Source organism: Ranitomeya imitator, chromosome 2, assembly GCF_032444005.1.
Source record: "Ranitomeya imitator isolate aRanImi1 chromosome 2, aRanImi1.pri, whole genome shotgun sequence".
NCBI classification, from domain to species: Eukaryota; Metazoa; Chordata; class Amphibia; order Anura; family Dendrobatidae; genus Ranitomeya; species Ranitomeya imitator.
Genome location: NC_091283.1, coordinates 60967422 through 61039510, shown reverse-complemented (window position 1 = coordinate 61039510; position 72089 = coordinate 60967422). Strand labels below are relative to the sequence as shown.

Genomic DNA, 72089 nt, shown 5'->3' with positions numbered 1-72089 from the left:
TGCCTCCTGTGTGTCACTTCATCCTACACACCTGCTAGCATCCTACAAGTGGCGTAGTTGGCAGGATGCAGTCAAAGAGCATGCAGGCGGCAGACCAAGCAGTTGGGGGTGGCCCCAGGACTAGCCTTTCCTTGGGAGCCATGCTGAGTAATTTGCCCAAGTTCACGGGGAGCAACACTATGCTTTGGAGCTGGATTGAGCGCCTTAGAGGCATGATGAGAATGCACCCCATGACCCCTGCGCTGGAGGCCGAGGTGGCCATTATGGCCTTGGAAGGAGAAGCCTGGGATTCAGTAATGTTACAGACCACACGAGACCAGAATACCTTTAATAATGTGCTACAGATCTTGGCGGAGACCCACGGGGAACACACAGACATAGGGTAAGGCTACTTTCACACTAGCGTCGGAATCTCCCCGTCGCAATGTGTCGGGCAGAGATTCCGACCCTAGCGTTTGACACACTGCACAACGGGTGCAGCGGATGCATTTCTCCGGCGCATCCGCTGCCCCATTGTGAGGTGCGGGGAGGTGGGGGCGGAGTTCCGGCCGCGCATGCGCGGTCGGAAAAAGCAGTCCGTCAGGAGCAAAAAACGTTACATGTAATGTTTTTTGCTCCCAGCGGTCAGCCACAACACGGCGCAACCGTTGCACGACAGTTGTGACGTGTGGCAAAGCGTCGCAATGCATTGCTAATGTTAATCTATGGGGCAAAAACGCATCCTGCAAACAACTTTGCAGGATGCGTTTTTTGCCATAAACGACGCATTGCGACGTCTGGCAAAAAACGCCAGTGTGAAAGTAGCCTAACTGAGAACACAACTTTTTAGTAGGAGGCAGACAGAGGGAAACCATCACTGAATATATGAATGCCTTGCAAGAGCTACACACTGCATTTATTAGGAAAGACGGTAGGGGAGTAGGACCCACAGACATAATGTTACAAGACCTCCTAGTGACAGGCTAGAGAGAGGTGCTGCGAGAACGTGTATGGGTAAACCCCCAAATGACTTTCCCTGAAGTAGGGAGTGAAGCACGCATGCGTGAACAAAAGCAGGGGATGACAGACCTGATGGGGAAGGTCCAGAGTGTGGGGGTGTCTGTAATGCTATTGCTGAACCCCAGTGGGTAGAAGAACTGAGAAGAGAACTTCTGAGTGTGAAAGTAGAACTGGCTGACATCAAGAGAAAAACGGAGCTACCAGTAACCCTTCAGAGGGCAGGGAGGGCCCGGAGCCCTGCCATGACTCCAGAATACTTAGCCGACTGAGGCTTATCACGTGTTACAACTGCGGAGAGAGCGGACACATTGCATGGGAGTGCACTTGAAGCAATGGCCGGGGGACCACCACTGTGCAGGAAGACTACTGTACACAAGATAAGGTGCAAACAACAAAGGGTAGATTTATTGGGAGACAGGGAATGGAAGCGACAAGGAAGGTGCAAACAGGGGTTTACAATAGCAAAAGATAATGCACATGAGTTATATTGTCTGTAAAATAACACAGTGCTTCAACAATTACAAACTCAGAATCTGTCTCACAAGCAACTTTAAACAAACAAATATCGATGCTACTCTGCATATAACCTCCCTGGCCTTTACTACGCAGGCCACACGGCTACCGTGCTCTAACTACTGAAGCCTGCACTAGGCCCTCACTGGTGCACCATACAGGAACAAACTCACGGTGATGTTGGGGACACAGGTCCAGTCCCAGGGGGCCCCCCCAAAGTCCAACACGGTGGTGCGCACGGATTCCTGTCAGCTCTGCAAAGTGTGGTCTTCTCCTTGCTTCTGGATCCTAGGGATGCTTCTGGAAACTGTAAGTCCCCTTCTCAGTATCTTCATGGCTTCACTAACTAGCACAGAACAACCACCTTTGCTGTAACCGGGAAAGTCTATTTCACAAACGCAGTTCGTCTCAAGCTGTGTAATCTTTCTTGCAGCCAAAACTCTTTCTTGCAGCCAAAACAGCACACAGTTCTCTCTCTAGAAACTTCTTCTCACACACGCTGCTTCAGCTCCACCCCTGCACACAGCACCGACCAGTTCATAACAACCATAAGAGCAGGGGGGAAAGCAGAACATACCATCACACCAGACAAGGGGATGCAGCCTCTTAAAGTGACAGCGTGTTTCTTATTGTCCATAACAGCACCACCCTCTTACACACTCGCCGCGGAAGAGTGATGTCTCGTCACCCATTAAACTAGAGGGCTCCAAGCCGGGGGGATACTGCCTGGAGCCAGACCAAGTAAGGAAGAGTAGTGGAAGTCCCGCAAGTTTAGTGTCAACATGCCCCCTGATATGGGCAGAAATGGACGGACGTGCAGTGCTATGCCTGGTGGACACGGGCTCGCAGGTGACAACGATGCCAGAGGCTTATGTTGTGAATTCTGTTGTCAAGCTCCCTCCTGTGGTCATGAATGGTACTTTGGCTGGTTCTGTTCATGGGCTTCCTCTGTTGGTTGTGAGTGGGGCTGCGGCTTCTGAGTTTCCTTCCACAGGTGACGAGGTTAATTCGTTAGCTGGCTGCTCTATTTAACTCCACTTAGATCATTGCTCCATGCCACCTGTCAATGTTCCAGTATTGGTCTAGTTCTCTCCTGGATCGTTCTTGTGACCTGTCTTCCCAGCAGAAGCTAAGTTCCTGCTTGTTTTTCTTTGTTTGCTATTTTTCTGTCCAGCTTGCTATTTTGATTTTTGTCTTGCTTGCTGGAAGCTCTGGGACGCAGAGGGAGCGCCTCCGCACCGTGAGTCGGTGCGGAGGGTCTTTTGCGCCCTCTGCGTGGTCTTTTTGTAGTTTTTTGTGCTGACCGCAAAGTTACCTTTCCTATCCTCAGTCTGTTCAGTAAGTCGGGCCTCACTTTGCTAAATCTATTTCATCTCTGTGTTTGTATTTTCATCTTTACTCACAGTCATTATATGTGGGTGGCTGCCTTTTCCTTTGGGGAATTTCTCTGAGGCAAGGTAGGCTTTATTTTTCTATCTTCAGGGCTAGCTAGTTCCTTAGGCTGTGCCGAGTTGCATAGGGAGCGTTAGGAGCAATCCACGGCTATTTCTAGTGTGTGTGATAGGATTAGGGATTGCGGTCAGCAGAGTTCCCACGTCTCAGAGCTCATCCTATATTATTTGTAACTATCAGGTCATTCCGTGTGCTCTTAACCACCAGGTCCATTATTGTCCTTACCACCAGGTCTGTTATGAATAGGTAATTCAGAACCACAATGGACCTTGAAGTTCAGAGCACACAAAGTGACCTGACAATAACCAAAAAACATAGGACGAGCTCTGAGACGTGGGAACTCTGCTGACCGCAATCCCTAATCCTATCACACCACACTAGAGGTAGCCGTGGATTGCGCCTAACTCTCCCTATGCAACTCGGCACAGCCTGAGAAACTAGCTAGGCCTGAAGACAGAAAAATAAGCCTACCTTGCCTCAGAGAAATTCCCCAAATGAAAAGGCAGCCCCCCACATATAATGACTGTGAGTAAGATGAAAACACAAACACAGAGATGAAATAGATTTAGCAAAGTGAGGCCCGACTTACTGAATAGACCGAGGATAGGAAAGATAGCTTTGCGGTCAACACAAAAACCTACAAACAACCACGCAGAGGGGCAAAAAGACCCTCCGCACCGACTAACGGTACGGAGGTGCTCCCTCTGCGTCTCAGAGCTTCCAGCAAGCAAGAAAAACCAATTAAGCAAGCTGGACAGAAAATATAGCAACAAAAGTAACACAAGCAGAACTTAGCTTATGCTGAGCAGACAGGCCACAGGAACGATCCAGGAGGAAGCAAGACCAATACTAGAAGATTGACTGGAGGCCAGGATCAAAGCACTAGGTGGAGTTAAATAGAGCAGCACCCAACGACTTAACCTCATCACCTGAGGAAGGAAACCCAGAAGCCGCAGTACCACTCGTGACCACAGGAGGGAGCTTGATCACAGAATTCACAACAGTACCCCCCCCCCCTTGAGGAGGGGTCACCGAACCCTCACCAGAGCCCCCAGGCCGACCAGGATGAGCCATATGAAAGGCACGAACAAGATCGGCAGCATGGACATCAGAGGCAAAGACCCAGGAATTATCTTCCTGACCATAACCCTTCCACTTAACCAGATACTGGAGTTTCCGTCTCGAAACACGAGAATCCAAAATCTTCTCCACTATATACTCCAACTCCCCCTCCACCAAAACCGGGGCAGGAGGATCAACAGATGGAACCACAGGCGCCACGTATCTCCGCAACAATGACCTATGGAATACGTTATGGATGGAAAAAGAATCTGGAAGGGTCAAACGAAAAGACACAGGATTAAGAACCTCAGAAATCCTATATGGACCAATGAAACGAGGCTTAAACTTAGGAGAGGAAACCTTCATAGGAATATAACGAGATGACAACCAAACCAAATCCCCAACACGAAGTCGGGGACCCACACAGTGTCTGCGATTAGCGAAACGTTGAGCCTTCTCCTGGGACAAGGTCAAATTGTCCACTACATGAGTCCAAATCCGCTGCAACCTGTCCACCACAGTATCCACACCAGGACAGTCCGAAGACTCAACCTGCCCTGAAGAGAAACGAGGATGGAACCCAGAATTGCAGAAAAACGGTGAAACCAAGGTAGCCGAGCTGGCCCGATTATTAACCCCTTCCCGACCTTTGACGCCACGTAGGCGTCATGAAAGTCGGTGCCAATCCGACCCATGACGCCTATGTGGCGTCATGGAAAGATCGCGTCCCTGCAGATCGGGTGAAAGGGTTAACTCCCATTTCACCCGATCTGCAGGGACAGGGGGAGTGGTAGTTTAGCCCAGGGGGGGTGGCTTCACCCCCCGTGGCTACGATCGCTCTGATTGGCTGTTGAAAGTGAAACTGCCAATCAGAGCGATTTGTAATATTTCACCTATTATAACGGGTGAAATATTACAATCCAGCCATGGCCGATGCTGCAATATCATCGGCCATGGCTGGAAACACTAATGTGCCCCCACCCCACCGATCGACCCCCCAGCCCCCCGATCTGTCGGGTACACTGCTCCGGCTCCCCTCCGTCCTGTGCGCCGCTCCCCCCGTGCTCTTGTCCGCTCCCCCCCTGCTCCAATCACCCTCCCCCGTGCTCCAACCACCCCCCCTGCACTCCGATCCACCCCCCCTGCAGTCCGATCCACCTTCCGATGCGCCAATGCACCCCCCGTGCTCCGTTCCACCCCTCCCATGCTCTGATCCACCCCCCCATGCTCCGATCCCCCCCCCCCCGTGCTCCCCCCCACCCCATCATACTTACCGATCCTGCCGGGGTCCGTCCGTCTTCTCCCTGGGCGCCGCCATCTTCCAAAATGGCGGGCGCATGCGCAGTGCGCCCGCCGAATCTGCCGGCCGGCAGATTCGTTCCAAAGTGCATTTTGATCACTGAGATAGATTATTTCTCAGTGATCAAAATAAAAAAAATAATAAATGACCCCCCCCCTTTGTCACCCCCATAGGTAGGGACAATAAAAATCTAAAGAATTTTTTTTTTCCACTAATGTTAGAATAGGGTTAGGGTTAGGGGTAGGGTTAGGGGTAGGGTTAGGGGTAGGGTTAGGGCTAGGGTTAGGGGTAGGGTTAGGGGTAGGGTTAGGGCTAGGGTTAGGGCTAGGGTTAGGGCTAGGGTTAGGGTTTTGGTATGTGCACACGTATTCTGGTCCTCTGCGGATTTTTCCGCTGCGGATTTCATAAATCCGCAGTGCTAAACCGCTGCGGATTTATGGCGGATTTACCGCGTTTTTTCTGCGCATTTCACTGCGGTTTTACAACTGCGATTTTCTATTTGAGCAGTTGTAAAACCGCTGCGGAATCCGCAGAAAGAAGTGACATGCTGCGGAATGTAAACCGCTGCGTTTCCGAGCAGTTTTTCCGCAGCATGTGTACAGCGATTTTTGTTTCCCATAGGTTTACATTGAACTGTAAACTCATGGGAAACTGCTGCGGATCCGCAGCGTTTTCTGCAGCGTGTGCACATACCTTTAGAATTAGGCTATGTGCACACGGTGCGGATTTGGCTGCAGATCCGCAGCGGATTGGCCGCTGCGGATTCGCAGCAGTGTTCCATCAGGTTTACAGTACCATGGAAAACCAAATCCGCTGTGCCCATGGTGCGGAAAATACCGCGCGGAAACGCTGCATTGTATTTTCCGCAGCATGTCAATTCTTTGTGCGGATTCCGCAGCGTTTTACACCTGTTCCTCAATAGGAATCCGCAGGTGAAATCCGCACAAAAAACACTGGAAATCCGCGGAAAATCCGCAGGTAAAACGCAGTGCCTTTTACCCGCGGATTTTTCAAAAATGATGCTGAAAAATCTCACACGAATCCGCAACGTGGGCACATAGCCTTAGGGTTAGGGTTGGAATTAGGGTTGTGGTTAGGGTTGTGATTAGGGTTATGGCTACATTTGGGATTAGGGTTAGGGGTGTGTTGGGGTTAGTGTTGGAGTTAGAATTGAGGGGTTACCACTGTTTAGGCACATCAGGGGTCTCCAAACGCAACATGGCGCCACCATTGATTCCAGCCAATCTCGTATTCAAAAAGTCAAATGGTGCTCCCTCAATTCCGAGCCCCGACGTGTGCCCAAACAGTGGTTTACCCCCACATATGGGGTACCAGCATACTCAGGACAAACTGCGCAACAATTACTGCGGTCCAATTTCTCCTGATACCCTTGTGAAAATAAAAAAATGCTTGCTAAAACATCATTTTTGAGGAAAGAAAAATGATTTTTTATTTTCACGGCTCTGCGTTGTAAACGTCTGTGAAGCACTTGGGGGTTCAAAGTGCTCACCACATATCTAGATAAGTTCCTTGGGGGGTCTAGTTTCTAAAATGGGGTCACTTGAGGGGGGTTTCTAATGTTTAGGCACACCAGGGGCTCTGCAAACGCAACGTGACGCCCGCAGACCATTCCATCAAAGTCTGCATTTCAAAAGTCACTACTTCTCTTCTGAGCCCCGATGTGTGCCCAAACAGTGGTTTACCTCCACACGTGGGGTATCAGCGTACTCAGGAGAAACTGGACAACAACTTTTGGGGTCCAATTTCTCCTGTAACCCTTGGGAAAAAAATTCTGGGCTAAATAATTATTTTTGAGGAAAGAAAACTTATTTATTATTTTCACGGTTCTGCATTATAAACTTCTATGAAGCACTTGGGGGTTCAAAGTGCTCACCACACATCTAGATAAGTTCCTTTCGGGGTCTAGTTTCCAAAATGGGGTCACTTGTGGGGGGTTTCTACTGTTTAGCCACATCAGGGGCTCTGCAAACGCAACGTGACGCCTGCAGAGCATTCCATCAAAGTCTGCATTTCAAAACGTCACTACTTCTATTCCGAGCCCCGGCATGTGCCCAAACAGTAGTTTACCCCCACATATGGGGTATCACCGTACTCAGGAGAAACTGGACAACAAATATTGGGGTCAAATTTCTCCTGTTACCCTTGGGAAAATTAAAAAATTCTGGGCTAAATAATTATTTTTGAGGAAAGAAAACGTATTTATTATTTTCACGGCTCTGCATTATAAACTTCTGGAAGCACTTGGGGGTTCAAAGTGCTCACCACACATCTAGATAAGTTCCTTTCGGGGTCTAGTTTCCAAAATGGGGTCACTTGTGGGGGGTTTCTACTGTTAAGCCACATCAGGGGCTCTGCAAACGCAACGTGACGCCCACAGAGCATTCCATCAAAGTCTGCATCACTACTTCACTTCCGAGCCCCGGCATGTGCCCAAACAGTGGTTTACCCCCACATATGGGGTATCAGCGTACTCAGGAGAAACTGGACAACAACTTTTGGGGTCAAATTTCTCCTGTTACCCTTGGGAAAATAAAAAATTGCAGGCTAAAAGATCATTTTTGAGAAAATATTTTTTATTTTTTATTTTCATGGCTCTGCGTTATAAACTTCTGTGAAGCACTTGGGGGTTCAAAGTCCTCACCACACATCTAGATTAGTTCCTTTGGGGGTCTAGTTTCCAAAATGGGGTCATTTCTGGGGGATCTCCAATGTTTAGGCACACAGGGGCTCTCCAAACGTGACATGGTGTCCGCTAATGATTGGAGCTAATTTTCCATTTAAAAAGCCAAATGGCGTACCTTCCCTTCCGAGCCCTGCCGTGCGCCCAAACAGTGGTTTACCCCCACATATGGGGTATCAGTGTACTCAGGACAAACTGGACAACAACATTTGGGGTCCAATTTCTCCTATTACCCTTGGCAAAATAGGAAATTCCAGGCTAAAAAATCATTTTTGAGGAAAGAAAAATTATTTTTTATTTTCATGGCTCTGCGTTATAAACTTCTGTGAAGCACCTGGGGGTTTAAAGTGCTCAATATGCATCTAGATAAGTTCCTTGGGGGGTCTAGTTTCCAAAATGGGGTCACTTGTGGGGAAGCTCCAATGTTTAGGCACACAGGGGCTCTCCAAACGCGACATGGTGTCCGCTAACAATTGGAGCTAATTTTCCATTCAAAAAGTCAAATGGCGCGCCTTCCCTTCCGAGCCCTGCCGAGTGCCCAAACAGTGGTTTACCCCCACATATGAGGTATCGTTGTACTCGGGAGAAATTTCCCAACAAATTTTATGATCCATTTTATCCTATTGCCCATGTAAAAATGAAAAAATTGAGGCGAAAAGAATTTTTTTGTGAAAAAAAAGTACTTTTTCATTTTTACGGATCAATTTGTGAAGCACCTGGGGGTTTAAAGTGCTCAATATGCATCTAGATAAGTTCCTTGGGGGGTCTAGTTTCCAAAATGGGGTCACTTGTGGGGGAGCTCCAATTTTTAGGCACACGGGGGCTCTCCAAACGTGACATGGTGTCCGCTAAAGAGTGGAGCCAATTTTTCATTCAAAAAGTCAAATGGCGCTCCTTCCCTTCCAAGCCCTGCCGTGCACCCAAACAGTGGTTTACCCCCACATATGAGGTATCAGCGTACTCAGGGAAAATTGGACAACAACTTTCGTGGTTCAGTTTCTCCTTTTACCATTGGGAAAATAAAAAAATTGTTGCTAAAAGATAATTTTTGTGACTAAAAAGTTAAATGTTCATTTTTTCCTTCCATGTTGCTTCTGCTGCTGTGAAGCATCTGAAGGGTTAATAAACTTCTTGAATGTGGTTTTGAGTACCTTGAGGGGTGCAGTTTTTAGAATGGTGTCACTTTTGGGTATTTTCAGCCATATAGACCCCTCAAACTGACTTCAAATGTGAGGTGGTCCCTAAAAAAAATGGTTTTGTAAATTTCGTTGTAAAAATGAGAAATCGCTGGTCAAATTTTAACCCTTATAACTTCCTAGCAAAAAAAAATTTTGTTTCCAAAATTGTGCTGATGTAAAGTATACATGTGGGAAATGTTATTTATTAACTATTTTATGTCACATAACTCTCTGGTTTAACAGAATAAAAATTCAAAATGTGAAAATTGCGAAATTTTCAAAATTTTCGCCAAATTTCCGTTTTTATCACAAATACACGCAGAATTTATTGACCTAAATTTACCACTAACATGAAGCCCAATATGTCACGAAAAAACAATCTCAGAACCGCTAGGATCCGTTGAAGCGTTCCTGAGTTATTACCTCATAAAGGGACACTGGTCAGAATTGCAAAAAACTGCAAGGTCTTTAAGGTCAAAATAGGCTGGGTCATGAAGGGGTTAAGAGCGAACTCAGCCAACGGCAAAAAGGACACCCAATCATCCTGATCAGCAGAAACAAAACATCTCAGATATGTTTCCAAGGTCTGATTGGTTCGTTCAGTCTGGCCATTTGTCTGAGGATGGAAAGCCGAGGAAAAAGACAAGTCAATGCCCATCCTAGCACAAAAGGCTCGCCAAAACCTCGAAATAAGCTGGGAACCTCTGTCAGAAACGATGTTCTCTGGAATGCCATGTAAACGAACCACATGCTGGAAGAACAATGGCACCAAATCAGAGGAGGAAGGTAATTTAGACAAGGGTACCAAATGGATCATCTTAGAGAAGCGATCACAAACTACCCAAATGACCGACATTTTTTGAGAGACGGGGAGATCCGAAATAAAATCCATAGAGATATGTGTCCAAGGCCTCTTCGGGATCGGCAAAGGCAAAAGCAACCCACTGGCACGAGAACAGCAGGGCTTAGCCCGAGCACAAATCCCACAGGACTGCACAAAAGAACGCACATCCCACGACAGAGACGGCCACCAAAAGGATCTAGCCACCAAATCTCTGGTACCAAAGATTCCAGGATGACCAGCCAACACCGAACAATGAACCTCAGAGATAACTTTATTCGTCCACCTATCAGGGACAAACAGTTTCTCTGCTGGGTAACGATCAGGTTTATTAGCCTGAAATTTTTGCAGCACCCGCCGCAAATCAGGGGAGATGGCAGACACAATTACTCCCTCTTTGAGAATACCCGCCGGCTCAGGCAAACCCGGAGAGTCGGGCACAAAACTCCTAGACAGGGCATCCGCCTTCACATTTTTAGAGCCCGGAAGGTACAAAACCACAAAGTCAAAACGGGAGAAAAACAGCGACCAACGAGCCTGTCTAGGATTCAACCGTTTGGCAGACTCGAGATAAGTCAAGTTCTTGTGATCAGTCAAGACCACCACGCGATGCTTAGCTCCTTCAAGCCAATGACGCCACTCCTCGAATGCCCACTTCATGGCCAGCAACTCTCGATTGCCAACATCATAATTTCGCTCAGCAGGCGAAAACTTCCTGGAAAAGAAGGCACATGGCTTCATCACTGAGCAATCAGCACCTCTTTGCGACAAAACATCCCCCGCTCCAATTTCAGAAGCATCAACCTCAACCTTGAACGGAAGCGAAACATCTGGTTGACACAACACAGGGGCAGAAGAAAAACGACGCTTTAACTCTTGAAAAGCTTCCACAGCAGCAGAAGACCAATTGACCACATCAGCACCCTTCTTGGTCAAATCGGTCAATGGTTTAGCAATACTAGAAAAATTACAGATGAAGCGACGATAAAAATTAGCAAAGCCAAGGAACTTTTGCAGACTCTTCAGAGATGTCGGCTGAGTCCAATCATAAATGGCCTGGACCTGGAGAAAAAATGAACCCCAAAAATGAAATCTTCTGAACACCAAAGAGACACTTTGACCCCTTCACAAACAAAGAATTAGCACGCAGGACCTGGAACACCATTCTGACCTGCTTCACATGAGACTCCCAATCATCCGAGAAGACCAAAATATCATCCAAGTATACAATCAGGAATTTATCCAGGTACTCTCGGAAGATGTCATGCATAAAGGACTGAAATACTGATGGAGCATTGGCAAGTCCGAATGGCATAACTAGGTACTCAAAATGGCCCTCGGGCGTATTAAATGCAGTTTTCCATTCATCGCCCCGTTTAATACGCACAAGATTATATGCACCACGAAGATCTATCTTGGTGAACCAACTAGCCCCCTTAATCCGAGCAAACAAATCAGACAGCAGCGGCAAGGGGTACTGAAATTTGACCGTGATTTTATTTAGAAGGCGGTAATCAATACAAGGTCTCAGCGAACCATCCTTCTTGGCCACAAAAAAGAACCCTGCTCCCAATGGCGATGACGACGGCCGAATATGACCCTTCTCCAAGGATTCTTTTACGTAACTCCGCATAGCGGCGTGCTCAGGTACAGATAAATTAAACAGTCGACCCTTAGGAAACTTACTACCAGGAATCAACTCGATAGCACAATCACAATCCCTATGCGGAGGTAGGGCATTGGACTTGGGCTCATCGAATACATCCCGGTAATCAGACAAGAACTCTGGGACCTCAGAAGGGGTGGATGATGAGATAGACAGAAATGGAACATCACCATGTACCCCCTGACAACCCCAGCTGGACACAGACATTGATTTCCAATCTAATACTGGGTTATGGACTTGTAGCCATGGCAACCCCAACACGACCACATCATGCAGATTTTGCAACACCAGAAAGCGAATATCCTCCTGGTGCGCAGGAGCCATGCACATGGTCAGCTGGGTCCAATACTGAGGCTTATTCTTGGCCAAAGGCGTAGCATCAATTCCTCTCAATGGAATAAGACACTGCAAGGGCTCCAAGACAAACCCACAGCGCCTAGCAAACTCCAAGTCCATCAAATTCAGGGCAGCGCCTGAATCCACAAATGCCATGACAGAATAGGAAGACAAAGAGCAGATCAAAGTAACGGACAAAAGAAATTTCGACTGTACCATACCAATGGTGGCAGACTTAGCGAACCGCTTAGTGCGCTTAGGACAATCGGAGATAGCATGAGTGGAATCACCACAGTAGAAACACAGCCCATTCTGACGTCTGTGTTCCTGCCTTTCAGCTCTAGTCAAAGTCCTATCGCACTGCACAGGCTCAGGTTTATGCTCAGATAATACCGCCAAATGGTGCACCGATTTTCGCTCACGCAAGCGTCGACCGATCTGAATGGCCAAAGACATAGACTCATTCAGACCAGCAGGCATAGGAAATCCCACCATGACATCCTTAAGGGCTTCAGAGAGACCCTTTCTGAAGATTGCTGCCAAAGCACATTCATTCCATTGAGTGAGCACAGACCACTTTCTAAACTTCTGACAATAAATCTCTATCTCATCCTGACCCTGACACAGAGCCAGCAAATTTTTCTCTGTCTGATCCACTGAATTAGGCTCATCGTACAGTAATCCGAGCGCCAGAACAAAAACGCATCAATATTACATAATGCAGGATCTCCTGGCGCAAGGGAAAATGCCCAGTCTTGAGGGTCGCCACGTAATAAAGAAATAATGATCTTAACTTGTTGAACTGGTGTTATGAAAGGCAATTCAGAATCACAATGGACATGGAGGTCAGAGCACATACAGTGAACTGACAATAACCCAAAATAATAGAACGAGCTCTGAGACGTGGGAACTCTGCAGACCGCAATACCTAAGCCTATCAAACCACACTAAAGGTAGCCGTGGAGCGCTCCTGACCAGAACCTAGGCGCCTCGTCACAGCCTGAGAAACTAGCTAATCCTGAAGATAGAAAAATAAGCCTACCTTGCCTCAGATAAATTCCCCAAAGGAAAAGGCAGCCCCCCACATATAATGACTGTGAGTAAGATGAAAACACAAACATAGAGATGAAACAGATTTAGCAAAGTGAGGCCCGACTAGCTGAACAGAACGAGGATAGGGAAGATAACTTTGCGGTCAGCACAAAAACCTATAAAAAACCACGCAGAGGGGACAAAAAGACCCTCCGCACCGACTAACGGTACGGAGGTGGTCCCTCTGCGTCTCAGAGCTTCCAGCAGGCGAGAAAAACCAATAAAGCAAGCTGGACAGAAAAATAGCAACAAAATAACATAAGCAAAACTTAGCTTTGCAGAGCAGCAGGCCACAGGAATGATCCAGGGAAAAAACAAGTCCCACACTGAAACATTGACAGGAAGCATAGATCAAAGCATCAGGTGGAGTTAAGCAGAGAAGAAGCCAACGAGCTCACCAGATCACCTGAGGGAGGAAACTCAGAAACTGCAGTACCACTTTCCTCCACAAACGGAAGATCCCAGAGAGAATCAGCCGAAGTACCACTTGTGACCACAGGAGTGAACTCTGCCACAGAATTCACAACAACTGGGTCACCAGAGGAGCGAGGTTTCAACGCCAGAAACAGTTTGCAATTATTTTTGAAACTCAGAAATTTAGCTCTATCTCCAGAAAACAAATCAGGAATAGGAATTCTTGGTTCTAACATAGAATTCTGAGCCACAAAGTCTTGAATATTTTGTACTCTTGCAGTGAGAAGATCCACACATAAAGACAGACCTTTAATGTCCATCACCACACCTGTGTCCTGAACCACCCAAATGTCTAGGGGAAAAAAAAGGCAAAACACAGTGCAAAGAAAAAAAAATGGTCTCAGAACTTCTTTTTTCCCTCTATTGAGAAGCATAGTACTTTGGGCCTCCAGTACTGTTATGAATAGGTAATTCAGAACCACAATGGACCTTGAAGTTCAGAGCACACAAAGTGACCTGACAATAACCAAAAAACATAGGACGAGCTCTGAGACGTGGGAACTCTGCTGACCGCAATCCCTAATCCTATCACACCACACTAGAGGTAGCCGTGGATTGCGCCTAACGCTCCCTATGCAACTCGGCACAGCCTGAGAAACTAGCTAGGCCTGAAGACAGAAAAATAAGCCTACCTTGCCTCAGAGAAATTCCCCAAAGAAAAAGGCAGCCCCCCACATATAATGACTGTGAGTAAGATGAAAACACAAACACAGAGATGAAATAGATTTAGCAAAGTGAGGCCCGACTTACTGAATAGACTTTGGGGAATTTCTCTGAGGCAAGGTAGGCTTATTTTTCTGTCTTCAGGCCTAGCTAGTTTCTCCAGTAGTGCACACGGTTTTTGTATCTGATAATCTTCCCCTACGTGATTGCACACTGACGGGTCATGTCCACATTCTCCTATAATGCTGAGGAGACCTCGAATATCCTGGCACGTTCCACTTTCAGTAGCGATTTTTTAAAAATCCCTCCTAGGGAAGCAAGGGGGAGAGATCTAGAAAGGGAACTCCGTCACTTTACCAACATCGAACTTCACTGTGCCACACTCTCTGAGTATCTTCGAGCACAACGGATCCCTAGGGGTCTACGGGTTCCACTACGTCCCACACTGTTTCGGGACTCTCCCGAGTATTGCACCAGATATGAACAAATATTAAATAAATGTTCTTTCGACATTATTACCCTGACGATTGAGCACCTGCAGAAAGCGATCTCCACAAGCTCCGAGACCATCAAATCCATCGAGGCTCAACTGTCTTCATCTGGGACCCCCGAGGAACTGATTACCCTCAAGGACCAAATATCCAGAAACATCGAGAAGCACCGACGGGAGACAGAGGACAGAAAACGTAGCAAATTCAATAGGGACACGGAGGACTACGAGCGCCAACAGGTATACAGATGGCAGGACAATTATGCCGGACGTCGAAACCCATCTCGCCAGGCCCAGCGTACCTCCCTCGACTACTCAACATCAGGCTCAGAACAGGAGTTGGGTACCCCTGCCACACTTCCACCCCGTTTTTTAGGCCAACGACAACGCTTCCCGAGAAGAAGACCACGAGGCGCGGCCACGGACATAGGAGGAGACTCGGCCCAAGGGAGGATAACGAGATCTCAGGTACCAATCCATTGGTAATTAACATCTCTGATAGATTACTTGGTGTAGCGGAATACAAAGTCCTGCAGAAGGGTTTGTCTTTTTGTCCATCATACCAATGTCATACATTTGATCTTGAAATGGATCTTCAGAGATTCTTTCGATCACTTAGACTTAAGGCCTTTTTCTCCACATCTCCCGAATCATCTTCTACCCTACCCTCCACGGGCTCATCTGACGGTCCTCTCTCTTCACGGAGCCTAGGGCTCTACACCAAAAGTCATTTCAGACCTCCCCAAGGCTCACACGCCATGGAATCTTTCATAGGTTTCGTGAAAGAATCATTTAAATTACTATGTGAGGATATCAGAAAGGGTAAATTGTTTTTTCCCCCCAATCTCTCTCCCATGGAACGACAAGCCATACGGGGCCTACAAAACGACAACAACCTCATTTTCAAACCTGCAGATAAAGGGGGCGCCCTTGTGATTATGAATAGATCGGACTACCTTCTTGAAATCAAACGCCAACTAGGTGATCCCACGATCTATGTTAAATTACCATATGACCCCCTATCCGTGACTCGTCAAATCATCTCGGACACTCTTTTGAAATATATTGAGTTAGGGGTCTTAGACCCTAAGACACGGGACTTCCTCACCAAACTACACCCTATCACCCCAGTATTTTATACCATTCCCAAAATCCACAAAAACTTAGAGAAACCCCCAGGGAGGCCCATAGTCGCCTCTACCGACTCTATCCTCTCCCCACTGGCCATTTACCTAGAAAAAATTCTCACCCCATTGATTAGGACATCAAAATCCTTTATCCTGGACACAGGATCCTTCCTTAACATCCTGAAAGACATAAGTCCCATTCCTCCACACTCAATTCTGGTAACAATGGATGTAAAAGACTTGTATACATCTATCCCCCATATAGAAGGCATCAATTCGGTCCATAAACTCCTGACCCAGTCCGGCTTGCTACCCAACCAGATCAACTTGTGTATTGACCTACTAACCATCATTCTTACCCGTAATTATTTTTTGTTCCAGGATGACTTTTATCTACAAATCCGTGGTACCGCGATGGGCTCCAACGTAGCACCCCCGTATGCTAATTGCTACATGGCCGATTTTGAGGAGAGTCAGATATACCCTCACCCACTATTTCGTGACCACGTCCTTGTATGGAAACGTTACATCGACGACGTCTTTTGCATATGGGGGGGCTCGTTGGAAGCCCTCGCGTTCTTCTTCGATTGGCTGAACACGGCCTGGCCAGGTATCTCTTTCACCATGTCTTACAGTACTACACAGATCAATTTCCTAGACACCTTAGTCATTCTACAACCTGATGGCTCTTTCACTACCGACCTCTACACTAAAAGCACTGACCGTAACAGTTTGTTACATTTTACGAGTTTCCACCCTCCGGCCACAAAAAATTCAGTACCTAAGTCCCAATTTTATCGGGTCTCTAAGATTGTGTCTGACACAGAGCTTAGATCGATCCGCCTCCAGGAAATGGCTTCTAAGTTCACTCAACGGGGTTACCCGCCAGCGATACTGGAAAAAGCCGCTGCCCCCCCTACCCCACGACCCAATAGAGCCTCTAATCGGATCCCGTTTGTTCATTCATATCACCCGTTTGCGTACATTCTACATAGGTCAATACGCCGGAATTGGCACCTGCTGTCCAAGGGTTACCCCAACATTACTGAGTTTCAGAACCCTTTTCTTCCCTGTTTCAAACGTCCACCCAACTTAAAGGACTCGTTGGTCAGGGCAGACTTGGGATCAGGTATTCCATCCCCCCGCCAACGGTTCTTACAGAGTCCACGTACCGGGACCTTCCCATGCCTGAACTGCTCTCAATGTCATAATGTCCTTAAAGGACCCCGCTTCCATCATCCTCGCTCTGGAAAGTCATTCCGAATCCCGGAGTATTTCACATGCGCTTCATCATGGGTTATATACTTAATCAAATGTCCCTGTGGACTTCTATACATAGGTGAAACAACGCAACCTATTCGCGATCGGATTTCCAAACATAAATCCACGGTCCGCTGTAAGAACCTGTTGTTACCCATCCCCCTCCACTTCCATAATTTGGGTCATAATATCTCACAGCTACAGTTCCAGGTAATAGAACATATCCCCCCCATCCGGCGGGGTGGTGATCGGGTTGCTCGCCTAAAGCGGAGGGAAGCGTTTTGGATCCACACATTGGAGACCCTCCACCCATTGGGACTCAATAGAGACTATGATCTAGCCTCTTTTCTCTGAGACTGTATGGTACTATCGGGTGATTTGCCCTGCAATGTGGTATCATGTTATTTTCCCACAGGTCATTACGGACTTCTTCTATCTTACTGGTTTTGTTATTTTTACCATTGTAAGTCATTGATGCAATTTTTACCATTGTCTAATTCTTCCTTTCTTTTACCTCTAGAGTCGTCTGTACTGATCACTTCGGTCTACCCGCACACCTCACTGGACCAAGCTGGTTATCCTCACCTAGCTGATCATATCACTAATCAGACCTATAGACCATAGGAGCACCTATCACCATGGAGATTGTTCACCCAGCATATCATCTCCGTATAGGCACTTCAGCTCCATATCACTTGTCCTATGTTGCCTGTATTTTCATTCCTTTTCTACTTTCTCCTTGCCGCGCTTTCCGCAGCGCTCGTGTTTTTTTTTTTTTTTTTTTTCCATTGTATTGCCCTATCCCTATGACAACGTGATGTCACTTCCGGTTACCATACACAGGAACTCTCATTGAGCTGCACACTGAGGTAGTCCTCACAGCGCGCCGTCACTTCCTGTCTGCCACCCAGCCGCTGATTGGCTGTTGGAGCTGGCTTGTCCCGCCCCTTTCTTATAAGATGGCGGCCGCACTTACTTCTGATCAGACTAGCGGTGGACACCGCGTCTGACAGCACCACCATCCAGCTCGGTCTCCTCAGGTAAATCCCCTGCACTAGAGCGTTTCTCTGATCGGCCGGTTTTTGCTGTATGTAATTTTTTTTTTTTTTTTTTTTTTTTTTTTTTTTTTCGGCATGTAATTTCTTTTTCATTATCCACCCACAGTACCGCTCCTGTCTGACTCACACATAAGGTATGTTTTACCTTATATCCCCTGACACCCTGTGCTTACCGGTCCATGGGAATTTTATGGGACTTTCTTACACTTACAGACGCTGCTTTTTTGTACCCTATGACCATACGGTCTATTCTATTATTCTACAGTACGGTATGTACCTCCTCTCCCACTATCATCTTTCTGGTGTATCTCTCCTTATTTCATCCTGAGTGGAACATAATTCAGCCTAGATATTCGGGTTATTTTCTCCCCAGCATGTACTCTATGTATAGATTGACCAGAGTTTTGTATCGATGCTATTGTCCTTTTCCAAAATACCTTGTATATACTTTATTTTGTATGCAACTTTATTTTCTGTAATTTTTGTTTACACTTGTTTTTGGTTTTCACATGTAGTTACTGACGAAGGTCCATTCAAGGACCGAAACGTTTATTGGGTACTACTACGATTAAAATTGCACTAAAGCATCAGTTGAGTGCTGGGTTCTTTTTCTTTATAGTCTATGAAGGTGTGGGAACCTAACCTAGCACCATTCTTCTCCAGTAGTGCACACGGTTTTTGTATCCAATACTAGAACATTGACTGGAGGCCAGGATCAAAGCACTAGGTGGAGTTAAATAGAGCAGCACCCAACGACTTAACCTCATCACCTGAGGAAGGAAACCCAGAAGCCGCAGTACCACTCGTGACCACAGGAGGGAGCTTGATCACAGAATTCACAACACAGGTCATAACAGGCTTATTACCAAAACCATTTTCCCTGGGCAAACCAACCCGAATGGGGCTTTGAGATTAAGTTAATGGTAGCCAACCAACTACCCATCCCAGTCGCATAGGTGGTATGGATGCAAGTACCCATCTGTGTAAAAGACCTGGGACCGAAAAGCGTGGTAGTGACACATGGAGAGGTAAACTATGGACCCATCGTCACCTTGGGGATGAATGTTCTGAAGGAGTTTGGAAGCCTTTTCGTCAGAGACCCCTCAAATGAGACTTTGAAACAATGGGGCCCACACACACACCACAGAGAAAAATTTTCCAGCAATTGACACAAGTGGCACAAGCACAGGAGTCTTAACTGCAAGGAGGGAGTGTTAGGGAAAGTAATTGTTCCGGCCTCCACCAAGATTGTACTTTCACCAGGACAAGCAGTGCTGTCCCTGCCCGTTCGTGCTTGTATCCCCCTGGAGGGGGTTGAGGTCCAAATCGAACCATCTTCTTCTGAACAACTACCCACGGGACTCCTGGTGGCGCGTATGTTAGCTATTGTAAGGAAAGGCAAACAAAAAAGAAAAAAAAAGAAAAAATTGAGTCCGCACCAGCAGCACGCTAGATCATCAGCACTTACTGGTCACAGCTCACTTTGCGTTATATTGCCAATAGCGGAATTCGGGTGCTCATTCAAGTGAAGAGTGAGTCCAAACAAATATATTGGTATAGAAGAAGAAGAGCACTCACCCTCCGCCAACTTTTTCAGTCTTTATTCTGGCATCATATAAATAGCAGGAACATATAGGGAGAACAGTGGATCCAAAAGACTAAGACTTAGGGAAGGAACTGTTTCGGTGTGGTGCATCAACTTAGAAGATTAGGACATTACTGTCATTCCCAGAAGTGTGGTGGCCCAAATCATGAACCTACCGGACGAAGTAATACCCTCTTCAAACAGTGCAATTGGAGGTACAAACTGGAGACCCTGTTGTGAATTCTGTGGCTGAGTTCACTTCTGTGGTCACAAGTGGTATTGCAGTCTCTGGGCTTCCTCCCTCAGGTGTTTTGGTGAGCTCGTTGGCTGCCTTGCTATTTAGCTCCACCTGAGTCTGTCTTCCTTGCTCCTTGTCAATGTTCCAGTGTTGGATCTGAGCTACTGCATCTTTCCTTGGGCCTGCTGCTCTGCTAGATAAGTGCTTCTAGTTTGTTTTCTGTTTTTTTCTGTCCAGCTTGCTATTGTCTTTTGCTGGAAGCTCTGAGAAGCAGAGGGGTGCACCGCCGTGCTGTTAGTTCGGCACGGTGGGTCTTTTTGCCCCTTTGCGTGGTTTTCGTTTTAGGGTTTTTTGTAGACTGCATAGTTCTCTTTGCTATCCTCGCTCTGTCTAGAATATCGGGCCTCACTTTGCTGAATCTATTTCATTCCTACGTTTGTCTTTTCATCTTGCTAACAGTCATTATATGTGGGGGGCTGCCTATTCCTTTGGGGTATTTCTCTGAGGTAAGTCAGGCTTGTATTTCTATCTTCAGGCTAGTCAGCTCCTCAGGCAGTGCCGAGTTGCATAGGTAGTTGTTAGGCGCAATCCACTGCTGCTTATAGTTGTGTGAGGATAGATCAGGTACTGCAGTCTACAGAGATTCCACGTCTCAGAGCTCGTCCTATTGTTTTTGGTTATTGCCAGATCTCTGTATGTGCGCTGATTACTGCACGCTGTGTTGCCTGATTGCCAGCCATAACAGTACAAGGAGCCACCCAATGATTCCCAATAGAGGGAAAAAAGAAATCCTGACATCATTTTTTTTTCTTAGCTCTGTCTTCAGTCTTTTTTTTCCCCTAGACATTAGAGTGCTTCAGGACACAGCTGTGGACATGGATATTCAGGCTCTGTGCTCCTCAATGGATAATCTCGTTGTAAATGTACAAAAGATTCAAGATACTATTGATCAGAAATCGATGCTAGAACCAAGAATTCCGATTCCTGATTTGTTTTTTGGTGACAGAACTAAGTTCCTGAGCTTCAGAAATAATTGTAAGCTATTTTTGGCCTTGAAACCTCATTCTTCTGGTAATCCTATTCAACAGGTTTTGATTATTATTTCTTTTTTGCGCGGCGACCCACAGGACTGGGCGTTTTCTCTTGCACCAGGAGATTCTGCATTGAGTAATGTTGATGCATTTTTCCTGGCGCTCGGATTGCTTTACGATGAGCCTAATTCAGTGGATCAGGCTGAGAAAAATCTGCTGGCTTTATGCCAGGGTCAGGATGATGTAGAAGTATATTGTCAGAAATTTAGGAAATGGTCAGTACTCACTCTGTGGAATGAATCTGCACTAGCGGCTTTGTTCAGAAAGGGTCTCTCTGAAGCTCTTAAGGATGTAATGGTGGGATTTCCTATGCCTGCTGGTTTGAATGAGTCTATGTCCTTGGCCATTCAGATCGGTCGTCGCTTGCGCGAGCGTAAATCTGTGCACCATCTGGCGGTACTGCCTGAGAGTAAACCTGAGCCTATGCAGTGCGACAGGACTATGACTAAAGTAGAACGGCAAGAACACAGACGTCTGAACAGACTGTGTTTCTATTGTGGTGATTCTACTCATGCTATTTCTAATTGTCCTAAACGCACTAGGCGGTTCGATAGCTCTGCCGTTATTGGTACTGTACAGTCCAAATTCCTTTTGTCCATTACCTTAATGTGCTCTTTGTCATCGTATTCTGTCATGGCGTTTGTGGATTCAGGCGCTGCCCTGAATCTGATGGATTTGGATTATGCTAAACGTTGTGGATTTTTCTTGGAGCCTTTGCGGTGTCCTATTCCGTTGAGAGGAATTGATGCTACACCTTTGGCCAAGAATAAGCCTCAGTACTGGGCCCAGCTGACCATGTGCATGGCTCCTGCACATCAGGAAGTTATTCGCTTTCTGGTACTGCATAATTTGCATGATGTGGTCGTGTTGGGGTTGCCTTGGCTACAAACCCATAATCCAGTATTGGATTGGAACTCTATGTCGGTAACCAGCTGGGGTTGTCAGGGAGTACATGGTGATGTTCCATTTTTGTCTATTTCGTCATCCATTCCTTCTGACATCCCAGAGTTCTTGTCGGACTTTCAGGATGTATTTGAAGAGTCCAAGTCTGATGCCCTACCTCCGCATAGGAATTGTGATTGTGCTATCGATTTGATTCCTGGTAGTAAATTCCCTAAGGGTCGTTTATTTAATTTGTCCGTACCTGAACACACCGCTATGCGCAGTTATGTGAAGGAGTCCCTGGAGAAGGGACATATTCGCCCATCGTCGTCACCATTGGGAGCAGGGTTATTTTTTGTAGCCAAGAAGGATGGTTCGCTAAGACCGTGTATTGATTACCGCCTTCTTAATAAGATCACTGTTAAGTTTCAGTATCCCTTGCCATTGATTTCTGACTTGTTTGCTCGGATTAAGGGGGCTAGTTGGTTTACTAAGATTGATCTTCGTGGTGCGTATAATCTGGTGAGAATCAGGCAGGGAGATGAATGGAAAACGGCATTTAATACGCCCGAGGGTCATTTTGAGTATCTGGTGATGCCGTTCGGACTTGCCAATGCTCCATCTGTTTTTCAGTCTTTTATGCATGACATTTTCCGTGAGTATCTGGATAAATTCTTGATTGTTTACTTGGATGACATTTTGATCTTCTCAGATGATTGGGAGTCTCATGTGAAGCAAGTCAGAATGGTTTTCCAGGTACTGCGTGCTAATTCCTTGTTCGTGAAGGGATCAAAGTGTCTCTTCGGTGTGCAGAAAGTTTCATTTTTGGGGTTCATCTTTTCCCCTTCTACTATCGAGATGGATCCGGTTAAGGTTCAGGCCATCCAGGATTGGACTCAGCCGACATCTGTAAAAAGTCTGCAGAAATTCCTGGGCTTTGCTAATTTTTATCGTCGCTTCATCTGTAATTTTTCTAGCATTGCCAGACCATTGACCGATTTGACCAAGAAGGGTGCTGATTTGGTTAATTGGTCTTCTGCTGCCGTGGAAGCTTTTCAGGAGTTGAAGCGTCGTTTTTGCTGTGCCCCTGTGTTGTGTCAACCTGATGTTTCTCTTCCGTTCCAGGTCGAGGTTGATGCTTCTGAGATTGGTGCAGGGGCGGTTTTGTCACAGAGAGGTTCTGGTTGCTCAGTGTTCAAACCATGTGCTTTCTTTTCCAGGAAATTTTCTGCTGCTGAGCGTAATTATGATGTGGGCAACCGAGAGTTGCTGGCCATGAAGTGGGCATTCGAGGAGTGGCGTCATTGGCTTGAGGGTGCTAAGCATCGCGTGGTGGTATTGACTGATCATAAGAACTTGACTTATCTCGAGTCTGCCAAGCGCTTGAATCCTAGACAGGCCCGTTGGTCGTTATTTTTTGCTCGTTTTGATTTTGTGATTTCATACCTTCCGGGCTCTAAAAATGTGAAGGCGGATGCTCTGTCTAGGAGTTTTGTGCCCGACTCTCCGGGGTTATCTGAGCCGGCGAGTATCCTCAAGGAAGGAGTCATTGTGTCTGCCATCTCCCCTGATTTGCGGAGAGTGTTGCAGAAATTTCAGGCTAATAAACCTGATCGTTGTCCGGCCGAGAAACTGTTCGTCCCTGATAGGTGGACTAGTAAAGTTATCTCTGAACTTCATTGTTCGGTGCTGGCCGGTCATCCAGGAATCTTTGGTACCAGGGAGTTGGTTGCTAGATCCTTCTGGTGGCCATCTCTGTCACGGGATGTGCGTGCTTTTGTGCAGTCCTGTGGAATTTGTGCTAGGGCTAAGCCCTGCTGTTCACGTGCCAGTGGGTTGCTTTTGCCCTTGCCGGTCCCGAAGAGGCCTTGGACACATATTTCGATGGATTTCATTTCTGACCTTCCCGTTTCTCGAAAAATGTCGGTCATTTGGGTGGTCTGTGATCGCTTTTCTAAAATGGTCCATCTGGTGCCCTTGGTTAAATTGCCTTCCTCCTCTGATTTGGTGCCTTTGTTCTTCCAGCATGTGGTTCGTTTACATGGCATTCCTGAGAATATTGTTTCTGACAGAGGTTCCCAGTTTGTCTCGAGGTTCTGGCGAGCCTTTTGTGGTAGGATGGGCATTGACCTCCTCGGCCTTCCATCCTCAGACTAATGGCCAGACCGAACGAACCAATCAGACCTTGGAAACATATCTGAGATGTTTTGTTTCCGCTGACCAGGATGATTGGGTGTCATTTTTGCCGTTGGCTGAGTTCGCCCTTAATAATCGGGCCAGCTCGGCTACCTTGGTCTCTCCATTTTTCTGCAATTCTGGGTTCCATCCTCGTTTCTCTTCAGGACAGGTTGAGTCTTCGGACTGTCCTGGTGTGGATTCTGTGGTGGACAGGTTGCAGCAGATCTGGACTCAGGTAGTGGACAATTTGACCTTGTCCCAGGAGAAGGCTCAGCTTTTCGCTAATCGCAGACGCCGTGTGGGACCCCGACTTCGTGTTGGGGATTTGGTTTGGTTATCTTCTCGTCATATTCCTATGAAGGTTTCCTCTCCTAAATTTAAACCTCGTTTTATTGGTCCGTATAGGATTTCTGAGATTCTCAATCCGGTGTCTTTTCGTCTGACCCTCCCAGACTCCTTTTCCATACATAATGTATTCCATAGGTCGTTGTTGAGGAGATACGTGGCACCTATGGTTCCATCTGTGGAGCCTCCTGCCCCTGTTTTGGTGGAGGGGGAATTGGAGTATATTGTGGAGAAGATTTTGGATTCTCGTGTCTCTAGACGGAAACTCCAGTATCTGGTCAAATGGAAGGGTTATGCTCAGGAAGATAATTCCTGGGTTTTTGCCTCTGATGTCCATGCCCCAGATCTTGTTCGTGCCTTTCATGTGGCTCATCCTGGTCGGCCTGGGGGTTCTGGTGAGGGTTCGGTGACCCCTCCTCAAGGGGGGGGTACTGTTGTGAATTCTGTGGCTGAGTTCACTTCTGTGGTCACAAGTGGTATTGCAGTCTCTGGGCTTCCTCCCTCAGGTGTTTTGGTGAGCTCGTTGGCTGCCTTGCTATTTAGCTCCACCTGAGTCTGTCTTCCTTGCTCCTTGTCAATGTTCCAGTGTTGGATCTGAGCTACTGCATCTTTCCTTGGGCCTGCTGCTCTGCTAGATAAGTGCTTCTAGTTTGTTTTCTGTTTTTTTCTGTCCAGCTTGCTATTGTCTTTTGCTGGAAGCTCTGAGAAGCAGAGGGGTGCACCGCCGTGCTGTTAGTTCGGCACGGTGGGTCTTTTTGCCCCTTTGCGTGGTTTTCGTTTTAGGGTTTTTTGTAGACTGCATAGTTCTCTTTGCTATCCTCGCTCTGTCTAGAATATCGGGCCTCACTTTGCTGAATCTATTTCATTCCTACGTTTGTCTTTTCATCTTGCTAACAGTCATTATATGTGGGGGGCTGCCTATTCCTTTGGGGTATTTCTCTGAGGTAAGTCAGGCTTGTATTTCTATCTTCAGGCTAGTCAGCTCCTCAGGCAGTGCCGAGTTGCATAGGTAGTTGTTAGGCGCAATCCACTGCTGCTTATAGTTGTGTGAGGATAGATCAGGTACTGCAGTCTACAGAGATTCCACGTCTCAGAGCTCCTCCTATTGTTTTTGGTTATTGCCAGATCTCTGTATGTGCGCTGATTACTGCACGCTGTGTTGCCTGATTGCCAGCCATAACAAGACCCCTGGACTGTGTCAGTGTACTCCATCTCAGTGTCAGAACCTCGTTACATCAAGGAAGGCCGGCCCATATTTGAACAAATGCGGGCAGAAGTGGCCAAACTCGAACCCGCTCAGGTACAACAGGTAGAACCTCTGCTGGGGAAGTATAAGGAAGTCTTCACCCTCCACGAAGATGATTTTTGCTGCAATGCGGCCATTGCGCACGAAATACCAACATGAAGTGCCGTGTCCATACGAGATCGATACCAACAAATTCTCCCACAGTTGTACCAGGAAGTGAAAAGCATGCTGAATCAGATGTTGCAGGCCGGTGTGATCCGAGAGAGCCAGTGTCAGTGGGCTGCCCCAATTGTGTTGGTGCAAAAGAAAGACGGCACCTTGCGGTTTTGCGTGGACAACCAAAAACTTAACGCCGGTATGGTGAGGGATTCGTACCTGCTGCCCCGGACTGAGAAGTCCCTGTTTGCTCTGGGGAAAGCCAGGTTCTTCTCTACACTGGACCTCGCCAGCGGCTACTGACAAGTCCCCATGTCTGAACAAGATCGAGCAAAGACTGCCTTCATTCTTCCCATGGGTCTATATGAGTTCAACCACATGCCGTTCGGCCTAGCAAACGCTCCTGGAACTTTCCAACGTCTCATGGAGAGGTGCCTGGGGGACTTGAACTTTGAGTTGACACTCATGTGTCTGGACAACATTATAGTCTTCGCAGCTTCATTTGAGGAACATCTGCAACGCCTGAAACAAGTGTTGGCCTGCCTTCAGAAGCATGAACTAAAGGTGAAGCCCCAGAAGTGTCATTTGTTCCGCACACAGATTGAATACCTGGGTCTTGTCGTTTCTGCCGAAGGGGTGGAACCCTGCAGAAAGAAGGTCACTGTGATTCAAGACTGGCCCACTCCAGAGACCGTGAAAGATGTGCGGGCGTTCATGGGACTGAATAGTTATTACATATAAACATAAGGATGAATGACCTCGGGGAGATCAAAACATCCAACACCGCAGAGACACCATCACGTGTTTCTCAACGCAGTGATCCAGAACACTGCTCCCATCCCATATGGGAAATATGCAAATGCATGTAGAAAAGCTGCGGAGACACCATCACGTGTTTCTCAACGCAAGCAATAAATAGCCAGGTCATTCACTGGGAAGGAACAACCACGGGAAGGGCAGCATCCAAAAAGGAAAACCACCTATGCCAAAACATGGTATCCATCCACAGACAGCTGTTTCGGGGTATTTGCCCCTCATCAGTGTGGAGTAGGAAAGTGGCTATTATTAGCAGTGCCTACTAAAGGACTATAAACATAAGGATGAAAGACCTCGGGGAGATCAAAACATCCAACACCGCGGAGACACCATCACGTGTTTCTCAACGCAGTGATCCAGAACACTGCTCCCATCCCTTATGGGAAATATGCAAATGCATGTAGAAAAGCCGCAGAGACACCATCACGTGTTTCTCAACGCAAGCAATAAATAGCCAGGTCTTTCACCGGGAAGGAACAACCACGGGAAGGGCAGCATCCAAAAAGGAAAACTACCTATACCAAAACATGGTATCCATCCACAGACAGCTGTTTCGGGGTATTTGCCCCTCATCAGTGTGGAGTAGGAAACTGGCTATTAGGAGCAGTGCCTACTAAAAGGACTATAAACATAAGGATGAATGACATGCAAATGCATGTAGAAAAGCAGCGGGGACACCATCACGTGGATGGGAGCAGTGTTCTGGATCACTGCCTTATAAAGATAATTTTTACTGAACATGGCCACATCCAGGAGGCATACGGGTATGACTAATTGTAGCTGTATACAACCTATATGCCCATATTAATAACTCAAAAAGCTCAAATTGGTGACAGATTCCCTTTAAGACAACCTTGTTAGCCATTGTGCTTGACTGCCCCATTCAGAACAACTTAAACTTTAAACCTCATGACCCAAACTATATGTGCCTCACCTTATTCTGGACCTCCAGTTTGGAAATTGGACGATGATTGGCATTTAAGGAGGTGCAATTGTACTAACTAGTACAGAGTGATCTGTGGTCATATTTCCCATCACTATGATTAAAAAGAATGTTTTATGATGGAAGAATCCCCTTAAAATGTTAATTTTATTTTACATGGATTAGAATGAAGACTATAAATGTAAAACAGTCTGATTGTTGTCATCTGATGACATATATGTTGGAGATATATGATGTTATATTCCGGATCAGTAGTGGAAAATGTGTTTTTTAGAAGGTATAAAGTATGTGATTCGTTGCTGATTACTAAACCATTTAGAATGGTTCCTCAGGGGAGGAGAAAGTCTTGATGATAGGTCACAGGAGAATGTAATGATTGCTCTGCCGACAGCTATCTCTCCTGACTCCTCCATACATAGGAACGCTCAGACTCCACTGGCATCGTCTTATCTCCAAGGAGAACAAAAGGATCGACTGATGGAATGCCAACGGGTAACGTGCCAACGAGCCGATCCTTCTCTCCCCAAATAGTATCTATCGTGGGAGAGTTGGGAAGGGCCCCACGCACATTACATTGTTGGCCGATCCTGCTGATCAGACTCAGTTGATTTTAGTCTATTGTATACGAAGGTCTTAGGTCATTCTGGAGTTCTGGGAGTTTTGTGGCAGGGAAATGATGTGTGTTGGCGTGGATGGTTGAAATGAGATAAAATTACTGTAATGTTAATACCATGACAGCCGAAAGATTTGTGCGCTCTCCTGTGACTAATTTGCCTGCGAGACGTGATCATTTACATGACTCACCAGCAATTATTCCACAATTTGTCATTGGAACTGGATGAACTGGAAATACCAAGGTTGTGGAAAGAAGCCCTGTATTATACAAAGATATTGCACTTTCTGCACTGCTGTAATAATTTTTATTTTTTTTTAAAGTGAATATTTTACAAATGTTATGACTTAAATATAATATTTTCACACTAGATCCTAGATGTTTTTTTTCCTGTAGTACCATATGGTTGATCCAAGCTATGTATTACATCCATTATTTAACCAGTTTCTGACCAGGCACATTTTGTTTTGTTTTTTTCTACATGATAGAGTCTTGTTTGGATATTCAAGCAAATTTTGCGCCTTTTGTTTCGTGATACACGGGGCTTCATTTTTATTGTCATTGCGATTTTATGAGATTCTGGCTGAACATTCAACATTTTTGGGTGTTTTCGGACAAAACAGAATCTGGACAAAAACAACCAGACGCCCTTGACAGTTTCTGGGAACTATCGACCACTGCTATGAGACTCAGATGATAACATTGTGCAAGACTTGTTTTTCTGCTATTTTTCTGATATTTAAAAGATGAAGATTAACCATTTCTTTAACACTGTCATATTCACTTTCTTTTTTTTGGTGGTAGATAAACAAATGGAAAAATAAAGGAAATAAGTGTTTGTTTTCCCCATTTTTTTTATGAGCAGGAAGAATTACTAAAATATAATAAAGAATTTGCTCCCCGTTCTGTAACATGTATTTTTAGATATTGCACATGTTTTTTTCATGGGGATGCGCCAGTAATAGCAGTTTGCATTGACATACGCATTTTTATTTTTTTTATTTTTATTTTTTTACCAGTTATTTTAATTGATTTGTTTTTCATTTATTTTACACATTGTGTCATAAAGTGCCATTTTGAGGGGTGAAGGGGGGGGGGCATTTAAATATTTAATTTTTTTTTTTATCTTATTTCCCTTGCAACTGAGGCTGGAATAATAGCCCCAGTTACAGGGGAGATGCAGACTCTTGGCTACATAGCAGAGCGGTCAGGTTCTCCTATGACCCAGCAGCTCCTGCTCCCTCTCTATACCCAGCGATCACATGACCGCTGTGTATAGGAGAGGTAACGCCATCAGCGCTTCTTTTTACTGCGTACCCAGCACTTCTTGAGCTGTCTATACAGCAATCTAGAAGGCAGAGACGGTAATAAATAGTCTCTGCCTTCTCTATAGGAACTATGGCTGTCTTCGATGCCGGACTCCCTCTCCCAAAGCTACATGATAGCGTGTAGCCATGCTACTATGCAGAGTAGGAGCGAGACCACCCGGATGTTCTAAGTCTATGGGTGGTCCAGCAGTTAAAGTTGGTGATCTGCAGATTTACAGCTACTGTTTAATTTACAGCTACTGGAGAAACCATGATCTTTAGTAAGAGCCATACAGAACAAGAACCTATTGCCCTCAGATTTTATCATCTGTATTTTAAGCACAATGTTTTGTATTTTGTAATTTATTTCTTTTGTGAACGGGCAATTTTTCCTTTTTGCCTTCAATTATTTCTCCCCTTCTTCCAAGACCCATAACTATTTATATTTTTCTATCAACATAGCTGTATGAGGGATGGATTGACGTGATTCAGTACAATTATGACTATTGAAAACTTGTATCTTTTTTTTTTTTTTTTTTTTTTTAGATTTTAGAGGCTAAAAAAATAAGTATTTTGTAAAAAAAAAAAGAAAATATTGGTTTGGGGTAAAATTTTTCTGAGACCTGTAATGTTTATAGTTTTCCAGTAAAGTACCCCTGGGAGGGCTTTTTTGTTTTTCTTTTTTGCATTGTGAGTTGATGATTTTATTCATACCATTTTGGGGTACATACAATGCTTTTCTTACATTTTATTGCATTTTTTAGGGAGGTGCGGTGACTGTAAACAGCAATTGTGGCGTTTCGATTTTTACAATGTTTACCATTAATTTTATATTTTCATTTTTTATTCTTTCAATTTCATTTTTTTAACTGGGAAAAAGCAGGTGCTATTTAAAAAAAAAACTAAAACTTTTTAATATTCTTATTAAGGTATACTCTACCTAGGGGACTTGAACTTGTGATCAGTTTTCCTTTATACTGAGGTACTGCTGTATATTGTGAAATTGCTGATCTTCTATAACTCACACTCACTGACATGTAAAGGGAACCTGTGACGTGAAAAAAAATGGATTAATAGTGTTCTGAACCTGCCAATCGCTGGTACGTAGACCCTTGCTTTTGGAAGGTGATGATCTTTGCTCCTCCCGGCAGTGTTCAGGTTTCAGTCATAGGGCTGACGCCGGCACAGGTTCAGTTATCGCTCTGTGTATAGAGAGCAGCGGCTGTAGCTGTGCCCCGGGCACTGACTGACAGCCAGCCCTAATGCTGAGCTGCTGTCAGTCAGTGCCAGATCGCAGCTATTGCCTCCGCTGTCTATACACAGAGCAGTGACTGAACGCGCACCGGTGCCGCTCCTGTGCCTGAACGCTGACGGGAGGAATAAAGTTAATTTTCTCCTGGCTGCGGAGCTTTCAGTGCCAGGTTCAAAACGCTATTAACCTACAGATTAACTTCAAAGCTGCAGGTTAACCGCATTATTTCACATGACAGGTTTCCTTTAAATGACTGCAAAACGCAGCCGTGCCACATAGGCATCTTTTCGATGTTGGTGAGTTTTCAAAGTTGAAGTTGCGGTCACTTTCCTGACGCGGCATCATCAGCGGTTTTGCCATCGTTCTTGCGGCAGCTCATTTCCTACTCTGTACCTTGAAGTATAGAAATCAATGTCATTGTACACAGCAATGTCGTTGTGCATTATGTTCATTATCATTTATGGGGCATTTATCTTTTTTTCTAGTGGATTCCAGGCTGAATCCGCCTGAAAAAGACATTGTGTGAACATCCCCTTAAATGCTGTGTCATAAATGAAGTGCCAGTTAAATAATAGATGGCTGTAATCACTCCTGTTAGAAGCAGGTGCCCTCTGTACCCCACAGGTGGCACCCGCTGTGTATGGAGTAGGCTCAGCTCCTGAGCCTGATCCATACACACACATGACATAGAACGTACCAGTGTGTCAGGTATGGGTTAATACTGTAGGAATAAATCCCTTATATAATTCCTGAATTTGGTTGAGTCATTCTGTGTTATGGTAACAGAAATATTCAGACTAACTGGTTTGGAATCGCTGCTTTGAGTCTATATAGCATTGTATCAGCCATTACTAAGGACACAAGTACTTGTCAAACATGGGGAATACAAGCTGCTGCTTAAAGTGAGGAGGTCATTACACTCCCTGGGCTGAGAGCCAAAGCTAATACTAGTACATGGCGAAAAGGCTTTTACTAGGGACGACAGGTACATTTTTATTTTGTGGTTGTATGACTATTGTATTGTGATCACGCTATACAATTGTTACACCGGCCACTGGGGCTTTTTTAGACTCATACTTCTTATTCTTTCAGGAAGAGCTTACAGCTGTCTCCGTATCATCAGAGTCAGGATTATGATGATGGGTAACAGCTCTCTACCCAATGGGTAACACAGGATCTACTAATCGCCATAGGCGATGTCACAGCTCACCTCCTCCTCCCTTCACAATGCCCTTTGCACACCCTCATTAGATGCATCTATACAAATGATAGGATCTAACTCAGTTTATTGCTGCTAATGTACATGTGTATTTCCTGAAACAGCAGGAAGTTACAGTCTAAAAAAAACCCAATGGCCAGTCTGAAAATTGCAAGATTTCTAATTTTTTTTTATAAACATACCGGTAATAATATAAAAAAAAAAAATGCCATAGGTGTTTAGAAATGCATTTACACCAAAACCTGATTAAAACAAAAAGTCATTGTTTTTATGACAAATTTACTTTCAGTGAATGACTTCTTGGTCATTACCTACAACTGTAGATCATATATACTTATTTTAGACAATAGACCTATTTTAGCTGGGAAAACAGAAGTTAGAAATTCCCTTTTATTAATGGTTCCCTTTAATAAAGTTCTACAACTTTTTATTAAACTTTAGGACTGATACCTCAAGACCGGCGTTACTTATGCCAGTCATGGTCAAGATTCTGATGAGTCAAATCTATTAATAGGGCGATTGACCACGTCCCCGTCCTATTAAGCTCTGTCCACTTTTCAAAAACTTGGCAGAACTTGCAGAAAGAAAAGCCAGAAGTCAAAAAAGTTTTGCGCAACTACAAGTTGAGCAAAAAGTTTGTGACTAAGTTTGTGACTTTTGAAACAGCTTTACTCTAGATCTCTGGTGCAAACGGCTCCTTTGTGTTTCAGTTTTTGGAAATTTTCAAGATCTTCAATCAAAGTCAGAGAATAAAGATCTTCTTCTTTACATACAGAGTCAAGGTCTATAAGTCCAATACCCGATTCATCAAAGCTTTGACATCAGAAAACTGGAGTAAAAAGCATTGAAAAGTTTCAAAATTTTTGTGTAAAAAACAAAACAAAAAACTTTTCACGCCATTTTTGCACAGCTCTGACAAAAAAAAGTGGATCTGGAGCAGGATGGGGTGACCCCTGCTTGTCAACTTCATAATAAGTGGTGGTGTACCTTACACCACAAATCTTGCTCCAGTGTCAGACCGGAGTAAGATTTATGGCCAGGCACACATGGAGGCGTACACCACTCTGCTCCTCGTCCGATTAACTAAGAGATGGGTGCCTCTTAATGGATCAGGCCTCTTGCACTCCATCAGAACCCCTCCTCAAAACCAGATTGAAAAACGCTGGGCTTGATGAATCGGGGTCTTAATCTATGCAGGTTTTGGGTCTTTAATTTAAGACCTTGGAGGCCAGTCTCACACGTCCAGATAATTCCGGTACTGGAAAAATCGGTACCGGAATTATCCGTGTCCGTGTGTCCGTGTGCTCCCGTTGTACATCAGTGTGGCACACGAGCGGCACATGTGTGCCGCCCGTGTGCCGACTGGGTACCACACGGAGCGTGCAGGAGACAGCGCTAAAGAGCGCTGTTCCCTGCATCTGGTGCTGAAGCAGTCATTCATATCTTCTCTCCAGCAGCGTTCGCTGGAAAGAAGATATGAAAAATCCTTTTTTTTTGTCCTCGTGTTTAAAATAAAGATCCCTGTCGCCATACTCCTCCCACCCCCTGTGCGCCCCCCCGCTGTTACCAAAATACTCACCCGGCTCCCTCGCAGCGTCCTGTCCTCGCCGCACCTTCTCCTGTATGAGCGGTCACGTGGTGCCGCTTATTATTAATATGCGGCTCCACCCCTATGGGAGGTGGAGCCGCATATTCATGACTGTAATCGGCGGCCCCACGTGACCGCTGGGATCTTTATTTTAAACACGAGAACAAAAAAAAAAGGATTTTTCATATCTTCTTTCCAGCGAACGCTGCTGGAGAGAAGATATGAATGGGGGCTTCAGCACCACGTGGGGGGGGACAGCGCTTACAGTAGCGCTGTCTCCTGCACGGCATATGGACTGCACACAGACAGCGTCTGTGTGCGGTACGTGTTTTACACGGACTCATTGACTTTGATGGGTCCGTGTAATCGTGCGCTCCCACGAACACTGACATGTCTCCGTGTTTTGCACACGGACACACGGTCCGTTAAAACACGCTGACATGTGCAGTGACACATTGCTTTCAATGTGTCTACATGAGTCAGTGTCTCCGGTACGTGAGGAAACTGTCACCTCACGTACCGGAGCCACTGACGTGTGAAACCGGCTGGAATAAGAGTTTCTGCTCAGCTTTGTAGTCATTAACTTCTTTTAATAAAAGTTTGAATAAACATGCAAATAATGAGATAGGTGCTCCCAATCTGCCAGAGTGTCAGCACAATATGGTTTATGTTCCTAAGTTATGATGTACCTTTTCCTAGTGATAAAGCCGTAATGATAAATCAACCTTTGGTAGTTAAGAATCAACCAGAGGAACATTATTATTATTATTATTTATTTATATAGCACCATTGATTCCATGGTGCTGTACATGAGAAGGGGTTACATACAAGTTACAAATATCACATACAGTAAACAAACTAACAATGACGGACTGATACAGAGGGGCGAGGACCCTGCCCTTGCGGGCTTACATTCTACAGGATGGTGGGGAAGGAGACAGTAGGTTAAGGGTTGCAGGAGCTCCGGTGTTGGTGAGGCGGTAGCTCCGGTGTTGGTGAGGCGGTAGCTCCGGTGTTGGTGAGGCGGTAGCTCCGGTGTTGGTGAGGCGGTAGCTCCGGTGTTGGTGAGGCGGTAGCTCCGGTGTTGGTGAGGCGGTAGCTCCGGTGTTGGTGAGGCGGTAGCTCCGGTGTTGGTGAGGTGGTAGCTCCGGTGTTGGTGAGGCGGTAGCTCCGGTGTTGGTGAGGCGGTAGCTCCGGTGTTGGTGAGGCGGTAGCTTCGATAGTGATGAGGCAGCAGCGGTGTCAGTGCAGGCTGTAGGCTTTCCTGAAGAGATGAGTTTTCAGGTTCCGTCTGAAGGATCCGACTGTGGTTGATAGTCCGACGTGTTGGGGCAGAGAATTCCAGAGGATGGGGGATATTCGGGAGAAGTCTTGGAGGCGGTTGGATGAGGAGCGAATAAGTGTGGAGGAGAGAAGGAGGTCTTGGGAGGACCAGAGATCACGTGAGGGAAGATATCGAGAGATTAGTTCAGAGATATATATCTCATCTGCCTGATAAATCATTATAGGTCCGAAAAACAGGATGGAAGCAATGCAACCTATTTTATGCTCAAGACAATGCGGTAAATTAAATATTAAAATAAAAATTTTTATTCCCTGTTATGTCCTCCTGTTGCCAGAAAAGCAAAATTGACATAATTTGCACCAATCTTTTACACTACTCAGTCCAACTCTGCCACTCCATAGTAATAAGATGAGAAATATGACACAGATGATGGCAGCGCAAAGTCTTCACTTCTCTTAGTACTCTTCCCAATGTTAGATAGGAGAGGATCATTGTACCAAAATTTGCATGTTAAGGATGAAATTCTGCCCAAATCCTGACTTTTTAAACATAATTATTCCATGTCCCGGCATTCGTAAACAGGAGAGTAATGTGTCGCTTGTTGATGTAATATTTTGTGTAAATTGTGGCTTTTTTTTTGCATATTAAAAATGGTTGCATCATAAATGTATTTATTTGTTCCTTGTCTCCTTTAAGAGAGCGCTGACGGGTGACAAGTATGCAACACATTAAAGGGGTCTTCTGGTTTTAGAAACACCCTTATTCCCAGCAGCAGTTTGCTTATCAAAAAAGGCGTTACTCACCGTCTCCAGGTCCAGCGCGGCGTCTCTCCTGCTGCTCTCGTTGTCGGTTATATTCTGCAGCACTAATGTCATATGGACAACGCTGCAGCCAATCATTCAGTTCAGCAACTCGGGCTGAGCCAATCATACCCTGTAGCGCTGTTGATCTGACGTCAGAGCTGCAGAGAATAACAGACACGGGCAGCACTGGCAGAGACTTAGCGCCGGACCTGGACGGGGTAAGTAAAGCAATTTGTTGATCTTAAAATAAACTGCGCTGGGGGAAAACCATATAATAGTGCTGCACAGTAGAGGTCACACAGTAGCGCCCCACAATATGTAATACATTCAGTAGTGTCACTAGTGTACTTTCTCCAAAAGTACTCAGACATATTGTAGTGTCTCATGGACAGGGATCCCTCCCTAAAAAGGATTTTCCATCTAGTCAGGACATTACCATACCTGACCATCTCCAACCATGGATGAAATCCATGCCAACATTAGAAATTAAAATATGTACAGTATAAGAAATTGGACAAGTTAGAATACAGTTGAAGTTGATGCTTAGCTGAGTATTTGCAAGCGAACACAGCCAACTGCTGGTCAAAGTCAAAAGTGAAAGGAAATAAATTATTACAGTAGTAGGAACCTAATAATTGGAACCTATGTTCCCAGAGGCGGAGATTAAAGATGACACCGGGTCAGGTGACAACTGTGTCCCAGTGACTAATTATAAAAGGCCTGGCTGGGCCAAGAAGAGGCAGTTGGTGCCAGAACTTACAGCCACCACTGCTACAGAAGGGTCCGAGAGTGGTAAGATGCCGGAGAAGGTCTGAGCTGTGAGGAAGATCTGTGCCCCGCACCAGTGGATGTCTGTGACCAGCGACAGAAGTCCGTGAGCAGCACCATAAGACTATGACCAGCGCCAGTAGAAGCCCATGACCAGTGCCAGTAGAAGTCCATGACCAGCACCAGTAGAAGTCAGTGACCAGCGCCAGCAGAAAACCGTGAACAGCGCCAGTAGAAGTCCATGACCAGATCCAAACCAGGCTCGGGAGACCGTTCGTGTGGATCATTATTTCCAGTGTAGAAGTACAGGGTGTGGGCTGGGGCCATGCTTCAGGGAACGGAGACGGCCAGTGTGACAAGCACACTGTATACTCAGTGACTCGCATATCTAGGGCATGCGACCTAGCAAGAAATGCCGGTGACCCGAGCTAGGGCCAGTGCAACGATCAGAGGTGTTTATAGAGACTACGATGGGAACGGGTCTAGTACTGAGAGTGACGCCCGTGAAGTTGAGACATAAAGGTATTAACAATCATTTAACTGCTAGATAATAAGATCAGTGTGTAATAGAATGTTGCATAGATATTGTATGAAATCACATTGCTGTGTCATAATGTACTGCATTAACGCTGTTAGTGTAACCTGCCATATAGTGCTTACTTTTACATATACAGTATACTTAGAAATAGTTTTTCCTTCTGTTTTAGTCAAATAAATAGTATTGGTGAAGTACCACTACCTCCTCATTGTCTGCGCTGATGCATCCAAGTAACCAGCTCACATACTCGTATGTACAAAGTAGGGTCAATTGTGCTGCAAAGTCGGAGATTTCTGCAGCCACACAAAAGCTTGGTATAGTAGAGCAATATACAGTAGTCGTGTGCTACAGAAGTGCGGTATTGTGATAGATAACGGTACCCTGCCCAATATTCAGCATGCAGCTTTCATGTCTTTGCATCTTCCCATCCAATTGTTCCAGCCTCCATGGTGATCAGTCGCCCATACAAGAAGAAATTCATTGTGTTCAGATTCATGGTCTTTCTTGATATTAGTAGCAAATTTTAATTTTTCTAATTCCACATATAAAAAAAACAACAACTTAATAGTAACCAAATACCAACATTACGCCACATTCAGTGCATCATCACGTCATTACACAGGGTAATCACTGCTACTTTCTTCCATACATTAGTGCTAGAGCTTATTTCACAGGTTGGCCACGAGAAAATCAAGACAGATATTTTCTGGTCTGAAGGTTGTCCGAAACGACAACGATGTTAATGATCTTCAGGCTCAGCCTATAAAAATACTGTCTGTCCTATACTCCTATAAGAAGTTATCAGGGGCACAATAAACACTTTGATGAATTCTATTTTATTATCTTTTGGGAGATTCCTTCCTTCATGGCCTCCTCAATCACATGGGAAATTATAGAAGTGGTGACATATTTGGAGTGAGGCAAGGAGGCTCAGAATGGGGACAACACAAAGTCCTATGTCCTTGGGTACGTTTGCTTCACTGGACCACTTTACATCTATATATAAAAAATGAATACATACAGGGCGTTTGCAATGACAAAGAAATAAATTAATGAATCATCTTTGAGTTTCAGTCCTTCTTGGCCAGCTCACATTCTCGCTTCACCCGGGAGAAAGGTCCAAGTTCCTTGCAGAATATGAAATCCCAAAGTACTCGTCCCCATGACGTATGGTAAGGGAGGGTGTCGTAGTATTCGGCAGCAATTCTACGGACCTGTCATAGTGAAAAACAGAATAAATTAATTTATCGCACCAAAGGATGATGACAAAGATTAACAACTAATGTAACCCAAATTACAAATTGACAAAAAATATATATATTGTAGCAATGACAGGTTTGCTAGAGTTAAATCTTATCTCTGCAGGCTTTGATTAGTGCACTTGACTAGCTCTGCATAAAAACAGGCTAGGTGTTCATCTGATGCAGTCTGCTCAGGGAAGCTGACCAGACTGGATGTGTCTTGAAGCTGAAAAGAGAGACAAGCCAGAATCCCTCTCTTAGAAGAATCTACATAGACCGTGTGCAGAGAACCGCAAGTATCCGTGCTTGCTATGGACAATAGCTGTCTTGTTTGACAAAGCTGAGGCTACCCCAGCTGTGCATGAGTAGTCAGGGTCTGTTCGGTATAGTTAGCGCCTGGACAAGGTTAAGGATTTATGTTTATGATTTTGTTTTGGTGCTGTGCCACCTGTGGAAAGCAATAAAAAACTGTATATGTTTGGACCAAAACTAGATTGCCTGTGTGAATGCTACCTAAGCTGTAATGCCTACCAGAGAGAGTGAAACCCTATAATTGGTGGATGAAATGCTGCAGCAGTGTGAACACAGTCTGAGAGCAAGGGGAAGCTTATTAGGCACCTAGTCCACGTGCAGCAACAGCAGGAACAGCAGCAGCTGACCCAACAGGAAACCAACAAACTCCTGATCCAGCAGGATCAACAACAGCAGCAGGAATTAGAGCAACAGCTTCTGCAGCAGCAACAGTTTCATCAGCAGCAGGTTTAACAGAAGATGGCTCTCTTGGCAGAACTGTCCGGGCCCGGGAGATGGCACCACCCGCCAGTCAAAGTGAAGGTAGCTGGGTGAGGCAAATGATATGGGAGGCCTTACAGAAGACTGGAGGATGGCTTTGAGTCTTTCCTGACTGTATTTGGGATTATGGCAGACAGGGAGAAACTGCCCTCAGAGCAATGGGCAGAGGTCCTTGCTCCATTCCTTACGGGGGATCTGCAGAAAGCATACTATGCCCTTGCCCTACAGGGTGCCAAGGAGTGCGATAAGCTGAAGGCGGAGATTAATGGCATGTGTAGGCATCACCCTGGCAGTTTGGGCACACCGGTACACCTCTGGATCTACCAAAAGAACAAACCTCCCCGGTCCCAGATGTTCAACCTGTTACACCTGGTGCAAAAAATGGAAAGAGCTCGAGATCTACTCTCCAGCACAGATGGTGGAAAGAGTGGTAGTGGACCAGTTTATCCACTCACTACCGAAATCTGTGAAAAGCTGGTTTGCCCAAGGAGATCCCCAGAATGCAGATGACCTTGTGACCCTCATGGAAAGATACTTGGCCACAGAGAACTCCCTGAGCAATCAAGGGAGCCTGAGGTCACATTTCTGGGAGACCCAAAAAAGGGTCCCAAGCCAACATTACGGACGCCAAGGTAGCAGGAAATTTGTCACCTTCCCAAAGACAATACTGCCGGGAATCGGTATCCAAAAATAGGGGCAGGGTCTTGGAGTTACCATGTCACAAACATGATTCTCGCAATCAGGTCAATTGAAAGCACTGTAGAATTCCTGAAGAAGTCAACCGGGGGGCAGTCTCAGAGGAGGCAATACAAAAATGGCCACACCCCCTCACCAAATCAGTTTTGGTAAAGTGGTCCCCTGTATGCACTGGGGGGGATGGTAGATGGTTCCCAGCCCTCAGCTTTGGGAAGAGGAAGAGGGGGAGGGTATGTGGAAATGCTAGGTAGGCTAGGGTTAAATCCTATATAATAATAAACTTGGCACTCAGTATTTGAACAAAAAAGAGCTTCCTTTTATTTGTGCATCCAGACAAACATGGTTCTGAATGTTTTCGGTCCGTCACAGGACCTTCATCAGAAGATTCTTTAACATGAGCATGAAAAGGAAGCTCTTTTTTGTTCAAATACTGAGTGGCAAGTTTATTATTATATTTTGACGGGTTGGATACCTGACCTGAGCACCAACAACACTTTTACTAGAGAATGCCGTGTTAGTCTATATTAGGGTTAAATCCTAGCTCTGAAAGCTTGGATTAGTACACCTGCGTACACCTGCATCTGCATACAATCAGGCTAAGTGTTCATCTGAGTCAGTCAGCTCAGTGAAGCTGACCAGACTCGATGTGTGTTGAAGCTAAAAAGTGAGACAAAATTATAATGCCTCTCTGAAAAGAGTCTGCACAGGCCATGTGCAGAGAACCGCAAGTATTATCTCTGGGCGCTGATTGGGAGCCTTAAGAACAGTCTCCCACCTCCCATCATCCACTGCCCTTCTTTTGACTAGCCAGACTGGCATTATGTCACTCGTGCATCCCATCACAATCATGACACTGTGGCAGAATGGCTAATCAAAAGAAGATCTGCAGATGCTGGCAAGTAGGAGGTGATTCTTAAACCAGTGGACAGAGATTTAGGACCTGGCTGTCGTCCTGCAATTGATTTCCACCAACTCTAATATATATGTATGCATATATCAAGAGAATGCCAAGAGTATGCAAAGCAGTCATCAAAGCAAAAGGTGGCTACTTTGAAGAACCTAGAATATAAAACATATTTTCAGTTGTTTCACACATTTTTGTTAAGTATATAATTCCACATGTGTTAATTCATAGTTTTGATGTCTTCAGTGTGAATGTACAATTTTCATAGTCATGAAAATACAGAAAAATCTTTAAATGAGAAGGTGTGTCCAAACTTTTGGTCTGTACTGTATATATATATTGTGAGGCAGTGACTGGTGTTACATGTGAGGGTCGCTGCATGTTCCCCCTAGGATGCGCACAGAGGCGTATTGAGGCCATGAGAGTGCTCTGTAGTCACAGGTGTAGCTGTGGTTCCAATGCAGGCTAAAGTGACTATAGGTTTTGGACATGTTGGTTGTCCAAGGCAGATTTAAGAAAACCTGCTTTGGCTTTGTTGTGTTTTGAAACAGATTGCAGGATGGTGGTCGTGCAGTCTGTTTCATTCATCCGGGTTTTCCATGTGGCTGAAGGCCACAGGTTGCTTGTAAAAACCCCTGAAGCAGAGGGTTGGGTGTGTCAGGTTCAGAGCCAGTGTCAGTGTGGTGTTGGCAGAACAGAGCAGGAGGCTCTGTAGCGCTCCACCTGTGTGAAGCAACACAGGTCAGTGGAGCCAAATGGCCAAGGCAGCTGAAAGCCTGGCACCGCGCAGTGTACACAGCAGTGCAGTCGCCCATGGTAACTGGTCTCAGGAGGTGGACTGGCGTGTTTAGTGACTGTAAACTGGAGGATATGGTTCCTGGCTGCGATCCGGAGGATGTCGTATACTGTGTAATGCTGTGAGTAGAACATTAACACGGCGGTGCAGTCGCCCACGGCAAGAGTCAGAGGTGGGCTGGTATGTTTAGTGACTGTGATCCAGAGGATATGTGCCTGGCTGCAATCAGGAGATGGATTGTCTTGTTCCTGGCTGTGATCCGGAGATGGACTGCCCTGTTTCCCGGCTGCGAACCGGAGGATATTGTGTGCTGTGTTTTTTGAGTTGAACATTAAAGAGACGTTTTGCTTTGAACTTTGCTGGGTCACTGCCTCATCACTGCACAGAGTGCTACCATTGCTCTGCTATATATATACATATATATATATATATATATATATATATATATATATATATATATATATACTGTATATATATATATATACACGCACACACACATATACAGTGGGGCAAAAAAGTATTTAGTCAGTCAGCAATAGTGCAAGTTCCACCACTTAAAAAGATGAGAGGCATCTGTAATTTACATCATAGGTAGACCTCAACTATGGGAGACAAACTGAGAAAAAAAAAACAGAAAATCACATTGTCTGTTTTTTTTAACATTTTATTTGCATATTATGGTGGAAAATAAGTATTTGGTCAGAAACAAACAATCAAGATTTCTGGCTCTCACAGACCTGTAACTTCTTCTTTAAGAGTCTCCTCTTTCCTCCACTCATTACCTGTAGTAATGGCACCTGTTTAAACTTGTTATCAGTATAAAAAGACACCTGTGCACACCCTCAAACAGTCTGACTCCAAACTCCACTATGGTGAAGACCAAAGAGCTGTCAAAGGACACCAGAAACAAAATTGTAGCCATGCACCAGGCTGGGAAGACTGAATCTGCAATAGCCAACCAGCTTGGAGTGAAGAAATCAACAGTGGAAGCAATAATTAGAAAATGGAAGACATACAAGACCACTGATAATCTCCCTCGATCTGGGGCTCCACGCAAAACCCCTCCCCGTGGGGTCAGAATGATCACAAGAACGGTGAGCAAAAATCCCAGAACCACGCGGGGGGACCTAGTGAATGAACTGCAGAGAGCTGGGACCAATGTAACAAGGCCTACCATAAGTAACACACTACGCCACCATGGACTCAGATCCTGCAGTGCCAGACGTGTCCCACTGCTTAAGCCAGTACATGTCCGGGCCCGTCTGAAGTTTGCCAGAGAGCATTTGGATGATCCAGAGGAGTTTTGGGAGAATGTCCTATGGTCTGATGAAACCAAACTGGAACTGTTTGGTAGAAACACAACTTGTCGTGTTTGGAGGAAAAAGAATACTGAGTTGCATCCATCAAACACCATACCTACTGTAAAGCATGGTAGTGGAAACATCATGCTTTGGGGCTGTTTCTCTGCAAAGGGGCCAGGACGACTGATTCGGGTACAAGAAAAAATGAATGGGGCCATGTATCGTGAGATTTTGAGTGCAAACCTCCTTCCATCAGCAAGGGCATTGAAGATGAAACGTGGCTGGGTCTTTCAACATGACAATGATCCAAAGCACACCGCCAGGGCAACGAAGCAGTGGCTTCGTAAGAAGCATTTCAAGGTCCTGGAGTGGCCTAGCCAGTCTCCAGATCTCAACCCTATAGAAAACCTTTGGAGGGAGTTGAAAGTCCGTGTTGCCAAGCGAAAAGCCAAAAACATCACTGCTCTAGAGGAGATCTGCATGGAGGAATGGGCCAACATACCAACAACAGTGTGTGGCAACCTTGTGAAGACTTACAGAAAACGTTTGACCTCTGTCATTGCCAACAAAGGATATATTACAAAGTATTGAGATGAAATTTTGTTTCTGACCAAATACTTATTTTCCACCATAATATGCAAATAAAATGTTAAAAAAACAGACAATGTGATTTTCTGGATTTTTTTTTCTCAGTTTGTCTCCCATAGTTGAGGTCTACCTATGATGTAAATTACAGACACCTCTCATCTTTTTAAGTGGTGGAACTTGCACTATTGCTGACTGACTAAATACTTTTTTGCCCCACTGTATATATATATTTATATAAGCTATATTTACTGAAGCATGTAGTTTGTATAGTGAAACATGGTAAATGACTAGCTTATCACAAAGATCCGCTTCTTTCTCCACTTATAAACCTCTTCTTCTCCCACCCCTATTTCCTTCAGAACTCATTATTCAAGAGGGGAGTAAGCTCAAATCCATTTTGGTCAAAGCAAGACGGACTGCCAAATCACTGAAGTATCAGGTTACAGAGCCTATTAAACTATAAGGAGAGGGAAGAGGGAAACAGGAGTGAGGAGCTGGAACACTGACAAAGGGCAACAAAAGAGATCCATGCTGCATCTTCTGGCAAGTGATGTATCTAACCCCAGAGCAGGAGTCACAGCTACGTAGCTTAGTACTGCTTTTAATATCCTCCATGATTCTGCTTTTGTTTGTTTGCTACACAGAGAAAGAAGAGCAAGAGTCCATCATCTCTGTATGTGCTGTGTATGTGAGACATCATAGCAGTTTGTCTCCACACCCTTGTTACGAGGCAACTGATTATTAGCAATGGAGCCTGCAGTGGGGAAAACTGGCGAAAAATGCAGGATATAAGCAGTGCGTGTGATGTAAGGATTCATGAGTGACTGCAGACTTGTAGCTTAAGACCAGACAACCACGTTAAGCATAAGGGCAGTAGGGGTAGGAATTTACAGAATGAGGATAGTTTAGAATAAGAACATTGCATCATGTCTGAACTCAAGGTGACTGCATTTATGATGCACTTAGGTAATGAGTTACCAAAACGATCAATTTCTTGCTGACAGCAAAGTCCGATCAACCAGTCCTACCTGAAAGCTTAAGTGAACTTTGAATCTATGACTACTGCTCCAAACAGCCTGCCCTGTCCGTGTCACTGTGAGCGTGGAGGTGCCACCATTGATTTGGCGACACAGTCTGGTCCCACCTGTGTCCCTGACTTCCTGCGCTCCCCCATAACTGCATCCAGGGCTAATATTTATCATGACCTCGTGCTGTAATTTCTGCAATAGCCATCTCCAACTTTTGCCTTAAATAAGTAGTGTACAAATGATATTTTGCAGTACACTTGTTAGTCATTTATTGGATATTGTGAGTTATTGAGCTCCTGCAAATGCAACATAAGAATATGGTATAACCACCGGCACAGCTGGGTGGGAGAAACATGCGATTCTGCCTTATGTGGAGTACTTACATACAGAGCTATGGCAGGTAACGTAAGGACAATAGGGGTCCCGAGTACCCCGTTTGGATGCAATGCTGTCAGCTCCTGCATGCTGCTGTTTTCTCCTTCGGCCCCATAGGCAATGGATAAAGTGTTATACTTTCCCCCCACAAATAATGAATGGACCGCAGCACATATGCGAAACCACCACTCCATTCAAATGGGGGGACACGGGACCCCTGTTCTCAGTATAGCTCAGTATCTAAGCACATTTATCGCCCAGGTGCTGGAGGCCTCTCATCTAATGTGAATGGCTGCCTAAACCTTCTAAGTGTGGAAGACAAGGAGGCACCACTTATCACCTTTGGTAATTGTCAGCTTTTTTCTGATGACAGTAATTCTTCCGGACTCCCCTGTACACTCGCAAGCTCCACTTGGTCATACTTACATGTGTCACCAGGATTTTCCCCCCAAAACTATTCATATGTGCATGTAGCTTTTTCAATGACAAGTCCAGCAATATCTTTATATGGCCAGTTTGTTTCTTCCTAACTGAGAAATCAGAGTTCGAATTGATATTCAAATGAGGCTGAAGAGCTATGGTAGATCTGAAGCCTCTGTAACTACAGTTCTATTCCCCACCCAGCGCCACTTCCTCCTTCTGCTTGACTGATGGCTCCTTTGCCGTTAAGTCACACAGCATAGATGCTGTCAGTCCAGCAGGACGTGGCAGAGCTAGGCGGGGAATAGATCTGGAGTGACAGAGGCTTCAGATCTACCATAGCTCTTCAGAATTATTTGCAAATCAATTCAAACACTAATTTCTCGGTGATGGAGGAACAGACTGGTCTTGTAAAAGGTATTGCTGGACTTGCCGATATTTGGTTATTCAGACTACTTTATGTGTATGTGCACCTTTAGCACAATAAGGCAATAGAAAGCTCGGCAACAATGTGATGGCTGGGGTCTTACCTCTGGAAGCTTGCTGCCTGGTATACTCGGAAAGTCATGATGTTCCATGTGGTAGCCAACATTGAAGGTTAACAGGTTAAGCGGTCCGTAATAAGAATAGGTTTCATAACCCTTTAAAAACATATAGTGTTCAGCAATAAAATGTCCAGATATTGGATGAAAACCCATGGACAGGATGGATCCACCTAGTAAGTAGACAACAGGCTTCAAGCCCCACAAGGAATATATAACCAAGTCAAAGGAGAACTGAACAACTGAATTGATGATTTCCATGTGTGTGATGGGTTTAGGATTGATGTATAGTGGGCGAAGGACATAGAGGAGAGGTTGTAAGATGATCCAAATTATCTTGCGTGTCGGAGTGCAGAAAAAGTTCCCCTCAAAATCTGTTGGTATGTCCACGTCCAGGCCATCTCCCCCGAGATACCGGTGGTGGTCAATGTGGTATTTCTTGAAGGATGTTGAGTAGGGCACTGCGATCGGGAGGTTAGCAAACATTCCAAAAAATCGATTCCATCGTGCCGACTTGTTACCAAAAGCAACATTGTGAGAAATGTCATGGATGGCGAGAGTCAATGAATGATTGATCACACCTCCAAATGCGTACGACCAGAAGAAGAGCCACTTCCAAGAAAGATCACGGACGAGATAACAGCAGAGAATCTGAACAAGTACCATGCACGAGACGGTCCATTTCAACTGTGGGTCTGGTCCCATCAAATTCTTGATCTGTGGGTATTTAGCTGAATAAAGAAAAAAAACATTGTGTGAGGTGGCAACAAAATGGGTATTCAGAGGGCGACCTTAGCGCCCAATACTTCAGCAACTTACTGTACACTGAATCTAACGATCTTGGCCAAATCCAGACATCGGCCTATACTGACATTTGTATGGTATAATCAACTAAAACACTTACACCATCGCTATTAGGCCTCATTCAGACATCTGTTTTTAGGTATATGGTTTCATACAGTGTTTAATTTACCACAAATAGTAATAATAATAGCCATCATTTTCAAATTTTCTACCCCAAGAAAGTGGCGTAAATCTCTCCCATGCCCACTTCTATCTAATAATTAAATAAATATTCCTAATTCTGATTTATATTGCTTTTTGGGGTATCTGGCTTGTGCACCGGATCACCAGTACTACATCTCCCTCAGCTTTTCTCGCCCATGATAGCAAATTTGCCAGGACCTATGTTGGAGTAAGGGATGTGTAGTTAGATAACTAAGACGATTGCAGACTTAGGGCTAAGAGGGTAGTAAACCCGTATACTGGAGACCCCCTATAGTAGATAAACTCCATAGTGGAGGGCAATATGGGGTCAATGCAGTCAGACACAGAAGTTCGGTTTAAGCAAGATGTCTCCTGTTCTTTGTTGTTGGCATCTAAAAAAAAATGTAAAACCTATATATCCAGGCCCAAACCATACATTATCCCCTGCACTCACTACACATCAGCTTCCCTGACTATACAGGTGGACTTCTGCCACCACTCCAAAAAAATCCCCAAAAGTTCTTGTGTTGCCTCACAACGATTGACACACTCCACAAGGAGGGTAAGCCACAAAATGCCTCGTGCTTTCTTAAAGGCATTATTCCATTTATTCGGCTCTGGATATAGTCAACATCGCTTTGAGAGATATTTCGCTCTCCTCTCCAGCTTTCGACTGGAGTTTAGCCTTTACGGTATTTATCATCTGGGTATGTGTTATCTGTATTGACCTTATATGTTATAACTGCATCTTGATTTATACATTTTTACAATGAAAACCCAAAAGTTATTATCTCAGTAAATTAGAATACTTTATAACACCAGCCTGAAAAATTATATTAAAATCCGAAATGTTGGTCTACAGAAATATATGTTCAGTAGATGCACTCAATACTTGGTCGGGGCTCCTTCTGCATCAATTACTGCATCAGTGCTGCATGGCATGGAGGCGATCAGCCTGTGGCACTGCTGAGGGGTTATGGAAGCCCAGGTTGCTTTGATAGCAGCCTTCAGCTCGTCTGCATTGTTGGTCTGGTGTCTCTCATCTTCCTCTTGACAATACTCCATAGAATCTCTATGGGGTTACGGTCAGACGAGTTTGCTGCCAATCAAGCGCAGTGATACTCTTGTTTTTAAACCAGGTATTGATACTTTTGGCTGCTGACTTTTGACTGCTGACTTGACAGAAGTCTTTCTGGACATCTGTCAAGTCAGCAGTCTTCCCCATGATTGTACTGAAACAGATTAAGGGACCTTTATAAACGCTTAGGAAGGCTTTGCAGGTGTTTTTTTGTTAATTATTCTAATTTACTGAGATAATGTCTTTTGGGTTTTCATTGGCTGTAAGCCATAATCATCAACATTAACAGAAATAAACACTTGAACACTGTTTGCAATGACTCTATATAATATATGAGTATCGCTTTTTGTATTGAAGAACTGAAATAAATTCACTTTTTGATGATATTCTAATTTTGTGAGAAGCGCCTGTACTGTTCTTACTATTCCTTGAATTGAGCATTTTTCCAGCCATAAAACTGTTTGCGGTTAATAAGTTACTTGGACAGAGATGCCAATCAATAGTGATGGCTGCACCGTGCACATTATCATCATGCAGTTTGCTAATTATTATCAGGATATAGTAACGGTGCCCATAAAGGCTCGAACAAGGAATGTGTAATGAAGTCCTATATTTATGGTCCTATGAGGTATCCAGCGACATCGCAGCCAGAGACATCACTGTCCCAGACCAGATCGTCATCTCCCCTGACATTTGCTAATGGTTTTATCAGTGCGATATGTAGAACAATAGCCGCATACCGCGATGTGCCAGGTGCGGCAAAGACCCGATGTCGGGGGGGAGAATCTGTATCTACATAATTGTCCAGGCAGGTACTTTGCCCCGTCATAGAGATAACGACTCCCTTCCTCTTTATGAGTGTCACTGTGTTGTTAGTTCCCCCTTCTCCACCGCTGACTCTTCTGTACATGGCCATATTCATCCCAAATAATGGTGAGTGCTCAATCAGAAGCCATATAAGTGACATACTCCCTTTCACAAGCATCAAGCCTCATTCACACGTCCAGTTTTCTCATATATGTGCTATCTGTTTTTAAAGGAGTTTTCAGATGTCGGAAAATCCCTGTCCCTCGGCTGAAGTTTGTTTAAAAAATGCAATCTGTGCTTTACTCACCCTGCTCGGGTCCAGCGTTGAGTCTACACCCTGCTTCCAGTGTCTGTAGCGATGTCATCATGTAGACAGCGCTGCAGCTAATTAGTGAGCTCAACAGCTCTGCCCAAGTCGACAGCACGAGGCGCCCAGATCACTGATTGGCTGCAGCGCTGCCGACATGAAATCAACACTGCTGACAATAACAGACACAAGAAGCAGTGGTGGAGACTCAGAACTGGTCTCGAGGAAGGAGAGTATAGCTCAAACAGCAACCGGAGGTCAGGGATTTTTTGATTCCCGAAAACCCCCTTAAGTAAGCACACTGGCACGGTATACTCTATGGGCGATATCACTGTGCCGACAGATGATCCACATAAACAAATGCAGACGTGTCTTACGACTTATTCAGACGTCCATGCAAATGCACATACTTGGACCACCATGCACGTACTGGCCACGGCTTTCCCAACCCCAGTGTGACAGCCTCAAAGAAGTATATGACACTGTCATACTCTGGTCGGGAGAGCCGTGGCCAGTCCAGGCATTGCGGTCTGATATCGGACCGATTTGCACCAACGATTGAACCCACCATGGGTCTCTTGGCCCAAACTCAACTTGTCTCATACATAAGGACGTTGAGTTTGGGTCAACCCGGACATGGGCCGTGAAATGCGGATGTGTGAAGCTGGACTCAGGTTGCCTTTTAATGTCTTCTTTGTGACTGCGCCACCGGGTTCTCCTACAATTGAACTGAACCGAGTTTACATCACCATTGAGTTCTATGGAGGTCTAAGCTAAGCTGAGTTCAACCATCGGAGAAACACGTGTTATGGCAGTAATAGGACTCTGATAAGCCACACTGGTGCCATCTGAATGAGGCCTAACATGGCGCCATACATGGTGCCAAAGATTGGCATGTGGATTGCATCCAACTATGGAGGCAAATCGTCTCTGAGTGTCCACATAGGTTGGATATCTGAGCGCTGCGGCCGAGGCTACATTGTATTGGTGGCAGGTTCAGTTCACTGTTCGATCCCTGTATCTAAATATCTTGACCATCATGACTTGCTATCAGCCCCGCTGATATTTAGCACCCGGGCGAATATGCAGACTGGTGCAGAAGAAAGGTGCCTGATAAAACCAGGGGTTGACTTTAAAGGGTTATATCCATCTTCACAGATAGGCATTGTAGGATGGAGCTTCTAATACAAACACTTTTGCAATTTACTGTTTATAAAAATTTTCATCCATTCTTGAGATATTAACACTTTTCTTGTCTTTTGATTACAGCTGTTGCTTGGAGACCGACCACCGCTGCTAGACACCAGAGCCTGCACACAGTGCTTACAAGCTCATTTTTATTGATTTTTTTATACACTGGGTTTGAAGCCGGCCAAATTTGCTTGAACGCGCTGTTACTTCCTAATACTGGCCAGCATCAGTGCAGCGTTTACAAGCCAGGCAGCAGCGATGGTCGGTCTCCTTGGCAACAAGCTGTAAACAAAAGAAAAGTGGTAACGTCTCGAGAGCAGTTGTAAATTTCGAAAAAAAGCAAATTGCAAAAGTGCTGTTTTTTTTTACAAGCTCTATGTGGCAATACCAATTTGTGAAGATGAGAGCAACCCTTTAAGTACTTCTACCGGCAAGTCCAAGACACAGGCGCCATAAAAATCGCTATAAACATTTGGCTCTCATAAGGCAGAGCATTATATTACCAAGTAATTGTATATTGGCACCCGGTGTAATATGTACTCGCTATAATAACAGATTTGCAGTCATAAATGATTCACTACATCGTAACAATACCAATATTAAATACAATGCCAATCTTACATACAAAGACATTTCACAAGACATCCATAAGTGCAGGCGGTATCAGATGTCTACCATGACACCTGTGCGGTGTTAACCAGCATCCGTCTCACACTGTGACGACAAGTGATTAGTTTTAGTTTGAGGCTCGGCACCTCCATGACGACAACTGACACCTGACACAGTTCTGTGACCGGGGGAAGCGACATAGGTCATCTCCAGGGTGTCCGGGTAATGGAATCTCCCCAGGTACAGTGCGAGCACCATTCTTTACAATGACGTCAGTCCAAAGAAAGACAAGGCTGGAGAAATATTGCCCTGGAGAGCACCAGTCCGATGACGAGTCTTATGTTGGTCTAATGTTGGAATGTCACTATTAGTAAACCATTAATGCCAGTCATCCCTTAGGCCTGTGGTCTTCAACCCTTCTTACCTTCAAGCCACATTCAGCTCTTAGAGATGGTCACGAGCCATACCTACATTGTCCCGAGTAGTGACATTCAAGCCAAAGCTTCTCTAGGAAAATCCAACTGTGATCTTGGCCTCCGCCCTACATTTAGGGTCTCCCTCCTAAAACCATTCAATAATCTTAAAGCGATCCTGGCTGTATCTCCTATCTCCAGAGCTTACCATATCTACCTGTCCACCACCACAACCAGGTCTCGTCTTCTGTGTGGGGCTACTCACAAGAATCACCATCTGGTGACCTTCTCTTCATAGCTGTTTGCTAGACCTGGTGCTCCAGAAATATTGCATACATCATGAGGCTTCTAGCAACATGTGGCTCTCGAGCCATAGGATGGGTACCCCTGTCTTAGGGTATGTGCACACTGAGGTTTTCTTTTTAGGAGGTTTTGGAGCAGAAACTCTCTAAATTCACCTCAAAAGCACAAAACTCCTCAAAAACCTGGAGTTTCTGCTGAATTTGTGCTCTGGAAACAGAGCACAACGACTCTGTGTGCACATACCCTTAGGTTTCATTCACAACGCGCTCTTTTTAAGAGATTTTTGAGCGGATCTGCTCCAAAATCCTCCTCACAAACCACATGAAAACTCTCCCATTTCATTTCTATGGGAAATCCACTTTGCAGTTTATATCAGGAGTTTTTGAAAAACGAATGGTGGAAAAAAATAAAGTGCATGTTACTTTGAAGCGTCTCCTGATAAAATCTGATTAAAACTAGTCAAAAAGATACAAAAACGGCTTAGGAATAAAAACATTTCCAAAACCTTTTCAAAATCATTTCAGGAAAAGCTTCTTCAAGGAAACTAAAAACTCCTCCAAACATTTCTGAAAGATGAAGTATCTCTTGAATTGGTTTTCCCTTAGCTTCGGGGTATGTGCATACATCTTTTTCAGGGCAGTTCCACACGTCCAGATTTTTTCCGGTACCGGAATTATCCGTGTTCGTGTGCCCGTGCGTTTCTGTGGCACATCAGTGTGCCGCCCGTGTGCCCACCGGGTACCACACGCACCGTGCAGGAGACAGCGCTAAAGTTTAGCGCTGTCCCCTGCATCTGGTGCTGAAGCCGCGATTCATATCTTCTCTGCAACAGCGTTTGCTGTAAAGAAGATATGAATAATCCTTTTTTTTTTTTCGTTTCTCGTGTTTAAAATAAAGGTCCATGTTCGCCCGCCCGCTGTTCTTAAAATACTCACCCGGCTCCCTCGCTGGCTGGCGCTGCTTCCTGTCCTGGCCGCACCTTGTACTGTATGAGCGGTCACGTGGGGCCGCCGATTACAGTCATGAATATGTGGCTCCACCTCCCATAGGGGTGGAGCCGCATATAGTAACATAGTAACATAGTTAGTAAGGCCGAAAAAAGACATTTGTCCATCCAGTTCAGCCTATATTCCATCATAATAAATACCCAGATCTACGTCCTTCTACAGAACCTAATAATTGTATGATACAATATTGTTCTGCTCCAGGAAGACATCCAGGCCTCTCTTGAACCCCTCGACTGAGTTCGCCATCACCACCTCCTCAGGCAAGCAATTCCAGATTCTCACTGCCCTAACAGTAAAGAATCCTCTTCTATGTTGGTGGAAAAACCTTCTCTCCTCCAGACGCAAAGAATGCCCCCTTGTGCCCGTCACCTTCCTTGGTATAAACAGATCCTCAGCGAGATATTTGTATTGTCCCCTTATATACTTATACATGGTTATTAGATCGCCCCTCAGTCGTCTTTTTTCTAGACTAAATAATCCTAATTTCGCTAATCTATCTGGGTATCGTAGTTCTCCCATCCCCTTTATTAATTTTGTTGCCCTCCTTTGTACTCTCTCTAGTTCCATTATATCCTTCCTGAGCACCGGTGCCCAAAACTGGACACAGTACTCCATGTGCGGTCTAACTAGGGATTTGTACAGAGGCAGTATAATGCTCTCATCATGTGTATCCAGACCTCTTTTAATGCACCCCATGATCCTGTTTGCCTTGGCAGCTGCTGCCTGGCACTGGCTGCTCCAGGTAAGTTTATCATTAACTAGGATCCCCAAGTCCTTCTCCCTGTCAGATTTACCCAGTGGTTTCCCGTTCAGTGTGTAATGGTGATATTGATTCCCTCTTCCCATGTGTATAACCTTACATTTATCATTGTTAAACCTCATCTGCCACCTTTCAGCCCAAGTTTCCAACTTATCCAGATCCATCTGTAGCAGAATACTATCTTCTCTTGTATTAACTGCTTTACATAGTTTTGTATCATCTGCAAATATCGATATTTTACTGTGTAAACCTTCTACCAGATCATTAATGAATATGTTGAAGAGAACAGGTCCCAATACTGACCCCTGATCACTGTAAATGAGCGGCCCCACGTGACCGCTCATACAGTGGTAGTTCTGTAGAATGGCATACTATGAGTATCAGATATCTCATTGTCTATAACAAGATTAACAGGTTTCCTTCTGTTTCCAACATCTAAATCTCCAATTATTACCTCTTCTTACAATATGATGTTGATATTGGCAGAATCTTATGTTGGATAGAAACTTTCCACAACTCAGCGATCACTGTTCCAACCGGATGTTTAATGTCCTCATACTGTTAGGACTGGCGGAACGCACCGAGTAAAAAGTAAGATGTTATTAGGTGTGTTCGCACTCCAGGGTCCACCGTGCAGGTGAGAACCTGCTGCAAGCAAATGGCAGCGCTATATGGCGGTAGAAGTGAATCCTGTTAAGTCACAGGGCCGGGGTACCGCACAAAAGAGCGCAAGCAAGGAGTCACCGAACTCAGTCCCAAGACTCGGGATTTGAGTACGTCTAGACTACTTGCGCTCGGCACCGCTACTGGGTGTAAGAGGTAAACTGAAATAATAATTTTGAGCACGAGAGTGCGAGCTGTGCCGTACTGGCGGACGCCACTAACCACCCAGACTGGCGGTCACAGCAGTAGGCGCTGTTTCGTGTGTTAAGGCTGTGAGTTCAGTCGGGCGCTAGATAGCAGCCATACACCTTACGCGAACAGTCATACACAAGGGATGGATTTTTTAAGGAACGACTTGCACTCATCAACACACACACGATTACAAATGTACACTAGCGCATGGCCGTGCGGTCATGCGAACCTTTTATAGCTGCAGCATGTACAGGACCTTCCCAGAAGGACCAATGGGAGGCTGCCACAGAAGTTGAGCACCTTCAGGACCTTCCTGGAGGACCAATAGAATCTGCTGCAGTTTTTGAGCATATGACCCTCGATCCTCAATGGGAGATCTTGCCCTGGGCCTGCTCAGAAGAGGAAAAGCAGGACTTAGTCCCAAAAGCATCTGCTTGCCGCTTCCCAGCATTGGCCTCAATGGCAGAAGCTGGAAAAGCAGCAGTAACCCTTTTGCACAGAGTGAGACTGAGCAAGACGCTGGGACCGACGTCTCTGCTGAGCAGGCTCCACTGCGGCTGGAGAAGAATGGGAGACCGCAGCGGAGATGGCCCGAGATTCCCCCTGTGCAGAGGCGGGAACTCGACCCCTAACACATACACATTTGACATCTCCTTGTTCTTATAAATTCTCAAGAAAAGAGGGATATTTAATTTATTGTTTACTGTCCATTGCCTAGGTTACCGGCCACCTCTGCAGTCTAGCAACCAAGGCAGAGCATGAGCAACGAGTAATTTTTAAATAGAGCTGCCCGGATTGCGAGAGAGCACTGTTATCTCCTGATTTCAGCCGGCTTCACTGCAACTGCATGCCTCCGATACCGCAGGGGCAACACTGCCTCATATAGTAACATCCGAGAGTGCACAGTTTGGGCAAGAGGCTCAGTGATTCCGCTGGTCCAAACCGTCAATTAAGTACAATCGGAACGTTCAAATCACAGAAAACCCTTAATCTGCCTACTTTAGCGAGACCAGCAGACAATCTTATGAATATGGGGTGTGGGGACACTCACCCAACGGATGATGCTGGGGGACCAAAAGATCGGGCATGTAGCACTCTAACATCTGATCCTTTCAGATTACTGATGATAAGCTGCAGCATACGCCACTCTCCCCATAGGCTTAGCTGAGTACTCCTGTGTATGGGGGAGATGGGAAGATATAGATGTCGGCCAAACAAGCAATTTACCTATATTGTAATTTTGGGCTTCAAGGTAACACTTTATCACAAGTGACTTGCACAAAAATTGTGGGATTAACACAAACTCATTGGTTATGGAAAATCTCGTAAGTTAATACTCCAACAGGTTTTTAGAAATTGACTGGAAATTTGTAGTGATGGTCTGGCATCACTGAGATCGTACGGTGGTAGACCCTCAACTTAACATCTTCATGTAGCATCGTCTTAGAAGGACAGATTCCACTTTAATGCTCTACACACCTGTAGGAAACTAAGATGATATCAAACTCCCAGAACATGAGTGCATCTCCCATGGTCCTACATCGCTGAAGGAACTACTGCCATCTAAGACCATCTTACTAGATCTGTTGAAGGCCAAAATGTCATCTGTAATGAGGAAGCTATAGTACCCTGAATAGAGGCCTCCAGGTCGTTGTGCGGCACAGTCGGTGATCCATCATGAACAACTTATTAATTGGCTTCTGAAGTTAACAGAACCTATTTTTACCTTTCTCTGAATCCTTCTAATTAGAACGTTCACAAGGCAAGTCTGGACCTGGAGGATACAGGCATAACATTTGCTCCAAACCACAAGGGATATTTCCTTTCCCCTTCCGAGACACTTTATTGTGTTTTCATTCAATTCTCAGCTTTCCTAGAGTCGTGAACAGTAGGTCTGTGCCGATTCACCAAGAATGACGTCTAGATAAAGAGTGTGCCGGATTGAGATGTGCCAAATCCAATAAGAGCGGTGCACCTTTTAAATAATTTGGTACACCACCATTACTGTGAGATTGTACGATTCAGGGACTGGAGTACCATTCTGTTGTAATTTACGCCTCTCTTTACTAGCGGATTGGAAATAATGATAAATTTGTCTGCCACGCTTGACCATGCCTTCTCCAGCTAAACTTTACGCACTTTTCGAAAAGTTGGCGGAGCTGGAGTAAAAACTTCAAAAGTCGTTAAATGTTTGTGCAATTAAGAGTTGTGCACCATATGATTTTGATGCCAAAAATACTGTATATTCTTCATAATGCGCCAGTTTGGATACCATGCGGGAGATTTAGACAGATTAATTCTCTGTTCATGAATTTGATATGGGGGAGACAGCATCCGCGTATCAAACTGGAGACACTTCAGCGACCCAAGGAAGATGGGGGATTGGCATTGCCTAACCCTGAAATATATTTTCTTGCAGCCCAGAGTCAGCATTTAAAAGGCTGGGTGCATGAAGGGTCATCTGGGGCGGTACAGCGGCTGATGGAAGTGGTGACAAAAAGAAGGCCAGTGGTACAATGTTTGGAGGATGGATCCCTGGGGGCTCTGGGGAAATTATACCCGACTGTGTTGATACGCAGGCTGTGGGGTAGGCTGAGACATATACGGGGGGTCACGGATTTGACTAGATTCTCACCGCTATGGCATAACAGCAACTTACAGGAGTTTGAGGCACTGGGGGTACTGACAGAATGGCAGGTCAAAGGGATTCAGTACGTGTATGAAATAATTGAGCGAGGTGAATTGAAATCATTTTCCCAATTACAGGCGGAATTTGGTCTTGGGACTGTGGGGGAATTTCAGTATTTGCGGATGAGGCATGCTTTTGGAGCTCAGAGTAGAAACGGAGGTATTGGAATTCAGAGGGATATAGTACCGGAGTATGTGTGTAATGAAGGGACTACTGGGGGAGTCATATCTACTTTGTATAAAGATCTGTTGCACACTTTCCTATTGGGGTTTCCAATAATGGCGAGAGCTAAGTGGGAGAGGGATCTGGGTCCAATGGAGAATGAGACTTGGGAGTCGGTGCTAGAATGGGTCCCACGATTGTCACTGAGCGAACCGTATAGACTGTCACAGCTCTATGTGATACACAGGGTTTATAAGTCACCGATGGTGCTATATAAGGCTGGTTTGTGTGATGATTCTGAATGCCCGAGGTGTAAAACTGCAGATGCTGATATACTCCATATGATGTGGACGTGTCCGAGACTGGCTGCTTTTTGGGTGGTAGTTTTGAGTCGTATGGAAGGTGCGTATGGATGTAAGGTGCCAAGGGATCCTATAGTGTGCTTGTTGGGATGTGTGGATGAGATTGGAGTGGATAACAACCTAAAGATAGCTATTGCCAGATTGTTATACATGGCTAGGAAGGTAATAGCTCGAAATTGGATTAGGGAAGAACCGCCGTCAAGAGGAGAGTTCCTCCAGTATGTGAAGCAGGGCCTGACACTGGAAAAGGGGTTTTATACAAAAAGAGGGAAAATCGAAATGTTCAATAAAATGTGGTCTCCGTGGATTGCTATGGGATAGGGGTATTATAGAGGGAGAGTTAATTAAGGTTCCTAATTAATGGTAATGTTAAATGTGGCTTATATTATTGGCCGAGGGATTAGATAGTATATTGGTCTAATGATGGAAGTGCTAACCAAGGTGAGCTGCTTTGTTGGGTGGGGTTGGGGGGTGGTGGGATTGAAGGGGAATGTTTGAAGGGGGGGAAGAAAGCTTTGTATTGAAAATAAGAATGTAACATGTCATTTATCTTGTTATTCTTAATAAAAATTTATTTGAATAAAAAAAAAAAAAAGAGTTGTGCACCATTTCAGGCTGAAAACTGCTGGATGGGCCAAAATGCTAAGAGTTACACATAGTGAGGTGGAATTGGTGGGCGACATTTCACAGTTAGGAGACTGTCAGGAGACTAGACAAGCTATGCACATCAATGCCTCGTCTGATGTCAGGTCAATTTTAAAATGCGAATAGAATATTATAAAAATGATTATCTGTATGTTCTGGAAGCATTCATCACCTCATTGTATTAAATGCTCTCGAACATTAATTGTACAACGGTAATTCCCAGTGCATCTCAAGGCTATGGTGACTGCTAGATTGCGCTCTCATTCCTGGGAGATTTTTCAGTCCCTTGGAGAAAAGACTTAATTAAAATTCCCTTCAACCCTTTGGTAAAGAGCGGTACGCATATAGAGGCACTTTAGGGATTATTACTATTATCTAGACCTGATGGATGGGGTGCATTTAATTTAGTACTTTTTATTAGATTTTTGGCCCATGTAATAGGAACTGGGAGAGTGTGTGACGCTGTGACCATTTTCCTTTGTTACACTATGTACATAAATCAGGAGGCAGTTCGGTAGTAAACTGAGAATTTGCCCTTCGCTGTTTAGCGGCTCCAGTGTTTGGGATGACCCTGGCTACTCACCTGCAATGCTCAGGTACGGTATAAAAGGGGCAGCGAAGACACAAGAGGACGGCTCTCTCAGTGCTCCGGGGAAACTGCTGCAGGAGTAAAGCAATTGTTTGGTTTGGAACTATGCACCATTCCTAGTTCTGGTTAGTCAGGATTTTTCCTGTTTAGTTAGCAGCCAGCCGGTTTAGGATTTATTTTGTATCATTTGTATTTAGTCATGTTTTTGCACAAACCAAATAAAACTGGTTGTGGACAGTTGTATCAAACCTGGCTGGTATGAACTGTATCTTGGAGTGACTAAAATGACAGTCAAGCCCTTGAGATGACGATCCTGGGAGCTAATCTCCTAATTCTGTCACATATCCCCTATACGCACTACGCTGGCACAAAACTCCAGCGGGTTGTATGTTGCAGGGCTGAGGAGTTGGAGTCATGGAGTCAGAGTCGGAGCCCATTTTGGTGGAGTCGGAGTCATGGAAATTGAGGAGTCGGAGGTTTGGCTTACCGACACCACAGCTCTGTCAGGGTTATGGAGTCGGAGCCCATTTTGGTGAAGTTAGAGTCGGTGTCATGGAAAATGAGGAGTCGGAGTTGAAGTCGGTGGTTTGGCTTACCGACTCCACAGCCCTGGTATGTTGTAGGTTAAATCTGTTGCTTCTGCAAAACCAAACATTGCAGACATGGAGGATGTTGTTAAACAACTGATCCAGACAACCGCGGATGAGCAACAGACCACTGCGGATGAGCAACAGACAACTGTGGTTGAGCAACAGACCACTGCGGATGAACGCCAGACCACTGTGGACGAGCGTCAGACCACTGCATATGAGTGACAGATGATGGCGGATCAGCAACAGACCACTAAGGATTAGCGACAGACCACTGCAGATGAGCAACAGACCACTGCGGATGAGCAACAGACCACTGCGGATGAGCAACAGACCACTGCGGATGAGCAACAGACCACTGACAATGAGCAACAGACCATTGCAGATGAGCGACAGACCACTGCGGATGAGCAACAGACCATTGCGGATGAGCGACAGACCACTGCGGATGAGCAACAGACCACTGTGGATCAGCAACAGAACACAGCAGATGAGCAACAGACCACTGAGGATGGGCAACAGATCACTGCAGATCAGCAACAGAACACTGCAGATGAGCAACAGACCACTGTGGATCAGCAACAGACAACTGCGGACGAGCGACAGACTACTGCAAAGACATACTGTTAGGCAATTTAGATTGTGAGCCCCATCGGGGACAGCGATAATAATGTGTGCAAACTGCAAAGCGCTGCGGAATATGTTAGCGCTATATAAAAATAAAGATTATTATTATATTATTCTTATTGCTGCAGATGAGCGAAATGATCGGGAGGGAGATGTCACTCCTGCGCTGCTGCTGATGAATCCACAATGATTTCCTACGGATAAAATGTATTTAAAAAAATGCCACTTTATGTTGTGTGTATATTTCAGATTTGGGGGCATTTAGGATATTACAGGACGGTTCTGGGTCGGGTAATGAAAGGCTTGAATTTTGGATAGTGAGTGTTGGTAATTACTATTATTATTATTTATTTGTTATAGCGCCATTTATTCCATGGCGCTTTACATGTGAAAAGAGGCAAATATAGACAAACACAATTAAACATGAGCAAAAAAAAAAAAAAAACAAGGCACACAGGTACATAAAGAGGGAGGACCCTGCCCGCGAGGGCTCACAGCCTGCAGGGGATTGGTGAGGATACACTAGGAGAGGGAAGAGCTGGCTGTGTGGCGGTTCATTAGGTTGAGGATCACTGTTGTGGCTGTAGGCTTGTCGGAAGAGGTGGATCTTCAGGCTCTTTTTGAAGGTTTCTATGGTTGGCGAGAGTCTGATATGTTGTGGTAGAGGGTTCCAGAGTAGGGGGAATGCGCAAGAGAAATCTTGTATACGATTGTGGGAAGAGGAGATAAGAGGGGAGTAGAGAAGGAGATCTTGTGAGGATCGGAGGTTGCGTGTAGGTAGGTACCGGGAGACGAGGTCACAGATGTATGGAGGAGACAGGTTGTGGATGGCTTTATATGTCATTGTGAGGGTTTTGAACTGGAGTCTCTGGGTGATAGGAACCCAGTGGAGGGCTTGGCATAGGGGAGAGGCTGGGGAATAGCGGGGAGACAAGTAGATTAGTCGGGCAGCAGAGTTTAGAATAGATTGGAGGGGTGCGAGAGTGCTAGAGGGGAGGCCACAGAACAGGAGGTTGCAGTAGTCGAGGTGGGAGATGATAAGGGCATGCACTAGTGTTTTTAATTATGTACCTCTCATTGTAATCCTGCCTGTGATAGACACTTAGATGACTACAGAACAGGAAGTGTCAGTCTATTTTGAGGCTCAGTTAGAAAGAAAACTGTAAAATTTCAAGATATTTGTTTAATCAAGATAATGACAATTATGTATTTAAAAAAATCTTTAAAAATATGTTTAAAAGGATTTCCCACTATTTTAATATTGATGACTTATCTTTCGGATAGTACATTATCATCAGATCGTTGGGGGTCCGACATGGATCTGTCATTAAAGGGGTTGTCCAGGTTTGTTATGATAGTCTACAGTTACTCTATGTGACTGCAAACTTGTGAATCCTCAAACGCGTTGTCAGGATTCTCTAGTGGCGAGAGCGGTCAGTCATGTAACTGCGAGTATTTGATATGCATACTTATGGCCACATTCTGACTAGACATCCGTGGCCGCACGACTAGTGGGAATGTGGTCGGAAATCGCATACTTGCAATCACATGAGCGACCGCTCTCACTCACCAGCACTGTGCACGCCGTCAGGATACAAAAAGTCTGCAGTAACATACTGTAGAGTGACTGCAGACTTATATGACAAACCTGGATAACCCCTTTAACTCGGGCAGTGATTGGATGTAAACAGGGAACAGAGTTGGAACAGCTCAGCTCCATTCACTGGTTGGAGGCTGTAGGAGAGAACGGCCGCTCAGCGTCTACACAACTGAATAGGAGAGGTCAACACTATCAATAGCAAAGTAGTAGACGACCCTTTTAACACAAAGAACTAAATGCGAACATTTAGGGGAAGAATGTATCACTCCCCCTCCTTAGTAATGTTCCAAATTAGAGCCATAATTTTCATTATTTGGGACTTCTTTCTAGTCTTTCATTCCTTATGGCACATTTCAGAGCGCTTATAAATGAGATGTTGCATTCAATAGGCTGACAAATTTGTCATAATTTGATCCAAAAAATTGGTGTCAACTATGGCGCAACTGTATGGCAGCCCAGATTTGCTTGCCTGGTGCATGAACAGCCAGAATGCTGCTAATTTGTTGAAAGGTGCGTACCTCCGAATAAATAAGGCGCGTCTTAATTCTGGCATATAAAATACAGACTTAATAAAACCCGGCAGAGTCTCCATAACTGCTACCTTGTGTTCCATTTGTGCCCCACTTCCAATAGTGAGCAGCCTAATAACTGGACGAAGCTTCTGCAGTGCGTTAGTCCCTTGGGTGGACAGTAGTAGTGGTGCGCAAACGATTAAGCACTTGTGAGAAACTAAATTCAACTTCTTAAAGGGGTATTCCAAGTTGGAACAAATTATCAGTAGAGACGGGCGACCCCGAACAGTAAAGTTTGGCATCCATACCGAACACCTACTGTTTGGGCACGGACACCAAACACAAACTTCCCCAGGAAGTCCATGTTACTGTTCGGGTTCGGCCCCCGAACATTAGGTGTTGTGTATGACAGCGTGGCAAACACTGCTTCTGATCGGCGATAAAATCATCACCGCTGGTCACATAGCCGCGGTTCCCACACTGTCAGATGACAGCGTGAGCCCGCAGCTGTGATCGGAGGTATAAAGTTCACCTCCGGTCACTGGTGTTAGCTGATGGGACTACTGCTCCCATCAGCCGATGCGTGAGAGCAGGAGTGACTGATGGGAGTATTAATCAGCTGGTGCCCGCGCGGTAAATAAATAAAAAAAAAGAGGTTTCTTGGTGTTGTGCATGACAGCGCGGTAAACATTGTTTTGATTGGCAGTAACATCATTTCCACAGATCAGACAGTCACAATTCCCAGCGTGAGCCCGCAGCTGGGATCGGAGGTATAAAGTTTACCTCCGATCACTGTCATGGGCTGATGGGACTACTGTTTCCATCAGCCTATGTGCTTCCGCTAATTACAGCAGGCGGCGGCTGATGGAAGTATTCATCAGCTGGCGACGGCTGATGGAAGTATTCATCAGCTGGCGACTGTGCTCCAAATACATTTTTTAAAAAATGGCGTGGGTTCCCCTGTTTTTTTTTTATATAACCAGCCGAGGCTGAGGCCACCGCAGTTCATTGGCCTGGCTGGGAACGCAGCCTCAGTGACCGGAGACTAGCTCAGTGACGTCACCGCTAGTCACTGATGCTGCGCTCACAGCAGCTGATTCACCAGTGGTTCTGAGCATGGATGGTTGCATCTTGGCACCGTCCAGGTTAAAAACTATTTATCCCCCAGACATGGATTATGGCATGAGACAGAACGACCAACAGGTGCGGGATATTGTTTTGTTTTTTTTGTTTTGTTTTATTTCAAGGGATTCAGTGGAATTAGGCGTTAGGTGAGTATGACTGTTTGTTGTTTTTAAATAAAAATGGAAAAGTGTTTTGTGTTATTTAAATTAAAGGACTTTACTCTTGTTGTGTCTTTATTTACATTATAACTATAAGATTAGTAATAGATAGGTGTCTTATAGACGCCTCTCCATTACTACGCCATGGGCTTGATGTCACCAGATAATACAATGGTGACATCAACCCCACAAATATGAACCCCACTTGCCACCACTACAGGACAAGTGGGAAGAGCCGGGCAAAGTGCCAGAATTGACGCAGCTAATAGATGTGCCTTTTCTGGGCAGCTGATGGCTGCTATGTTTAGGCTGGGGAAATGGTCAGTATCTGTGGCCCCTTAAGTCTGATAATACCAGCCCCCAGCTGTCTGCTTTAGCAAGGCTGGTTGTCAAAAATGGGGGGGACCCCACGCTGTTTTTTTTAAATTAATTATTTAAATAATTTTAAAAAATCAGACAGGGCACCCCTCTATTCTTGATAACCTGCCTTGCTGAAGTTGACAGCTGAGGGTTGCAGCCCCCAGCTGTGAGTTTTGCCTGGCTTTTTATCAAAAATACAGGGGTATCCACACTGGTTTATTTATTTATAGCGCAAGCGGCAGGTGATGAATACTCTCATCAGTCGCCACCTGCTCTTGCTCTTATTAGCGGCAGCAGGCGTTGTCTGATGGGAGCAGTAGTCCCAACAGCTGACACAAGTGACAGAGATAACTTTACAACTATTATCACAGCTGCTGGCTCATGCTGACTTTAGAAAGAATGGGAACTGCGTCTGTCTGACCGGAGGTGATGATTTTACTGCGGATCAGAGGTGGTGTTTGCCGTGCTGTCATGCACATGACAGCGTGGCAAACACTGGATGTTCTGGCTCCCCATTCAAGTGAATGGGTTCCGTGTTGGGGTTCAGGTCCAGGTACTGTTATGGTACCCGAACCAGAACTTTTTGGAACTGTTCAGCTGAACCCGCCGGATCCGAACATTCAGGTGTCCGCCCATCTCTGGGTATCACCAATCCACAAGATAGGTGATAACTTATAGATGAGTGGGGGTCTGATTGCAGGGACCCCACTGATTGCTGAAACAGGCAACTTTTATCTCAGTCATAATGAAGTGGCAGTGCGTATGTTCGACCAAAGCTCAATTCATTCATTCCCTATGGCACTTTCAGAGCAAGCTGAAAAAAACCATTACAGCAGTCCTATAGAGAATGAATGGAGGGGTGGCTGAACATACACATTGCAGTGGTCTCACATACGCAGGGATAAAAGTGCCCCATTGTGGTGATCGGTGACAATCACAACCCCACAATGTGGAGCGAATGTGCTGGGATAATGTGTTATCTGAGCATGCTCGTGCACTAACCGCATGTCTGGCGGGTGTTCGACAGCAGCAACACATGCAGACAATCCCTGCATGTGTTGCAGCTGTTGAAAAGCCACAACACATGCAGCTGCGGCGACTCAAACATATTTTTTGAGCACGACGAAGACACTCGGTTAGCACCTGAGCATGCTCAGATAACACCTTATCAGAGCACGTTAGCTCATCACTAAACCCCACGGATCTAAAAGTTATCACATCCTGTTCCAAAGTCCTTGTGTAAGCGAGACATTAAAATACTAAACCCTATCAATTAGCCTAGTGCCATTACTAAGGTACGTATCATAGAAGTATGGGGGACAACGTACAAAAAAGAACAAGAAAGTGTCACTGTAGCCAAATACTCTCAGAAATCACACGCTATACGCATCAATAACATACACATGTACTCACCCAATATCTCTTTCCTTCTGTCCGAGTGCGGCTGGTCTGTGTACACCCACTCGAAGTTATCCCTTACCACTTTATTGCCCATGGTGGAAAATCAGGTTCTAGAATGAAGACCACACATTGTATTATTACATGCTATTCTCGTTCCTGTGTGTGGTTATTAGGATTCTGCACTTGTTATAATTTGCTGTTTATATATTAATCCATATTTTAGTATTTGGAGTGACTAAAGTTAGCAATGCTCGCACCCTCTAATGTAACTCTGGGGTGGGGTAACTGCTGTCTACACCCAGATTCTCGACTATAACAATATATAGGTAAATCAATGACCCAATATTATACTATGGTGCCTGCTGATGGTATAAGTCGTAGGACTATCAGTAATGGTACCATACCTGGGATGTGTCCTATGGTCAGCGCTGCAGAGAGGAACGAGAGAGACAGAGAAGGAGGAAAAGAGAGTGACAAGGTGTGCGAGAGTGTCATAACCTAGGGGAGGATCAGTCTCACCCCGGACTCCGCGCTCTTACAGGATACGCCCGCAGTTTCAACAGAAAAAAAAAACTATTACAGATAAGATGCCCATGTGACTACAAGTCCAACCTGTTAGTCTATAAAAGCGCAGAATACTCCCCAATCCCACGTCACGCCCTGCAGGCTGTCACCTGTTCAACCTGTTCAGCCACAACCTGCAGGGAAAGAAACTTTTTTTTTTTTTAATGGCCCTCAATGGACTCATTTATATAGTAGTTTTTCTTTTTTTTACTTTCTTTATGAATTCTAAGGAAGGGTGATGGGCAAACGTAGTGTTAGTCCAACCTGTGATGACTTCACGGCATGGAGGAATCGGAAATGTACAATCAGTAAAACGCCCAAAATCGTAGAGCGATTCCAAAGATAGTAACCAAATCTGGACCAAAAGACCCAGAATAAATTACCAAAATATAACAAAAATTGGAAAGATATTATGCTATCCTCCATGCATAAGAGTGGGAAAGATGTACGGTACTTATCTCTGGGGTTAATCTGTCCGCGATGCCAAGGACGGGGCTCTGAAACTTGAGTAGAGGTGCGCATGGCCATCTTCCACTGTTCATTGTCTATGGTTCTGCTGGAAACAGCACAACGCTAAACTCGGCTTTCTCCAGCAGTCCCATAGACAATGGAGAGGAAATCGAGCAAGCGCACTTCTGCTCCTCAATATCGGGCTCCAAAGAACTCGGTTCCCAGATCTCAGAACGCCATTACTAGACTAGCAGTCAGACTCTCAGCAATCAGTAAGGTATCCCCTATCATTTCAGACTAACCCTTAAGTACAAAAATGAAGTTTTCTCCAGCGATGGACTTTATGAAGAAAATTTAACGTTTATTGTATTGTCATTATAAAAGCAAGGACAATGGCATACCGTGGATACCCCGAAGGCTAAACCGATGCTAGGTCTTAGTCATGGTTTGAAACGCGTCGGTTTTGCCTTCGGGGTATCCGTGGTATGCCATTGTCCTTGCTTTTATAATGACAATACAATAAACGTTAAGTTTTCTTCATAAAGTCCATCGCTGGAGAAAACTTCATTTTTCTATATGTAACCCCCGCCCCGGACCAGGGCGGCTCCATGCGAGGATCCATTGCCGGACAAGGTGAATCTACACATGCTGAGCTGACATCCCCTCTTTTCATTAGCTGCTGTAACCCTTTGAGTGGTCTATAGTGATGAGTGAACGTGTTGGGATAAGGTGCTAACATGCTAGTAGAGTGCCTTCGGCGTGCTTGAAAAATATGTTCGGGTCCCCACGGCTGCATGTCTCATGGCTGTTTCACAGCAGCAACACATAAAGGAATTGTCTACCAAACAGTCAATCCCTGCATGTGTTGCGTCTTTCAAACAGCCATGAGACATGGGGAACTAAATGCAGCGCCCCAGAGACCTGGTCGTTGCAGTATGACGCTCTGCCGCTAAGGGGAGTGATGGTACGTCTGATGGCACTAAAGGAGTTCTTCTGACCAGGTATCACCAGCACACATTACACTTCACACTCCGGCCACTAGGGGGAGCAAAAGGCTTTATTTACTAGGCCACTCCTCACACTGAACGAGGGGTTGGATAGGAAGTTAGTCAGAAGCTGACTGGGTTGGATTCAGGCAACATCCCGTGGCAGGGGGTGTTGCAGGGAGAAGACACAGGGGGGTCCCTGTCAGGCGTGGGAACCTGGCAGGTACCTATCGACTAGAACAGAACGTTACGGAACCGCGCCTGCACACCCCGCGGCGGTATCCTAAGAAAGAGACACGAAGCGAAGGATATTGTGGACAGTGAGAAACGAGATCAAGCACAAAGGAGAGCCAGTAGGAGTCGTGCCCGGAGAACGGCAACATCCTACTGAGGCACATAGCCGGTGGCCGGAACACCGAGGAAGTAACTGACTCTATGCCTTACTTCAAACTCCGCAGGACAGTTAATTATAGGTTGGCTGTCTACCTTACATCACCTACGCAGACATAGGGGGCAATGCGTGGAGAGGGGCGTCTCTAGGGTCCCGGAAGAGCTCCGAGCCTACCCGTCAAACGGGTGCGTCCTAGCCATAACATACCTGGGGGACGGAGAACTAGAAAGAACTGGAACGAATTAGAAAGAACGAACGAACGAGAATAGAAGTTGTGAGGACTATTCTGAATGCTCAGCAGGGTAGCACTACAACACACAGGCGCTATTGGTAGGCAACGATTTCCACCTGTAAAGGGAACTCTGGATGTGGCTTCGGACCGGCCGGTCTCTGATAGCCCTGTTAACCGTGCTCTGGATTGCGGATCCTGAAGTCTTCAGTAAAGAGGTAAAGAGACTGCAACCCTGTGTCCTCGTGTTTGTCTGCACCTCACACCATCACCATCCACCATACTGGGAAGCCCTGGGGACATACTTCACCTGTGGGAAGGTATACCATCCAGCTGCCATTCCATCACCCCAGCGGACCCCACAGCAGCGTCGGTCTCCCTGACCGAATACCACAGGTGGCGTCACAAAACCTTGACAAACTACCATCACCCCTTTTATTGGAAGCCCCTTAACAGGGTCACGGACCGGGTCCAGCCACCGTGACAACCCCAGAACTGAGACAGAAAGGACCGGTACTGAGTAACCTGTGGCCCTGTGTCTGGGGGCGCTCCATAAACATATTTTTCAAGCATACTGAAGACACTCGGATAGCGCTGGAGCATGCTCAGATAACACCTTATCCCAGCACGTTCACTCATCACTAGTTTTAGTAGTAATCGGGTTGTGGTCAGGCTCAGCTTTTTTGTAGGTGTCATTTTTCTGTACATTTTATGCCATTTTTAGACCATACAAGTTAGTCCAGCTTAAATGCGTTGCCCCCTATCTATTGATTGGCAACGGGGGGAACTTGTGTTTCCTGTTTTATTCTGGTTCTTCCTTGGACACAAGACTGCGTCCAGAATAACCTGAATGGTGCGGACTGATGTGACCCAGAAATGGAACAAGGAAAGAATATGAGGCACAAGTCCCCTATACAGCGGAGAACCTGCCTCTGAGGTACATTGCAAACCCAGTGTGAATAGGCCCCTATCCAGCTGCCCTCCTGAGCGTGTGATTAACAAAATTATCATTATTATGATTTATTATAACTGGTGTGAAGCAATTTGCAGGACCAGTCAATCGGCCTGATCAGTAATCTATGGCCCTTGTACTGGAGCCCTAAGAACCGCTTCCTACTTCCTGGAAGTTGCAGCTCCGCTTTTGACTAGCCGGCCTGGCACAACAATATCGCGGTGGGGTAATGCCCATGTGATGTCGTGCCAGGTCGGCTAATCAAATGAAGAGTCGTGCATGTCGGGAGGTAGGAGACAGTGCTTAGGGCTGTCGTCCATCAGCCACAGATTACTGATCTGGGTCCTTCAAATTGATTTGCACTAACTCTATTATTTAGTTTAAAGGGCTTATGATGCTGTATATATTACACTGATAGAAATGGGGCTTACCATACATAGGGTGACATGCGTATAACACTAAATATCATAGGCATAGAACAAAAAGTAGAAAACAAGGTATAATAAACAGAAGCGTAAGGATCGACTTCTGGTGGAGGCTTGCCGATGCCAGTACAAACTTCAACTGGATGTGAGTCCTTGGAAGCACATTCAGCTGAAGTGTATTGTGGTGCAGAGACCCGTCAGTTCCATGCACTGCAACACACACTGCCAGCCAATCAGAAGCCAGCAGCTGACGCCAGCGTGCACATGACTGTGGGCGCATGACAGTGACACCATGCACTCCCAATGATTGAACGCTGAAGTCAGCTGCCGGATTCAGAAGAGGACACCACGTGGGAGGGAAGGAGAGTAAAATCATTTTTTTTCCCTATGCATTAACGACAGAATGGGAGACAAATACCAGGATGAGGGATACTGTATATAAACCAGGATGGGGCACATACAGTGCATTGCGAAAGGAATTCAGCCCCCCTGGAACTTTTCAACCTTTTCCCACATATCATGCTTCAAACATAAAGATGCCAAATGTAAATTTTTGGTGAAGAATCAACAACAAGTGGAACACAATTGTGAAGTTGAACAAAATTTATTTGTTATTTTAAATTTTTGTGGAAATTCAAAAACTGAAAAGTGGGGCGTGCAGTATTATTCGGCCCTTTTACTTAAGACTTTGTTGTGCCACCTTTTGCTGCGATTACAGCTGCAAGTCGCTTGGGGTACGTCTCTATCAGTTTTGTACATCGAGAGACTGAAATTCTTGCCCATTCTTCCGTGGCAAACAGCTCGAGCTCAGTGAGGTTTGATGGAGATCGTTTGTGAACAGCAGATTTCAGCTTTTTCCACAGATTCTCGATTGGATTGAGGTCTGGACTTTGACTTGGCCATTCTAACACCTGGATACGTTTATTTGTGAACCATTCCATTGTAGATTTTGCTTTATGTTTGGGATCATTGTCTTGTTGGAAGACAAATTTCCGTCCCAGTCTCAGGTCTTTTGCAGACTCCAACAGGTTTTCTTCAAGAATAGTCCTGTATTTGGCTCCATCCATCTTCCCATCAATTTTAACCATCTTCCCTGTCCCTGCTGAAGAAAAGCAGGCCCAAACCATGATGCTGCCACCACCATGTTTGACAGTGGGGATGGTGTGTTCAGGGTGATGAGCCGTGTTGCCTTTATGTCAAACATATCATTTGGCATTGTTGTCAAAAAGTTCGATTTTGGTTTCATCTGACCAGAGCACCTTCTTCCACATGTTTGGTGCGTCTCCCAGGTGGCTTGCTGCAAACTTTAAATGACACTTTTTATGGATATCTTTGAGAAATGGCTTTCTTCTTGCCACTCTTCCATAAAGGCCAGATTTGTGCAGTGTACGACTGATTACTGTCCTATGGACAGACAGTCCCACCTCAGCTGTAGATCTCTGCAGTTCATCCAGAGTGATCATGGGCCTCTTGGCTGCATCTCTGATCAGTCTTCTCCTTGTTTGAGATGAAAGTTTAGAGGAACGGCCGGGTCTTGGTAGATTTGCAGTGGTATGATACTCCTTCCATTTCAATATGATCGCTTGCACAGTGCTCCTTGGGATGTTTAAAGATTTTGAAATCATTTTGTATCCAAATCCGGCTTTAAACTTCTCCACAACAGTATCACGGACCTGCCTGTTGTGTTTCTTGGTCTTCATGATGCTCTCTGTGCTTCAAACAGAACCCTGAGACTATCACAGAGCAGGTGCATTTATACGGAGACCTGATTACACACAGGTGGATTATATTTATCATCATTAGGCATTTAGGACAACATTGGATCATTCAGAGATCCACAATGAACTTCTGGAGTGAGTTTGCTGCACTGAAAGTAAAGGGGCCGAATAATACTGCACGCCCCACTTTTCAGTTTTTGAATTTCCACAAAAATTTAAAATAACCAATAAATTTAGTTCGACTTCACAATTGTGTTCCACTTGTTGATTCTTCACCAAAAATGTACATTTGGTATCTTTATGTTTGAAGCATGATATGTGGGAAAAGGTTGAAGAGTTCCAGGGGGCCGAATACTTTCGCAAAGGCACTGTATATATCAGATTGGGAAACATACTTTCCAGAAAAAAGGGACAAATATACCAGAATAGGGGACATATATACCGAGATGGGGCCAGGGTTAGGGACATATGTATCAGGATGGGGGCATATATATTAAGGTGTGTCCAGGATGGGGGACATGCAATGGTGAAAATAAGTATTTGATACACAGCCAAGTTTGCAAGTTTTCCCACCTACAAAGAATGGAGAGGTCTGTAATTTTTATCGTAGGTACCCTTCACCTGTGAGAGACAGAATCTAAGAACAAAGAAAAACAGAAAATCACATAGTATGATTTTTACATAATTAAATTGCATTTTATTTCATGAGATAAGTATTTGATCACCAACCAACCAGCAGGAATTCTGGCTCTCACAGACATGTTTGTGTTTCTTTAAGAAGCCTCCTACTCTGCACTCATTATCTGTATTAATTGCACCTGTTTGAACTCGTTACCTGTATGAAAGACACCTGTCCACACACACAATCACACTCCAACCTCTCCACCATGGTCAAGACCATAGAGCCATCTAAGGACACCAGGGACAAAATAGTAGACCTGCACAAGGCAGGGATGGGCTACAGGACAATAGGCAAGCAGCTTGGTGAGACGGCAACAACTGTTGGGGCAATTATTAGAAAACTAGATGGCAGCCCGATTCTAAAGAATCGGGAGTCTAGAATCCATATATACTTGATTTATTCAAATGTAAGAATAATACAATTAATAAATAATAGTAAGAAAGAACAAAAATAATAGGCAGTATATGGAGAAAACACCAAACAAAAGTTCAAAATTGGTGTGAAAATGTCACTGAACCACTTCACAACTAAATATATATAGTTTTGGTAAATGGTATTATCATTTTTTTGACGAAATTCGGCAGGAGCTTGAAGAGCAACGTCACTGGGCCCGCCTCCACGCAGTAGAAACTTGCTGTGAGGTAAAAATTCAAAAATCACACCAAAATGGCTGGCGGAGTGTGTCACAGTACGGCACGTTTCTGATTGGTCGCTCGCAGCAGGCGGCAACCAATCAGACACTGGACACTGTTGACGTCACTTAGCTCCGGACATTAGCTCCGGACATTAGCTCCGGACATTAGCTCC

At 45.2% G+C, this 72089-nt stretch overlaps 2 protein-coding genes across 2 annotated transcripts; one reads left to right on the top strand and one right to left on the bottom strand.

Annotated features, from left to right (window-relative positions):
• Positions 1-14447: 14447 nt before the first annotated feature.
• Positions 14448-17925, top strand: LOC138661888 (uncharacterized). The gene is made up of 2 exons (XM_069746838.1): positions 14448-15235; positions 17675-17925. Exons 1-2 carry the CDS (start codon positions 14501-14503, stop codon positions 17687-17689), a joined length of 750 nt encoding a protein of 249 aa, XP_069602939.1. The 5' UTR covers positions 14448-14500; the 3' UTR covers positions 17690-17925.
• Positions 17926-37556: 19631 nt separating this feature from the next.
• On the bottom strand, positions 37557-65427 carry LOC138661886 (sphingolipid delta(4)-desaturase/C4-monooxygenase DES2-like). Its single transcript, XM_069746837.1, has 4 exons — positions 65290-65427; positions 64898-64995; positions 45737-46479; positions 37557-38279 (listed from the first exon to the last, which is right to left on the bottom strand). The coding sequence occupies exons 2-4, from the start codon at positions 64977-64979 to the stop codon at positions 38136-38138; spliced, it is 969 nt and encodes a 322-aa protein (XP_069602938.1). The 5' UTR covers positions 64980-64995; positions 65290-65427; the 3' UTR covers positions 37557-38135.
• Between the last annotated feature and the right edge of the window lie 6662 nt (positions 65428-72089).

Coding starts and splice junctions, on each gene's coding strand:
- LOC138661888 (XM_069746838.1), top strand. CDS start 14,501: ATGTCCACATTCTCCTATAATGCTGAGGAGACCTCGAATATCCTGGCA.
- LOC138661886 (XM_069746837.1), bottom strand. CDS start 64,979: ATGGGCAATAAAGTGGTAAGGGATAACTTCGAGTGGGTGTACACAGAC. Junction 46,480..64,897: donor CAGAAGGAAAGAGATATTGG/GTGAGTACATGT, acceptor TTCTTTATTCAG/CTAAATACCCACAGATCAAG. Junction 38,280..45,736: donor CAGGCAGCAAGCTTCCAGAG/GTAAGACCCCAG, acceptor TCACTATGACAG/GTCCGTAGAATTGCTGCCGA.